The sequence below is a fragment of the Protopterus annectens genome, chromosome 6.part1, assembly GCF_019279795.1.
Source record: "Protopterus annectens isolate FY-2018-M chromosome 6.part1, PAN1.0, whole genome shotgun sequence".
Taxonomy (NCBI): Eukaryota; Metazoa; Chordata; order Ceratodontiformes; family Protopteridae; genus Protopterus; species Protopterus annectens.
In genome coordinates this window covers 358,517,548-358,589,636 of record NC_056738.1, presented here as the reverse complement: position 1 = coordinate 358,589,636, position 72,089 = coordinate 358,517,548, and the positions used below count along the sequence as shown (strand labels likewise).

Below are 72,089 nucleotides of genomic sequence, written 5' to 3'. Positions count from 1 at the left end.
TATAACCAACTGATTATGGCCTATAAAATCCTCTATAATCCGGACAATACTCCTGCACTTAAAAATATTATCACCCCCTATAACAATCCTAGACCGCTTCGATCCTCTAACAAACTACTAATTCAGACTAGCAAATTTAATAACACAGCCGGTGATTCTCTCTTTGCAAACTCTGTAAGTAGATCCTGGAACTCTCTTCCAGCTGATATTACCTTACTTTCCACCTTAGGTCAATTTAAAACTAGACTCAAACAACATTTGTCACTTAACTGGCTATGTCAATGTATCAAGCCTGGCTAACTCTCTCTAGAATGTGTAAAAATCTGTTAACCAGTTTACTGTGTAATTCAATTTAATCCTGATTTGTGCTCAGGATTAACTGTAACCTGTGGAACTTGTTTAACTTGCTTACTTATGTAATCTCTGTAAATAGTCTGTTTATAATATGTAATGCTGGTATTATGTAATGCTGTATCTGCTTACCCTTGGATCTTTCCTCCCCGGGCCTCTGCTGAAAATGGACATGCATCCAGTCGGACTATCCTGGTCAACAAATGTAAAATAAATAAAATAAAAAAATAAATAAAAAATTAACCTCATATTTACACAATCACATCCAAGGCGAAACTCTTATATTTAGCTACAGCATACATAAAAAAAAATCATGTTAACAAAACAAGCACCCACATCACAGATGACAGAAAAAAATCCTCAACAAAATACTACTGTATAAAATGTATGAAAAGAGCCTAACAGAGTCCAAGAATGTGATATGTATATAATGGAAGAAAGGAGGCAGAGTTATTTAAATATTTAAGTGCTCCAAAAGAAGACAGCTGGCTTAGATTTGATGTTAGGAGGTGTTGTTTTTTCACTGAAAGAGATGTATATGCATGGAATGGCTTTTTTCATGGAAATATAAAGTGAGAAAAACTATGTATGAATTCAAAATAGCATGAAAGAAATATAAGACAATTATTTTGGAGGTAATAACAGAGGTAGGATGTTAGTCAGCAGAAATCTGATTTGTATGCATTAAGTAAGATAAAGGATAGACTAGGTGGTCCAAATGATCCGTATGCACTGATAATTTCCGTATTTCTATGTTCTGTAGTACATTTAGGCATTATTACGTGTACCCTAGTTTTACCTCTTGACTGTATCTGTTCCTGTATATTCCATTTGCGTAACTATCTCTCATGGTTAGAGTGCTAAATAAACCCTGACTTTTCTGATTGTTAGTTTCTGAAGAAATACTGTATGCTGTGAAAACGACATTATGGCAATGTTAAATCTGACATGTTCTTTGCCGAATGTTTGTGTGGTTTTTGAAACTACCTATTATGTATGGTGTCAACCAAGCCATTCAGTGATTTTTAGCCCAGACAAACACAATAAAGGGAATTTTTCTATCATCTTGTGATTAATAGAATTGTGTAAAATGTACATCCAGTAATTCATAAAAGGACCTACAAGAACTGAAAAGTAAACAGACCAAACTGTACAAATCTAGTAAAATAAGATTTGTATGACTAAAGAAAATGACTCCGGAATATCTGTAAAGCTAATGTCAGAGATGTTCATTTGTTCTGAAAGAACCATTTTTCTCACTTTGGCAGATTTACAACAACATCTTTATGGAACTGGGTTATTAGAGTTAACTTGGGTTATGTTATTGACAATGGACAATTCTTTATAATTAGCTAGCATTTCTGTTTTGCTTACAGCACCATATTACACAAAACAAAAGCAAAGGAGTTAAGAAAAAGATGGCAGTGGATACCAATAAGTTAACAATGCTAGACATTGTTCTACACGGTGCACCATTTTAATATCAGTATCCAGTGTATTCACCTTTGTGCCTCTCTGCCTCATTAGTGTTTGGCCTGATTTATAACTAGCAGTCTCAGTATGAGTGTAATGTGATACATTTTTGTAAAAAGAAAGAGTACTTAGTGCAAAGACCATGTGCTTGACATACAGCACTTGATTAAAATATGGTTTCATCAGACAATGTCACCATGGGAGGGGTGTGGTCAAGATGGTGAGCAGGTAACAGCACTGTTTTCAGCTCTGCTTCATTTTAACATCTCTGACAGGAGTTTTACTAAAAAACCCAAATAGAGCATTTCAAAACTTGATGGATCTGTCGTTGGATATCTGCTGAAAGATTTACTACAACAAAATAACAAGTTTGAAACACTGTTAACAGGGCCAGTGCTAGCATTTTGGGGCCCCCAGCAAGTTTCAAGTCGGGGGGGGGGGGGGCTACTCAGGAGAATATAAAGAGTGGCTGCATTGCTGTTACACCGCCTTCTCTGTCAAGCTCATCCAGCACCATTTTATGCTCACTAAAATGTTACTACATTCAGATCATTAAGAACTGGCATGCCAAGATACACAAAATTGACCAGCATTTTGTACCAATGTTACATTATGACAAGCCCCTGTACGACAGCAAGGTAGCCATTCACAGAGGTGCATGCATGTACTGACTGGCATTTAGTACCAATGCTACATTATGGCAAACTCCTGCAGTACAGCAAGGTAGCCACTCAGAGGTGCACGCACACAGACTGCATACTCATCAACTTTCCAGATTTTCACAGAATGTCCAGATTTGACTCCTTTCTGGTCTGTTCCTCAAAATTTGTAGTTTTCTGGATTTTTTGTGGCAAATCAGTGAGGAGTGAATTCATTACATAAAGACAGGCATTTGAGTTTGACTTCATATCATTCAGAAAATCCATGGTAACACAAGATCTTTTATTCTAGCAAAGTTTATGAGCAATATTTAAAATGTGTCCCAATTTTTGGGGCTGTCCCCCATTATCTTTGGCTTTGTCCAGATTTTTTTGTGCCAAGAGATTGAGAGCTATGACCGACTGGCATTTAATAGCAATGTTGTTACATTATGACAAGCCCCTGTACTGCATCAAGGTAGCCAGTCCCACAGAGTACACAAAGACACACATGCTGACTCCCACACACAACACAGACGCACAAGACAAATACAGTTGCAACATTCACACAGTCTCTAACCATGCTCCCAACCTCTCAACACAATAACTACAGACAAAGCAAAAAAATCATAGAACAAAGTCACAGCATCAGGGATAGTTATAAATATTGCCGGTGTACACAGTACTAGCATAACAGGGTTTGCATTAGTATACATTAGACATCCACACATTCTGCAACATTCTCACAGCCACTAATCCCCCTCCCAATATTAAGCATCTTAAACAATGTACTTTTGAATTAATTAAAATAATAGAACATATTTTGCAGTAGCATGCATTGTGTGAACCACATTTTTGATAAGGAACAGAATAAAAATACCAGGCAAACATCTTATTGTGCATTAGCGTGCATTAAGACATCAGTACATTCTGTAGAATGTTCACAGCCCCTAGCCGCTAATGTCTGGATGAAGTGGAAAAATAAAAACAAGACAAAGGCATAACATTAACAACACGCTTATACCCTGCATGACCTCAGTTTTAAGAAACAAACAAAAAATACCAAACAAACATTTAAAAACTGTGCAACATTTTCACAACCCCTGGCCACATGCACTTAGCTTGTCTGGTCACTGTGTGGGAGCAGCAAATCCAACACATTTTCAAACTTGTACCATAGGGACAGTTAAAGCTTCAGACAACAGAGAAAAATATGAATAGTAAAGTCTTTATTGGAAACCTCATGTATTCTCAAAATGGATTTAAAGTGGTAAGCATTAGGTAACCTGTCTACTGCATAAGTAGTGGTTCTGGCCCAGAAATTATAGTTATTGGCTGTTTGGACAATCTCTTCCATCTCTCTCAACTTTCTGATTTGAAATCCTGCATTTGCACTTGTTTCTGTCCTGTAACTCATCTAGTGCAGATACAGTTTCTTAGTTTTAGCATTAAATTTGCTTATTCATGCTCAACACGTGTTCAGAACTTGTAAGCACTAAATAAGCTACTAATTACTATAGCACTCAACCTTCCTCATTACCTAGAGGAAAACAGTTTTAGTACTTACTTTCCTCACTTGCTTAGAGAAAAACAGCTCTTGTACTCACTTTCCTCACTTATCTAGAGGAAAATAGTATTTTATTCAGGCATGTCCAAGGGTCAGCTCTCATTGTTCTCTCCTGTCTATCTGATGATTCTGGGCATCTTGAGGCAATGTAGAAATTGCCTCATGTATACAGACAACCCTCTCCTCCTACCACCTAACACTACAGCCTGTGAGAGATGCACTTATCTAGCCAAACTGGAGGTAAAGTTCTCTCCAATCAAGACTGAACTTGACAGTCAAGAGGAGAAGGTAAACATTTGCACCACACCACACTCATCACATGGTCTCACTAAATCTACACCACCAAAATCCACACATAGAAACACAAAAACAATCACAGAGGCTCTTAATAATAATCTGCTCAAGCAACAGAGACCTCCAAAGCAGAAACACAAGCAACCTCCATCCCCCAACACAACCCAAATGACACATAGCCCACAGACTCAGTGTGCCACTCAACCACAGCCAATAAGGCAAAACAACGTACCCAACATACTAGTCATCAGTAACTCTATAGTCAGGCACACTGATGTCCCACTCACCAGGCTAAACAAGGAGAAGGTTACTGTCAGCTTCCTGTCGGGTGCCAGGATTTGTCACATAACCCACGCACTCAGGTCACTCCACAACAAGTACAAATATGACTCTGTCATTGTCCATGTTGGTGTGAATGACCTGAGATGTACCTCCCTGGACTACATGAAAAGAGACATGGAAGAGCTCTCCAATCTTGTAGCCCAGGCAGGTATGACCTTAGCCCTGAGTAGCATTCTGCCATCACCCAGAATGATACCACAATGCAAGGACAAAATGATTGATTTCAACAATTGGCTAAGCTTCTGGTGTCATTCTAAGGGGATCCAGTATCTGTCTGCTTGGGATGACATGGTAGACAGACCACGATGCTTTGCCACATATGGCCTGCACCTGTCACCCCTGGGATTCTGGATACTGGCTAAGGCTCTTGCTGCCCCTATAGTGCCTATTTTAGGCAAGGTTCAAATAACAAATTCATCACCGTAACAGGAACAGGCAAGCAAAAACTGAGGGTAATGCTACTCAATGCTAGAAGTCTAAATCTCAAAATGCATTCACTCGAGGCATGACTTAAAATGGAGAACATTGATATCTGTGCAGTGACAGAGACCTGGTTCAAGGCTCCATAGAGCACCCCTGCACTAACAGTCTATAACTCATACCACACTTTTCGGCCATGTAACCTGGACCGAAACACTAAAGGCAGAGGTGCATCCATATTCATTAAGGATATCCACACCTCCAGGCTAGTTGCTCAGCATAATGCATCCAAGGTTATCCAAGTGCAACTAACTCTGGGAAAAACTGCAATCCAAATTGTAGCTTGCTACAGATCCCCCACCATGCCCCAGGATTCCCACTCCTCTTTTCTTGATGTACTGGAAAATATTAGGGTTCAACCAAATACCCTAATAATGGGTGATTTCAACTATCCCACCATTAACTGGGAAAACTACTCATGTACCAATTCCTTCGCTCAACACTTTCTGGAATTCATAAATTCCAATGACCTGGATCAACTTATCCAAACCCCCACCAGAGGCAACAATATCCTAGACTTAGTCATTACCAACATAAGTGACCAGTGTTCCACACCTGAAGTCAACTCCTCGTTGGTCCGATCCGACCATAAGCTAATCACCCTTGATATCCACATCCCGCCCCCACCCCCCATTAAGGAAGCCATGGTAAAAAAATTCTCCAAAGCCAACTTCATGCTTCTTAAGACAGAAGTGGTGAACTTCATGACACCCATGCAGATGGACAATACAGTTACAACTGCTGAATCCTACACAAATGCACTCTATAAGCACTTACACGAGTGCATGGATCGTGCTATCCCAAACATAACCAAGATGCTATCCTCCAAAAAAAGGAAGCCAATCTGGTGGTCCCCTGCCATAAACAAACTACAACAGAAGGAAGAATCTGTTGCAAAAGAGAGTAAAATCCCATGAGTGGAGGAGCTCCCTGGTCAGCCTCAGTAAGAAGCTGAAATCCCTTATAAGATCCTCCAAAGCTAGCTACGAAAACAAAATTGCCACTAATTCTAAGGACAACCACAAAGCATTCTATAGCTATGTCAAGAATCTCGATGGCAACACCCAGATCTGGTCTGAGTTACAGCACAACGGCACGTAAATTACAGAACCAACTGATATTGCCAACAGCCTGGCAGATAGGTTCAGTGCTAACTTTACCCCCCCTCACCCCCTAAAGGGCCCATGTCTATACAGGAAGAATGCAGAGTCCCTGTAATCACAACTGTGCAGGTAAAAGCTGCACTTTCTAAAGCCAAAAATACAGCATCCATGGGACTGGACAACATCCCAGGCTGCGTTTTACACGAATGTCAGAACGAACTGGCTCCCCACTTAAGCACCATGTTCAATAATAGACTCACATCAGGCTTTGTGCCCACTGAATGGCGCACAGCAACAGTTAGCCCACTCCACAAAGGGGGAGTCACCGCTGATCTCGGGAACTATCAACCTATTAGCCTGACGAGCCTGGACTGCAAGGCCATGGAAAGTATCATCATGGAACTCATAAACAAAGTCATTGGTAACCTCCAAACTCTGGATCCCACCCAGTTTGGGTTTTTGAAAGGCAGATCATGCCTCCTGAACCTGATCGACTTCTTTGAGGCAGTCACCAAAGCCGCAGATGAAGGTAAGGTGGTTCACACAGCCTATCTTGACCTCACTAAGGCTTTCATTACCATCCCCCATTCTGGAATTATAGCTAAACTCACTAAACTAGGTATAAATCCCTATGTCACAAGGTGGGTTGCCAAATGGCTCACTGACAGAACCCACACTGTAAAAGTTGCAGACTCCAAATCTGACCTCAAAGCAGTGACAAGTGGAGTACCACAGGGTTTCATCCTGGGACTTCTCCTGTTTGGTATCTACTTCTCTGAAGTATAGGCTAACACAGAAGGCCTCTGGCTAATGAAGTTCACAGATGACTGTAAACTAGGAGCCATAGTTAAGTCCCCAAATGATGTGGACATCCTACAGAAGGGCCTCGCTGAGACAGATGCCTGGTGTCAGAGCCATGGCCTCAAGCTCAATGACAAAAAGTGCAGTGTCATCCCCTTTGGTAAAAACTCTGTACTCATGAACTACCACATAGGCATCAATCTACTTAACACCGAATGTGTGATAAGAGACCTTGGGACCCAGGTGGAAAGTAGTCTCTCCTTTAATAGTCACATCGCCACAGTAGTCAGGAAGTCCTTCTAACTGGCACACCTCATCATAAAAGGGTTCTCATCCAGGAAAAAAGAGGTCATTCTTCCCCTCTAGTCAACACTCATTAGACCCATTATAGAGTACAACGCCCCTTTGGAATGTACCTCACAAGACATCTGCAGCAGCTGGAAAGGCTGCAGAAGTACCTCACAAAGAGGATTACTGGCCTCAAACAAATGCCCTACACTGACCGCCTCAAAAATCTCCAGCTTTACTCCGTAGCATATCGCCTACTCCGAGGTGATCTCCGCCTAACATATAAAGCTATGTCAAACCCAGAGCTGTTGGACATGCTACACCTAAAGAAATCCCAATCCCTCCGAGCTACATACTCTAGGGACCTAAATCTTGTCACCACAATAAACAGGACATGCTGGAGGAATAGATTCCTGTCCCAGAGACTTCCCATACTCTGGAACAGGCTATCCATCTATGTCAAGCAAAGTTCTTCATTAGCACTCTTCAAGAAAAATCTTGATGAGTGGATGGGAAATAGGAAATACACCCCGGGGATCACTTCTGTGTCTCTGCTCGACAGTGGCACAGGAAAATAACTTTCTTGGGTGACGTAAGCCAGGGAACCTTGTTGGCTAGGCTTACGTAGGCCCTTGGGCCAATAGCCAAGTACCTACCTATGAGCCTATGAACCTAAGTAATTAACTTTGAAAGCAAAGCTCAAGAGGCAGATTTCTTAAATTCATTAAAAGAAAAAAACAGAAATTTGTTATATTAATGATGAGATTATAATCTTCTATGTAGTTAGGATAGGAGCATTGTGATTTTATACTTCGAAACTGGTAAAAAGATTATGTATTTTTCTGATATGGGGGGTGTACAAATTTCAGATATGTCAAGCTTTAGTTTCAGAATGCGCACAACTCAGAACAGTTTCAAGACTTTGACAGTTCTGAAAGCTGTAATACATACAATTTACAGCTCACGATACCACTCTTATTTGTAACAGCTTTAAAGGCCATTGAATGGACACACTTCAGTTACAGCCAGTCTCTGGCAGAGCTAAAGCTCCATAAAGTATAAAAAAAGACTGTATTTCTCCAGTCATAAACATCCCAGGACCCTTGACAGCCTAATAAATATTTGGGACCTTTCAGAAAAAAAGAAAAAAACAGTCAAAACAAAATCAGTGATAATACCTCTCAACTGTGCAGATTTTCGCATAATGTCCAGATTTTTACCTCATGTTTTTGGTCTGTTTCTCATAAAAACTGTGGGTTTCTGGCAAATCATTGGGGTTTGACGTCAGAAAATAATGACAGACATTTGAGTTTCAGACTTCATACCCTTCAGAAAATTCATGCTAATGCAAAATCTGTTATTCTATCAATTTTCTAAGTTTAAACAAAAAAGGCCATAGGGAGAATTTTAAAATTGTTTTAAAGAAAAAAGGGTTAAAACATTAGGTTTTGTAAAGTCATATGATATGAAAGATGTCATGTGACCTTTTATATCATATATAATGTGCTTGTTGTCTGGTGCAACTTGGTCTGATGAAGTTCCATATGACTGGGAATGAAAGCACTTACCAGTTTTTACCAGTGCTTGTTATGTGTCAGTGTTTATTAAAGGTTTATTTTTGAGATTTTTTTTTTCATGTTTTCAGTCAATACGGTCTGAAAATATAGACTTTTTTGTTTATTTTTGTGATGGCTTATTTTAATTATGGTTCCAATTCTGCCTCTCAGCTGAATTCAAGTTTTTTGTTAATTCCCTCGGGTTTTACTTTACACGATATACCAAGAGGTGTGTTGTTGGATAATGGGAAGGGCTGTGTTGAAAGAGTATGCTCGCAGCCAAATAGAAGTTCCTTATCAGAAAGGGATGCTGCAGCAGCAAAACCTGCCCTTTTGGATACAGTGGCAAATAGAGATTTGGGAGCTATACCGAAGAGAGACTTAAACCCAAATGTTGCAGGGGCTCCCAATGATAAAATGGATGTTTTTTGCAAGGTTTGCTCAAAGGACCTGATAATCCATTTGTATGTGACAAGTTGCAGTTACATGTGCTGGGACAAGATGCAACAGCAGATTTTGGTGCTCTGGAAAAAGAACTGATAAAATTAATACACCTGCAGTGGGATATTTTATTCTTTGAAGCTTGCCTAGCAGTTCATCAGGTTCTGAGAGGACTAAGGGTCTCAAATGCTCCTACAGGTGATAATTATTCTGTAGAATTTATTGAGGTTTGGAAAGCAGTTAATGAAGCAAGCGGGTTGAATTATGTCATACTGCTTTTAGATGAATGTAAGAAACTGATAGTAGATGTGACAGGTAAGATCAAAGGTCTGTTTAATAGCCTCAAAGATGTGGTTTCACTGAGGAGCTTTGAGGAAAGTTTACAAATTATTTCTGAAAAGGTAGCCCAGGAAAGTGAGCTTCTTAGGAAAAGGAAGCTCAAAAAATTTACTAGAGATCAGTGAGATTATGAAGTGGGAGATACTGTGATCGCCAATGGCAATGAGAGACATGATGCAGTTTTGTTGGATGAACAGCAGAGAAAGCGTGTGTTTTCTGAAACAGGAGTGACAGCAGGAGGTGAATGGAAGGAGATGTCTGGGAAAAGAATGCACTCCAATTCCGGCAGGTGTGTTGAGCGTCAGAAGGGTTCCAATTTGAGAATTTGTATCAAAAAATCTAATACAAGACAGTATCAGGCATCTAGGCAGCAGGATTTCCCAGAGTGCTGGTCTATCAAGATGGAGATACAGGTAGCAGGACATGGGCAGAAGTTGCTATGCAAGCTCCTCGGCAGACAAACTGGAAGCCCAGGGGCAGTGGTCAGTAGAACAGAAATTCTGGTTATCAAAAGTGGCACAGGTCAATGAAAGGAGGATGGAAATACCCAAAGAATGCGTGGGGAAATTGATAAAAGAATGTACTGTTATAGATAATTTTAAAATAGTTAATTTGGCAAATGTGGTGCTTTAATCTGACTACATAAGGGTTTTGAACAAAGGCTTGATTTTGTGCCATCCCAAAGAGCTGATTTGATTCAAACAATTAATGCACTGAGGGAGTTTACAAGGAAATTGAATTTAACATTTTTTTTGTAATAATAAAAATGTGAATAATGAGAAGTGTAATGAATTTTCATTTAAAAAAACCTAGTGTGTTTAATTCGATTTTAAGGCCTGAGTTAGAGGCCTTCCTCATTACCTGTGAGAATGATCTAAGGAGTTTACTGCAAAGTAAAGTGCGTAATGATTATTACAATCTTAGTATGAGTGAACGTGAACCAGCAGAAGACGATGGAAACGTGAAGCCTTATTACAGTTGAAGAAGAATCAAAATTTTTATATAACTAAAGCGGATAAGGGAAATGCTGTGGTGGTTTTAGAAATGGCCTATTATTTGGAAAAAATCAAAAGTATGTTAGAAGATAAAAAGTTTTATGAAAAGGTGTCTTGGGCCGAAGTAATGAAAGCATTTAGTATGAGTGATGCGTGTATTGAAGAATTGTGATTGGAAGGTCTTATTACCATGGATTTGGTGGAGTATTTGAGACTGTGGAAGCTTAAGCTAGGAAGGTTTTTTGGTTTGCCCAAAATACATATATGTTTGGATGAACCTAGTTTTAGGCTGATAGTGGCATGCCAAGTGTAGGAAAACAGAACCCCTAGCTATATTATCTGATAAATATCTGCAGACGTTAGTGAGTAGGAGTGAATCATATATTATAGATTCATTTCATTTTAAAGATTGTGTTACAAAGGTAAGAATTAATGAAGACACCATTTTGGGTAACAGCAGATGTGGTATCATTATATACCACCATCCCTTATGCAGAGGGGCTTGAGTTTGTTAAAAGAGATGTGTTCTGCTGGAATTTTCATGTGTAATGAGTCTAGGCTTCTGACCAAAATGTTGGATGTGATTTGGAGTTATAATTTTTTTGTTTTTGATAATGAAATATATAGACAAAAGAATGGTATAGCAATGGGAGCTGTAATGGCTCCCAGTTATGCAAATATTTTTATGACCAGTTGGGAAAAAGAGTATGTGTACAAATCTGAATTTTTTTTGAGGATGTTATTTATAAGTGTTTTATTGATTTATTTTTTCTCTGGAAAAGAAGACTATCTGAATTTTGTGTGCATTTAAATACTGCATCAGATTATTTAAAATTTGTTTTGAATAATGACTACACTGAAATTAATTTATTGGATCTTGTGGTCTATAAACCTGCCAACAATATTAACGTGAGAATTTTTAAAACGTAAGTGAACAGTAATAACTATTTACATTATAATAGTGTGCACAAAACTAGTAAGGAATATAGTAAAAGGACAGTTTCAGAGGTTGAGTGAACTTACAGAAGAAAATATGTTTTTTGAGCAAGAAGTTAATATGATGGAAAATATGTTTTGTGCTAGAGGTTATCCTAAAAGTTTAGTAAGTGAAATGAAAAATGAAGTTGTTGCTAAGCATGTTAAAGGAGATCATAGTAAGGATCAAATCATATCTAAGGTTAATCCAAAAGATTTTAATTTGACCAGTGTATTATCGAATTTGGTAGATGAAAGAAACATAAAACATATTATTATAAACAATTGGAAGTTTTTAAACAATTTTAAAGATTTGGGAGAAATTATAGGTGACAAACCCCATTTTGTATCTAGTAGAGGAAAGAATCTAAAGGAACATTTTTATAAAAGTTATGATAAATTAGATGAAAATAAAGGAATGATAAAATGTCATAGCTGTAGGTTTTTCCCTTTAGTGATAGAAAGTCAAGAAATATTTATACAGGCAAGGAATTATACTATTCGTTTAAAACATAGTTTTAGCTGTAGGTGCTCTATGTGATTGTTGTTTAGGATTTTATATAGGAAAATGGTGAGAGTTGCGTAAAAGAATCTATGAGCATATGAGAGTGGTGGGGTTACAGAATATGAGTAATGGTTTGGCCAAACACATGGCACAGAAACATAAGGGGAATAGTGAAGCAAGTTTTCACTTCTGTGTTATAGATCGGGTGTTAGATTATAACAAAAGGTTAGATGCAGAATATGAGCTAGATTGGAAAGAATATTGTTGGCAGATTAGACTTAATGCTTGTAATTCTCCTGGTATGAATGATAGGGAGAATTTTAAAATTGTTTTAAAGAAGAAAGGGTTAAAACATTAAGTTTTGTAGAGTTATGTGATATGAAAGATGTCATGTGACCTTTTATATCATATATAATGTGTTTTTTGTCTGTTGTAACTTGATCTGATGAAGTTCTATTTGATTGGGAACAAAAGCGCTTACCAGTTTTACCAGTATTTGCTATTGTGCCAGAGTTTATTAAAGTTTTATTTTTGAGATCTTTTTTTTTTTTTCAGAATTTTCTAAGTTTGTAAGAGTAATACTTTAAAAGTGTCCCTATTTTTGTGCCGCTGTCCCCCCATTATTTATGGTTTTGTCCAGATTTCTTGCTTTAAGAGGCTGAGAAGTATGCCAGTGATATCAAGTTTGTGATATCCAGCAAAAGAAAGTGGATATGGCAGACGAGTGGATGTTACTGTTGTCTATGATCCCAATGGTCTGCAGATACAGATTTCAAACACTTAGTAATCCAATTCTTTCTTTCTGTTGTGACCGTGATGGAACAGTTAAGTGTTTAACAAACTGGCAGTATAACCCACCTACCACCAAGTTAATATCGCACTAATCCTTTCATGGTGATTTTCTGCTCATCACCAGAATGTTCCCAGGTTCCTAGAAGTGCACTAACCTGTAAAGTCGCAACTTAAAGTCCCAGCTTTATCACATACAGGACACTTTATAAATTAACTGTAAACAGACTGCATGTGTGTTTAAACCTTTCTGTCTGTGCAATGGAAATAAAAGATGAATTTTTTTTAAACAGTTAAAAAAAAACAACTTGCTTGCTGGATGCTGCAGTCAATCAGATCCCTTGTTTCACTGAAGCAGACCTGATTGAGTGCAGCTTACTGACAATAAAAAACATGGAAAAAAGTTTGCAATAGTGAGGTGACAAGAAATATATGGACAATAACAGAATGCCATGGATGTGAATTTTGTAAGTATGCTGTACCACATTTTTATTTTTTTTATAAGTTGAATGAAAAGAGGAGATGGAGAAACCTGCAGCTGCTGCATGGGGGCCCATGTTCACAGGGTGATAATCTGGGGCCCCCTGTGGCCATGGGTTCCGCGGGAACCTAACACAGGCTATGACTGTTAATTGCTTTTTCCTGTCAAGAAAACTAGAAAGAATTGTCTCAGAATGAGCCACTCTAAGCCCAGTGTACAGGACAGTACTATGAAAAAAGACATACAGGCTATAATAAGTAACATCAGTGAGTTATCTGTAAATACAGATAAATTAGAAAGCAAAATGGACAATTTTAAAGAAAAATGTAAAAAACAAGTGGAAGTGCTGAGTGAATCTTTTAAACAACAATCATCTCAAATCTCAAGTATAAAAGAGGCGCTGTCTGATTTTGATGGAAGATTACTTTAAGATGAGAATAACACTGAATTTCTTCTGAAACAAAACAATTTATTCCGGGAAAAAATAGAAAACTTAGAGAGCAGCTCATGAAGGAATAACATCAAGATTAATGGGGTTTCCGGAAAAACAACAGGAAGACAGTATGATTAATTTCCTTAATACCTGACTGCCTAAAATTTTGAACCTGCCTGAAGCTTTTTCCTTTGGCACTGAAAGGGCACATAGATCTCGCTGTAACTCATCTTGAAAAAAAAAACTTCTCCAAGGTCAGTGATCATAAGATTTTTCTGAAGTCAAGATAAGGATTTGGTCTTGAAAGCTGCATGGACTAATTATCTAGTTAAAATTAAAGAAAATATGGTACTTACATATTATCGCAATCACATTGCTGAGGAGAATGTAGTTAGCTATGTTCTATCAAGAATAAGAATTGATCATTTGTATCAAAATGTTTGGCAAATAAAGTACTGAAGAAGTTAACGTGAATTTCAACATGGATTAACATGAGCCACATTTATGTTTAATCATGCTCCCTTCCCATCCCACCCCATGTCATCCTATCTCATTCCACTACATCCCATCCCATACTTTGCTGACAGTGCCAATTCATCAAAAAATTTTACTGCTGTTTTGATTAAACATGCTTGTTTTTCACAAAAAAGCACAAACGATTCCACCTTAAATAATGAAATTAAGACAATACAGGTTAAAACAACCTTGGTATATTTTTTAAGCTTTCTTTGTGGTTAAGGGGCGCATTATCGCAGGTCAAATGCCGGTCTCTCCTTTTGAATACTTTCTGGCGGTAGGCATTTAATGGGTGAGGGGAATGGTGATGGGTGGTGTTCGTGGTCACAAGGAATTTCATAATTTTCATTGAGCTGCTTCATGGCTGGCATTTTTTATACATTAAGAGTCATTGAAACATTATCATTAGCAGCACATCTGAGGTTAATATATTGGTTTAATATAGGTAAAGGAAACAAGTGCTTTACTTCATCACTTCATAGGTGATGATTCCTTTATGAGTTTATGCACTATCTTACAAATGAAGTGTGCATGTGTGCATGTGTTTTTTGTGGGGGGACACACAATGCAAGACATAGCAATATATATATATATATATATATATATATATATATATATATATATATACACACACACACACACACACACACACACACACACACATCTACATCTATCAACCTATACTTGTATATATCATTCCATCTGTCTGTCTGTCTCAATGCACACACACACACACACACACACACACACACACACACACACACACACACACACACACACACACACACACACACACAATTATTATTATTATTACTCATATTTTATTTCTGATGCTCCTCTAACAGTGATTAAAACACTGACTACCTTCAGCCTATTGAGTGCCAGGATAGGTTATGACACATTTGGAATGCGGTTGCGATAATATGCAAGTAACGAAAATACTATAGGATTTGACAATGACTTTTCTACATTAGTGATGTCAAAGAGAAAAGCATGTTTCACTTGTTAAAAGCTTAAAGAAAAAAATAAAGATTCACCTTCCAGAAGGAAAGAAGATTTTTAACACCTTGGAAGAAACACTGGACTTTATATTGAAAAATAAAATCCTAGAAAAAAAAACAGAAGGAATGGACTGAAATCTATCAACTTCTTTGAAGACAAATGCAACAAAAGATAGTTGGTTAATAAAAGGCAAAAACAGTAAAAAACTGAAGGAGAAATGAAAATAAATGTATTTCATGGTTATGAATTCCTGTTAATTTAAAGAAGTGTATGAATACTTATAAACAGCTCCTGAATATTACTTTTTACAAGGTAAACCATGTATTTATTTATTTCCCTACTTCAAATGGTTACTAGTTCCCTTTAAAAATGTTAGACTTTGATTCTTTTAGCTGTATATGAAATGAAAGACGTTTATTTTCATTAGAGTTTAAAAGGTTAAATTATTTATTTTATTTAAAGTTAATCATTATTAAGATGAAACTTATGTTAAGTGGCATACTTTCTGATATCTTGGCATAGTTGAGTAATGTACTATTCAATATAATACAAGATGCAACAAATGACACTAAAGAGGCATGTTGAGTTACATTCAGGGTTCTTAAAATGGTGCAGTAGTGTGCTACTGATAGTATACTTGTCATGCAATAGCACCCATGAAGGACATGCTATGTTGTAAACAAAGTATAAAAAATATAGCTTTTTACATATATATAAAGTTATTATAGAAATGATATCAAATAATTAGAGTAACATTTACATGTTTACAAGTTAAACATAGATCACACGTAACTGTCATTCTTTTAATGCAAGTTTATGTGTAATGTCTCCTTTAACAAATGGCAGTCTGCTTTATATTAAACATCTCACATACAAATAGGGCTTGCTGAAGCATTAAATGTTCTTTCTTTGAGTGCAATGGCTTTTTAATGGTTGGGATACTTTGAGATGTTATTTGTTGTTTTTTTGTTGGTGTTTGGAGGGGTTTGAGGGATTGATGTGTGGTGTGAAGGTGGCTTGCATTCACATGCAAGGGTTTTTATGTGAATTGTAACTAATGGACTGTTCATTTTCAAGTCCTTATCATGAAAAACAGCTTAGAGTCAGTCATAAGTTCTTTTGTGCTGTTGCGGGAGTTCCAAAATTCTAAGAACTGTCCAGGTTACTTTTGCCTGTCTAAAAGTAAATAATCATAATATTTTGAATCATATGCAAAGATGTCAAAGAATTAAGCAATAGCCCACATCTGGGTGTGGGTAATGCTAGATTTACCCATGGTTGGTGTGGTTTGGTCATGAGGAGGGCAAAGCCCGAGTGGCCAAACAAAGACAACCATGGGTAAATGGCATTGCCTACACCCAGACGTGGGTTATTGCTATTATACAATGACATTATTTAAGAAAAAAAATACTTACTTTTCTTAAATAATGCCTTTGTATAATACCTCCGAGGTGCCCTTCCGCAGTTTTCCACTATCCTGGGGCTTTTTCTGATGTACTGCGCATGCATATGAAATTCGTGTTCCTACGCTTACACAGTAAGTTATATTAAAAATGAAAAAAAAAGAAACCGGGAGACGTTTAATTTAGGGAGAGACAGGACAGACAAAAATAAAACAATAATCAGGTATGTTTCTTTAATTTTGTAGAACTTACCTGATTATCGCTTTATTTTTGTCTGTGCCATCTCCCTCATTTGGTTTACGTCTCCCGGTTTCTTCTTTTAGTTAAAAAAAAAGAATAGTAATAAAATTACGAGACTTACTAATGGGAAAAAGTCCGGGCGACCGGACCTTTTCTTGTTCGTATAGTCTCCGATTGGGCTGGTTGGGCTGGCCAGTCACCATGCTCGTTTTTTAATATTAATGGCCAGTCATTGTATAATACAAGTTAGACAATAACCAAAAGACATTGAATTGCATTCTAAACCACTACCAGTTATTAAATATGTCTGAATGCTTGCTACTGATAGTATACTTGACATGTAACAGCACCCAGGAAAGTTATGTCGTGCTATAAACAGTATAAAAATGTAGTTTCTTACATATATAAAAGTTATTATTAAAATGTTATCAAATAATTAGAGTAACATTCACACTTTTACAAGTTAAACCTAGATAACATATAACTGACTTTCTTTTAATGCAAGTTTATATGCTATGTCTCCTTAAAAAATTACAGTCTGCTATATATTAAATATATCATACAAATAGTACTTACTAAAACATTAAATGTTATTTCTTTAAATACAATCACTTTTTAGTGGTTAACATACTTTGAAATGACATCTGTTGGTTTTTAGTGGTTTGGAAGGGTTTGAGGGATCGGTGTGTGGTTTGGAGGTGGCTTGTATTCACTCATGCATGTTTATGTGTGAGTTGTGGCTGATAAACTATTCCTTTGCAAGCCCTTGGCATGAGGACCAGCTTGAAGCAGTTTAATTAGAGTCATGAGCACTTTTGTGATGCTGCGAGAGTTCCGAAAATTCTAAGAACTGTCCAGGTTACTTCTTCCTGTCTAAAGGTAAATAATAATAATATTTTAAATCATATGCTAAAATGTCTATGAATGCAAGTTATACAGTAAGTAAAAGACAGTGAACTGCATTCTAAACCACTGTCAGTTATTAAATAGTTCTGAATGCTTGCAGTATAACAAAAGGATAGTTTATATACTAGCCTACAAAATGGCACTTCTGATAAAAAAAAGGATTGTGTTCCACTGTTATTGTCTCTTTTAATGACAATAAAACTTAATATCCCAGAACAATTTATTATGGAAAGTTTGAATCTTAAAAGGAAAGTTTTTCAGAGATTTGTTCAGATACTATTAGACATAACATTTAAGAAAAATAGGACCGATTCTAGCAGCAGCACTAGATTAAAGAGTATCAGATATGTAAGGGTAAATATAAATGTTCTATTGTATGATACTCTACACTAGGATTATAGCTAAAATATTAAACATAGGAATATAGTAATAGTACAAGACATAGTATACAAACAGAAATAGAAAGAGATCAGAATAAGTAAGTATGCATATAGTTAAAGAATATAAATATGTCTACAAGGGTGGGAGGTTGGCATAGTGGTTAAAGTGTTTACCTTATAGGCACAAGTGCAGGGTTTGATTCTCAGGTGGGGCAGTTGGCTTGGAATGGCCCACAAGGACAGTTAGCTTGGTAGTAATTTATGAACTTATGATCCTATGAATAACTTTACACATAGTAAACAAAACAGATAAAAATCTAAAATCATCTGACCTATAAATTAATAAATATGAAAATAATAACTGACTTCCTCCCTATAGGAGACCAGGGAGATAATGGGAGGTACAAGGAAAGATGATTGGCGAGATATTCAGTTTAGTTAAATAATAAAGGTTCTGAACAGCTGTTTAACTTTTCTTATTCATAATAACTCAGTGATGGGCTTTTCTAATATGATGAATACTAAAAATATGAGACACATTGATATGAATAAGAAGGATGAGCTAAATATTGTTAGCCTAATGAAGAGGTTGAGAGGTAGTTTGTTCATCTTTTTCAACAAACTAGGAATATGTTGCTCCATGGTAGAATATTTTAGGGTTATATCATTAGGTAATGTTTTATTTATTTCAAAAGTTTTGTCCATAGCTGATGATTTCATATTGTTATATATAAAGTATATAAGTTCTATAAATAAATGTGATTTCATTATGCCTGTGGTTTTGTTTCTGTCATATAAATGTTTGATTTTAAATACAAATATATTAATATTACTGGATTGAATAATCCAGTAAAAGGAGGAGTCTTCCAAAATACTTGCAATTACATAAAGCTCAAAAAGTATTTCTACAAGAAACACATTTACTTAATAAAGATATAAATACACTTTCATTAAAGAATTATTTGGTTTTATCAGGTTCTAGCTTTCGAGCTAAAAACGAGGCACCCTCATTTTATGGAGGAACTCACCAGTAATGCCTAAAGCAATAGATACCTATGTTGATAAAATGGTATGTTAAGCATTGTTATAACTGAGTGAAACAGAAAATTATATACATTGGTGAACTCTTACTGGATTCCAGTGCTTGGAGGTAAAGATGCAAAAAATTACTTAGACACTATAGCCTATTACATGAAAGGTAAGTCATAATGGCTGGTAATTTTAATTGTATTTTATCAGACAAAGATTCCACTGTAAGTAGAAAGCTGAGAATCACATCTTCAGAAAAACACAACAAATTTTGTAAATCTAATGAATTCAAATGATATATAAATATATATATATATATATATATATATATATATATATATATATATATATAGAACACAAACAAACACTGATGCATTTTTTGTTTCAAACAATCTGTTATCACATATCAGTGAAATTTCCCATTATCAGAGCATAATGCTATAATTTTTTTAATTATTTTAAAAACTGACAATTCAATACATCACAGGAGATTACCGGCATGTATTATTAAAATAAAAGGATTCAAGGATTGGTATGTTAAAGAGGTCAAAAAATTCCTAGAAATAAACATGAATGGTGAAGTACATATCTGACATTGTCCTGTGGGATTCATTAAAGGCTTACTTAAATGGAAGAGTTACAAGCTGGTATATTAGTAAAACAAGAGAATGGGACAAAGAATTGAATACACTACAGGCCAAAATAGACAAACTAAAGTTAAATCTAAAACAAATGACATTTTCAGGGATTCTGAACTTAAAAACTTAAATACAAAATATGTTAAAATTCTAAATCATAAAGTTGCAATGAACCTGGAAAATTTTAAAATTCAGGTATAGTCAGTAAATGCTTTAAGCTTGCATAAATTTGCTCTTAGATCAAAGAAAATGAATAAGATAAATCATATCAAAGAAATTATGACACACAAACAATAAGAAAGAAGAACATATAGTAAATGTATTCTTGAGGGCTTTAAAATATTTTATGAAAATATAAATAATAATACAAATAGCCTAAATAATGATATAGCTGAAACTTTTCTAAGTGAAAATATAAATAATAAAATAACAAGTGAACAAATAAAAAAGATTGATAGACCATTCACTTTAACATAAATAAAAGATCAAATAAAAACGTTAAAAAATAATAAGGCACTGGGTTTAGATGGTCTTATACCAAAAATATATAAAATGCTACCGGATGATGCAGTTAAAATATTAGATAAGGTCTATAGAGAAATAAACCCAATTGCTGAAATCCTCCCATCATGGAAATATTCCTTTATATCATCTATTTTAAAACAAGATAAGGATCATACAAAGTGTTCATCATACTGACCCATTTAATTTTTAAATGTGGACTATAAGATGGTCATGTCCATTTTAGCTAACAGAATTAATCTACTTATACTTAAATTAATTAACAATGATCAAACTAGGTTTTTTTTAAATAAATAAGTACAGGATCATATAATAAGAATGCATACATTAATAGAATATGTAAATAAAAATAAATAACTTTGTATCATTAGTCTTGATTTAGATAAAGCTTTTGACTCAGTTAATTGGTCGTACCTGTTTAAAACTCTTAAAGTGTATAATTTTTCACCTGAACTAATTGCATTAATTTCTAAGTTATACAATAACTCTTGTACTTATGTTAAAATAGATTCTTTTATTTCTAATTCCTTTAAATTTCAGGCACAAAACGAGGCTATCCATTATCACTTTACTTTTTGCTTTAGCTATAGAACCCTTTGCTAATAGCATTAGATTGAATAAGAACATTAATGGTATCAAAATAAAAGAAGATTGTGAACTAAAGATTCAGCTATTTGCTGATATTTTGCTAACAATAGGAAATATAGAAAATTAATTAGAACAGATAATTAAGATATCTCAAACCTAATAATTAATTATAATAAAACTAGTACATTATTAATAAAAAATTAAAGAAATCATATAAAAATATTTTAACTTCGATTTAAATAGCAATTAAATGAAATACCTTGGTATAATCATTATGTCTAATAGTAAAGAAATGATGCAAATTTTCAACAGGTTTTTGATAAAATTTTATGTTTAGTCATAAATTTGGAACAAATTCTTCTTTACCATGGAAGAACGATTAATGCTTATTGAGGTGGTAATTTTCCTAAAAATATTGTTTGTCTTACAATCTTTAGTACCATCTCTCCTCCAAAAAATTATGAAGAAGATAAATAATATTCTACTTAATTTTTTGACATCCTAAAAAACAGCAGTTTCCTTTGATTGGCACAGAAAAGGTTGGGATAATGGTGGAATATGATTCCCTGGTATTCAATCGTATGTTGCTTCAACAATTGTAAAAGTTATAGCGTTGTGGATAAATTCATCTTATGATTCAAAATGGAAACAAATACATCAAGAAATGTTATTAGTAAATAATAAATATATCACAACCAAACATAAACAAATAATCCCTAATAGTTTATCTGGTTATTAAAAGATTTTTTGCATAAATGGAATTACACCCACTTCTCAACTTCCCTATTTAAATAACATCATTTCCTTTTTCAAGACGTTCAATATTCTAACCATTGTTTTAAAGAATTAATATTTTCTATATTTCCAATTGCATATACAAATGACTGCTGAGAAACTCATAACTTTAACAAAATGCTAGTATTAAAACAATAAAGTAACTTAATTTATTGACATAAAACCACTGGCGGAAACAAAAAGACGGACAGCCCAACCTGTCTTTTAACGTTTTCGTTCTTTTTAATAAAAGTGAACTTCTTCAGAAATGCACCCAAAACCTAATTCAAAACCTAAATACAAATTCAAAAACAATCAAGTAATTACCAAAAACTGGAAATGAAAGTTACCCCTTTTAATGCTGATTTATTATAAATAATGCCTGGAAAACCTGGTGCTCCTCTAAAGCCCCACAAGATCAACTCAAATTTCAACAATATAGGAATGATACAAGAAAATCCATATTACTAGACCAAAAAAAACTATTTCTGCCATCTACAGCAGAAAAGTACAGTTGTGTATACTTACCATAAATGTAGATGTTCGAGTTTATTCACAGTTGCAGTCATTACATTTGGGTAATCCTGCTGGCAGGTTGCCCTCAGTCGGCCTGAATTCCACAGTCTTGGGTCCTGCATCAGTTGCATTTGCCCTTCCCTGATGCCAGGTCATCAGGGGTATAAAAGATGCAGCTGATGCCGTTTTCTTCAGTTTTTGCTCCAGATGTCAGGTGCCCCCAAAAGGGTAGGCTAGATATATATATAAAACATACATGCACCAAAATAAACTTTACCTTCAGCTACAAGCAAATACACCACATAGGTTGTATAGATCAGAGCAGTAAAGATAAGTTCCTGCAGAAATAAGGGGGATGGCGGGTGGGTAACCTGGACTGCAACAGTGAATACACTCGAACATCTACATTTATGGTAAGTGTACACAACTGTACTATGTTCTTCGTGTTTCACTGTTGCAGTCATTACATTTGGGTAGAGTCCCAAAGCTATGATTGGGGGGCTGGAGCTAAACAACATTAGGAGTGGCTATGAGGCCCTGCAAAACTGCAGTGGCAAAGCTTGCTCTGGATTTAGAGTAAAGTGGCAGATTGTAATGCTTTGTAAAGGTGTGCACTGAACTCCAAGTAGCAGCCTCTAAAATGTCTTTGGTTGGTACTTCCCTGAGAAAGGCTGCAGAAATGGCTGCAGTTCTGGTTGAATGAGGCCTAATGCTCTTAGGCACTGGCTTGCCATGCTGAGAGTAGCAGAAATGAATGCAGTGACCTATCCACTTTGAAATAGTCTGCTTGGAGATAGCCTTTCCTTGTGATCCTGCAGCATATGCTACTAGTAATTGTTCTGTCTTTCTGAAAACCTTAGTTTTGTCCAAATAGAATCTAAGTTGTCTGTGTACGTCCAAAGAATGCAGAATTTTCTCCCCCTTGTTCTGTGGATTTGGATAAAAAGTTGGCAAATGAATAGTTTGATTAAGGGCTACCCTGGACACCACCTTAGGCATAAATGTAGGGTTTGTCCTCAGAGAGACCCTGTCTGGATAAAAAAAATGATAAAGGGTTCCACAGCCATGAGAGCCTGTAGCTCTGACTCTCGTCTTGCAGAAGTTATTGCTAGGAGCAGAGCTGTTTTCCAAGATAAAAACTTTATATCCGCAGTAGCAGCTGGCTCAAAAGGAGGTAGGATGAGTTTTTCCAAGACATAATTGAGGTCCCATGCAGGCACTGGCGATCTCCTTGGAGGCCTTAAATTTTTGGCTCCTCTGAGGTACTGCCTTAATAAAGGATGAGAAAAGAGTGGTGGCTCTGTATTGTAATGAGCCGAAATGGCAGATGCATGAATTTTAATTGATGAGAAAGATAGGCCTTTGTCCAGCATCTCAGTTAAGTATTGCAAAATCTGAGGAATATTTGGTAAAGCTGTGTCAGTTCCTTGAGCTTGGTTCCAAGCACAAAATCTCTTCCATTTTCCAGCATAGGATTTTCTAGTACTAGGCCTTCTGGCTTCCAAAATGACATTCATCACAGCTTTACTGAGAGGCGTGCTTTGTATGGCTACATTATCCACCATTCTGCCAGGTTTAGAGTCCCGAGTTGGCTATGCAGAATCTGATTGTTTTGTTGGGGCAGTAGGTGATGTATTTGAGGTAAGGTCCAGGCTGGGCATTGAGACAAGTTCCTTAATATTGGATACCAGTACTGGTGGGTCCAGTCTGGGGCAATCAGAATCATTTCTGGTTTCTCCTGTCTCACCTTTAGGAGTACCTTGGGGAGGAGAGGCAGTGGAGGAAAGACATATACTGATAGGTTTTTCAAGTTGAAAGATAAGGCGTCCACTTTCCAAGCTTGTCTGTGATAAGTCCTTGTGCAGAATCTTTTCAGTTGATAGTTGTGAGGGGAGGCAAATAGATCTATGTCCGGGCATCCCCATTTCTTTGTTATCATGCTGACGACTTGTGGATCCAGGTGCCACTCGTGGGGATCCATGAGGTTTCTGCTTAGTTCGTCTGCCAGAGTATTGTCCTTTCCTGGCAGGAATTGTGCCTGCAGATGAACTTGGTAAGTCAATACTGTGTCCCATAAAGCCATAGCTAGTCTGCAAAGGGGGTAAGAATGCGTGCCCCCCTGCTTGTTTATGTACCACATGACCATGGTAGTGTCTGTCTTTATCAGTAGTTGTCCCGGAGGAAGTACATCCTTGAAGGCTGTCAAGGCATTTTGAACAGCTAGCATCTCTTTTTGATTGATATGTAGATGCATTTGATTTGAGGCCCAGGTGCCCTGAATGCCTCTTCCTGCCATGTGGGCCCCCCAGGCATAATCTGATGCATCCGTTGTTAGGTTCTGCCTCGCTGGGGTATTGAGAATAGCTGTCCCTTGTTTTGGTGACAAGCCTTTGCCCACCATTGAAACTCCTGTTGCAGGCAGGGAATGAGAGTAATCATTGTTTCCAGGCTGTGGCAACGTTGTGTCCAGACATTTTTAGGTACCATTGAAGTTTCCTCATATGCAGTCTTGCATATGGAATTAGTAGGATGCAGGATGCCATGAAGCCCAAAGCCTGCAGAATTTTTCTTGCAGATAACTGGGCCTTTGTTGCCATTTCCTTGAAATAGGTAGTCAGTTGTCTTTGTCTGGCATGCGATAAGCCATCTGGGCAGTTGTATTTAAGCTTGCACCCAGGAATATTATCTCTTGAGAGGGTACTAGTTTTGATTTCTTTTCATTGACTGTGTACCCTAGGCATGTTAAAAGTCTTTTCACAAATGCCAGATGCTGTAGTAGAATGTCCTTGTTCTCTGCTTGAATGAGGCAGTCATCCAAGTAAGGATATATTTGTATTCCTCTTTGTCTGCAGAAAGCAATTACTGGTGCCAGGCACTTTGTGAAGACCCTGGGCGCAGTAGATAAGCCAAAGGGCAGTGCAGAGAATTTTTAATGCTTTGAACCAGCCTTGAATCTGAGGTGTCTTCTGCATGATTGCCTGATTGGGACATGCAGGTATGCCTCTTTTAGGACTAAAGTGTCGAGCCAAGCCTTTCTGCCCAGCATGGGCAGAAGCTGCTGTAAGGTCAACATCTTGAACTTTGGCATATCCACGAAAGTGTTTAGAATAGATAGGTCCAGTATTGGTCTCCATGCTTTGTCCTTTCTGGGTACCAAGAACAGCCTTGAGTAAAATCCTTGTCCCTGCTCTTGCTATGGCACTTGCTGAATAGCCCCCATGTCCATGAGGGATGAGACTTGTTTTTGAGCCTCTGCCCATTGATTTTTTGGCAGGTCTGGCCAACCGTTTGCCCTTGGCAGAGTATGGAAGTGAAACTTGTAGCCTTGTGACACTATGTTTAGAACCCATTTGTCCTGGGTTATAATGTGCCAATTTTGAGAAAAAAGTGCTATCTCCCCCCCCCCCCCCAAGGGTGCTGCCAGTAGATAAGTGCTTGGTGCAGGCAGGGGAAAGTCATTGGGACTGTTTCCTGTATGGTTGTGATTTGTCTTCTCCACTTTTGGAGGTAGAAGCACCCCATTGCTTAGACCTGTATGAACCTTGCGGCTGGGATCTGCCTCTAGGGTGTCTGGATCTGCCCCTTTGAGGTCTGTCTGACACTGGAAAGGACCAATTCTTTGTAGGCCAGTGTCTGCTAAATCTAGGTGGCTGTACTTGTAAAAAATCTTTGACCATTTGCATAGATTTAGCTCTGTCCTCCATTTTCTTTAACACCTCTTCTGCCTTAACACCAAACAAGGTATCATGCTGTAATGGTGCATCTAATAATTTTGCTTTGACATGATCAGGCAGATTTTGTTCCTTTAACCAAGCATGCCTCCTAATTACAGAACCCGTAATAGCGGCCCTGCAGGAGGCCTCCAGAGAATCACAACCACATTGCAAAGTATGTTTACCAACTTGTTCAGCTGCATGCAATAAATCCTGCATTTCTTTGTTATCTGCACATTCAGAATTTACCAACATTTTCTGTTTAAGCAGTGACATCATATATTGCTGATATTTGAGCATATGAAACTGGCAGTTCAAGGCCCTTATAGCTAAGGTAGCAGATGTGTAAATCTTTTTCCCCTATCTATCCAGTGCCCTAGAATCTCTGTCAGAGGGGGTAGGGTTTTTGCAGTGGAAGCCTTAACCCCTTTGGGACCCTGAGAAATAGTTTCTGGGTCTGCAGCAGGGTTTTTGAAAAGGAATTTATGAGAGTCAGGAACCCTGTAGTATCTGTCAGGCTTAACAGGAGCTGGAGGTAAGGAGTCAGGGGTCAAACTAGACTCTGAAAACACATCATCTACAATGTCTAACACAGGTGGAATAGCTAGAGGCCTGTCTTGAGGTAGTAGAAGGAAGTCCCTGAGCCTCTTCTTAGATTCTGAATAATCTTGGCTCTCCCAGTGGAAATGCTCCCTCATGGTATGCAATGTTTCCCCAAATGAATAGTCCTCAGGAGGAGAAGCTGAAGGAATAGATTCTTTAGCATCAGAATTCTCATAGGGGGGAAGAGAATATTCCTGATCAGAAGAAGAATCAGAGGAAATGGAAACCTGATCTGAAGATTCATAGTCTGTCTCTTGCCTAGGCCTCTTATCAGGAGGGGGATGGGAACCCCTGATCAAGGTAATTAAGTCTTCGGCCATTTTGAGCATCTGTTTTTTGGACATGGAGGCCTGTCCATGTGGCTGGTGAACTTGTTTCTTTGCTTTTAAAGATGCTTTAGTCTTTGCCTTTGAAGCTGAAGTCGGTTTAATGTATAATTGTTTAGGTCTGAATACACCCTCAGAAGCCGATGCCTGCTCAGCGGCTCTGGACCCATCTGAGGGAATAGTCTCCGAGGCTCCAATACCTTGAGTTTCCAGTGACCTGACCGACTCTACATGGGAGTTGGTAGCGGCCTGCAACTCTAAGGTAGCGGACATCAGGGGCTGCGAAAGCGCCTCACTGAGAACCAGCGAACCAGCGACTGGCTTAGGAGCAGCTTTGTCATCGGTTTTGGACCTCAGTTGCCTGTCTTTTTCTTTTTCTTGTGAACTCCGGTAGTTGGATGGCTATCTGACGACATTGTATAATTAAATCTGCGCCCAAAATAGCTTAGTGCAAAATCATACCGATGCTTAATAGTGCGTTGGTTAAATCTAGCACAAAACCAACAACTAGAAATGTCATGGTCAGGGTCTAGGCAAGAAATACAGTAAGAATGAAAGTCCTTATGAGGTATTTGCTTCCCACAAGAAATACAGTTATTAACTTTTTCTGACATTGGTCTGGAGCAAGAAAAAAGTTTTTAATGAAGACTTCGGATCTGAAACTCGAACACAAAAATCTCAGGAGTCGACCGACCGGCACTTGCAAACTGCTTCTGCTTCGGGCACCGCGTGGCAAAAAAGACTGAAGAAAATGGCATCAGCTGCATCTTTTATACCCCTGACGACCTGACGTCAGGGAAGGGGCGACAGCAACTGACGCAGGACCCAAGACTTTGGAATTCAGGCCGACTGAGGGCAACCTGCCAACAGGATTACCCAAATGTAATGACTGCATCAGTGAAACATGAAGAACATCACCACAACAAGCCACAGAAGTTCTGGGCAGGTATTAACAAACTCTTCCACCCAGGGCAATCTAAAAACTCCAACCCCCTCAGCCCCAACCCAAATATTGCCAGAGTCCATTGCCAACACCTTCAACAGTTTCTTTACAGAAAGCATCAAAGCCCTTGCTAGCAAACATAAACCCAGTTTTCCTAATGCTGAAACCCCTAAACCCAGTGACATTCTCTCCAGCTTCCAAAAAGTTCCAACTTCACTCATTAGAGCCCTAATTAGAAAACTCAAACCAACCACCATTTCAGCTGACCTCCTCCCTGCAGACTACCTGCAAAAAGATGCTGATGTTATAGCATACCCTGTCTCTATTTTGATAAACAGAACCATAACTGAAGTCCACTCCACAAAGGAGGCAGCTCCATTGGGCTGTCAAACTATAGACCAATAGCTATCCTTTCCCCTCTGGCTAAAATTATGGAAAAGTGTATCCATAAACAACTCTTACACTACCTTATTCAACATAATCTTCTGGCCAACTCCCAGCATGGATTTAGACCACAGCACAGCACCACCTCAGCCCTCCTCTCCTAAATGTCATAAATTCCAACCGTAACAACAGCAAACTATCTTCTCCCTTTTCTTGATCTTTTCAAGGCCTTTGTTAGTTAGTTAACCACCAGCTACTCTTACTTACCCTAAATAAAATATCCCTAAACAACCATGCCATACAATGGTTTCACTCTTATCTTCGTGGAAGACAGCAGGCTGTCCTTTGTCAGGACCAACTCTCCACCCTTCTCCCCATTACCCTTGCTGTCCCTCAAGGCTCCATATTATGTCCCTTCTTTTCTCCCTCTTTATCAATGACCTCCACACTGTAATCCCAGAAGCAACCTGTATACAATATGCCGATGACTCCACCCTGATTTGTTCAACCTGTACCCCTTCAGATCTCCTTAGTTTATCCCAGAAAACCTTTAATACAGTGGAAAACTGGATCACTAATCAACAGCTGGTATTAAACCCTAATAAAACAAAGCTATTGTTCTTCTCCCCTACTCGCAAATCCTCTCAATGTTCATTTACTATAGCATCTAACAATGGGGCCATAATCTCACCAGATATCTATACCAAACTCCTGGGTGTTATAATAGACAACAACCTCAAATATGATATGCATGCAAACCAAACTATTAAAACCGTTAATAAAAAACTTGGCTCCCTATACAAAAACAAACCTTTTCTCACCCCTCTAGCTAGGACTGCCATTGCCCATACCCATCTGCTTTCAACTCTACTCTATGCCTCGCCAATACTCAGTAACATGAACAAAACTGATCTCAGCAAACTCTGTAGCTGCTACAATCAAATTGCCAGGTTTGACACAGGAACTCCCTACAGGACACATCATTGTCAAAACCTAAACCTCTTAGGATGGCTAGAACTCCCCAGGCTAATTCAATATGCCCACTGAGTGGCGCAGAGCTACAGTTATCCCACTCCACAAGTGGGGATCCACCTTGGATCCCGGAAACTACCGTCCCATCAGTCTGACAAGCCTTATCTGCAAGGCCATGGAGCATATTATCATGGAACTTATAAACAAAGACATTGGCAACCTTCAAACACTGGACCCCACCCAGTTTGGGTTCGTGAAGGGCAGATCTTGTCTCCTGAACCTGATTGACTTCAAATCAGTCTCCAGAGCCATGGACAAGGGTAAGGTGGTCCACACAGCCTATCTAGACCTTGCCAAGGCCTTTGACACCATCCCCCACTCTGGAATCATAGATAAACTTACTAAGCTGGGCATTAATCCCTACGTCACCCAATGGGTTGCTAACTGGCTTACTGATAGAACCCACACTGTAAAAGTAGCCGACTCCAAATCCAGCTCCAGACAAGTGACAAGTGGAGTACCTCAGGGTTAAGTCCTCGGACCGCTCTTGTTTGGTATCTACTTCTCTGAAGTACAGGCCAATACTAAGGGACTCTGGATAACAAAGTTCGCAGATGACTGCAAACTGGGAGCCATTATTGAGTCCCCAGATAATATGGATACTCTAAAAAAGGGCCTTACAGAAACAGATGCTTGGTGCCAGAGCCATGGGCTCAAGCTCGTTGCCAAGAAATGTATAGTTATCCCCTTTGGGAAAAAACATGTATCCGTGAATTACCATATAGGTGGCAGTACACTAAACACCGAAAGTGTGATAAGAGACTTAGGGACACAGGTGGACAGTGGTCTCACCTTCGATAACCACATTGCCACACCAGTCAGGAAATCCTTCTATGTGGCACACCTCATCACTAAGGGCTTTTCATCCAGAAAAAAGGAGGTCATTGTCCCACTGTACTCATCCCTCATTAGACCCATTATAGAATACAATGCCCCGTTTGGTATGTACCTCTCAAAACATCTGCAACAACTGGAAAGACCACAGAAATACCTCACTAAAAGAATCACAGGCCTAAAGCAGATGCCCTATGCTGACCACCTTAAAAAACTCCAGCTATACTCTGTCGCATATCGTCTACTCAGAGGCGATCTCTGCTTAACATACAAGGCCATGTCAAACCCAGAGCTGTTGGACATGCTACAATTAAAGAAATCCCAATCCCCCAGAGCCACACGCTCCAGGGATCTAAACCTTGTCATCACAATAAACAAAACATGCTGGAGGGATAGGTTCCTGACCCAGAGACTCCCCAGACTCTGGAATAGATTGCCCATTAATGTCAAGCAGAGTGCCTCTTTGGCCCTCTTCAAAAGGAACCTTGACGATTGGATGGGAGAAAGGAAATTCACCCCGGGGATCACGTCAGTCGCCCTGCTAGACAGGGGTCCATGGAAGTAAATAGTGTGGGAAGAAATAGCCAGGGAATTGTTATGGCTAGGCTTGTATAGGCCCTAGGGCTGATAGCCTACTACCAACCTATGAACCTATGAACCTATAATCAGCTTACTGTAGCATTCAAGGTTATTAACCATCCAGAAAAAATGCCCTCCCTTAAAAACATTATCCAGTCCTACAAAAACACTAGGCCACTTCATTCCATTACAAAACTTTTGGTTCAATCTGTTAAAGCTAACAACCTATCTGGAGAATCTTTGTTCGCAAATTCAGTAGTCAAAACCTGGAATTCTCTCCCATCTGACCTTACTCTGAACCCCATCCCTTAATCAGTTCAAAACTCACTGGTTATGTCCTTGATCTAACCCTGACTAAAGCCTCATCTACTTCCATATCCCTGCAATTTTTATTCACAGCGATTTACCTCTTACACTAAAGGGTTTGAAAAGAGAAACTGTAACATCTTTGCAGATACTCTGTATATAGCTGCACCTATATGTTTGATAAGAAAAACTTTTAACATATTATAGCAATAACCCACGCCTGGGTGTGGATAATGCTGGATTTACCATGGTTGGTGTGGTTTGGTCACGAGGGCAAAGCCCAAGTGGCCAAACAAAGACAACTGTGGGTAAATACAGCATTACCCACACCCAGAAGTGGAGTTATTATATTAATGACATTATTTAAGAAAAAAAAGAATTACTTTTCTTAAATAATGGCATTGTATAATGCCTCCTTGCTGCCCTTCTGCAACTGTCTGGTATTCTGCGGCAGCTCTGATGTACTGCGCATGTGTATGCTTATGCAATACATCAGAGCTGTGGGCATAAGCAATGGAGAAAGCAAGATCTCCGTTGCTTTTTACAAACTGTCTCGCTATGTTAAAGGAGTTTAACATAGCAAGACAGCTGTAAAAAAAGCAATGGAGAACCTCTGTTGCTTTTTTTAAAGCTATCTCGCTATGTTAAACCCATTTAACATAGCGAGACACCTTTAAAAAAAGCAACGGAGATATGAAGATCTCCGTTACTTTTTTTAAAGCTGTCTCGCTATGTTAAACTCGTTTAACATATCGAGACATTGTGTAAAAATCAATGGAGATCTTGCGTTCTCCGTTGCTGTAAAAAAAGAGTTATACTAATGGAAAAAGTCAGGGCGACCGGACCTTTTTCCATTACTATAACTCTGATTTATAACGTGCACGCTGACCAATCAGCGTGCACGTTTTGGAATATTAATGGGGGGGTCGTTGTACAATTGTATATATTTCTGAATATAAGCTGTATTCTTCATAGGCTTGAAATGTTAGACTGTAACTTGTATGTTAATACAATATGTTTGTGCATATACTGTAATTTGCTTGTCTTTATCTGTTTGTAAGTTTGAAGCTTTTCTCCCCGGGCTTCCACTGAAAATGGACATATATCCAGTCGGACTATCCCAGTCAACACATGTAAAATAAAATAAATAAATAAAATATATTAGTATGGCAAAAATTGTTTGCAGTAGTGAAATGCAAAGATGAGAACTTCTAATACTACATATTCATATAAATCTTGCATTAAAGTTATAGACTTGCTTGAAACATATTAATTGTTGATATGTATAACTTTGATGTATTGACCAGCTGTGGACTATGTAAGTAGTTATTTGCTTGTTTCATAATTTATTTATTTATCTGTTGTTTTAAAACCAAGTAAAAAAATGTATTTAAATAAATGATGTCCCCATTGTTGGAATTTGTACCTTTGTTAAAATGCAGAGATCTTAGAAATAATTATATTAAATCCAGGGTTGCAGGAGTAAAGTACCCTGAATGGAGAATATGAGGGACTTGCCACCCACAGATTAACAGTCTTCATATGCCATGCTGATCACTGCTTTTCATGGTGCATGTTTTTCAGTTATAGCATTTTCATTCTTCTAACATAGATCCCAAATGTGCAGCAGGTGACTTTTCTTAGCTATTTTGAAAATGATTCCATATTCTAATTCCATTAGGTGAATGCAGTTCAGAGTAAATCTCTGGCTTACAGACACCACAGTGCAGAAGTGAATGTTCTATTAAATTATTAATCCCAGAGATGCTAGGTTTGGTTCTTTCATCCACTGTTTGCTTACGTTTTATTTTTAATTTAGTTGGCATTTGTTTACCAGGAAAGTCCGACTGGGCATGAATCCCATTTTTAGTGGAGGCCTGGGGAGAAAAGCTTTGTAAATATGCAGGCCCATAACAGCCTGGTGCTTCTGTATTGTCCCAAACCCAGTGCTGCTTACTAGACAATAGCTCATGATTGAATGAGGTCATGGAACTACACTCCGTGTTGCTTTCTCATTTCTCTGATGTGTGGCTGCCTCCAAAATGAAGATTTGCTTGTTATCTTTCAATTCTGAGTTCAGATAAGGTGGACAGCTAAGGTGCTGCTGTACTACCCTGTGTGAAGGGCCTTGCATAACTAAAAAGGGTTATCTAATGCTTTAGCCAATATTGCTTATTTAGCTTCACCTTTATCAGTGAATGGAGACATCACAGTAAAAATACACCTGAAGACAAAGCACATGTTAATAAAACAATAGTGCAGACTTAAAGTGGCTATGACAGTTGTTACTATAAGGACTAACACTTCAATGCTGTAATAAAATACTTTTTTTTTCAAAATAAAGTAAAATTTGATTAGTTTCTATGCCTTATAAAAATACCTTTTAATGATGCAATAGTTAAAGGTATAAACTAGTGTTTCTTCTTTAAGATGGTTTTATGCAGTCAAAAAGGTTGAACATTGGTTGTTGTTGTGTCTTTCAGCTTTTCCCGGTTAGGGGTCGCCACAGCGGAACTTCGGTCTGCTAATGATTGGCAGTAGAAGTAGATTTTTACATGCCGAGTTGCCAGCCCTGACGCACAACCTTCAACGAAGGTACGCCCATTCATGCATGTCTCCTGGTAATCTTTCAAAAGGTATTTCATTTGAACTGGCTCTTACAGCAAGTACAGAAGTTTATAAATAGTAAAACTACAGGTAACCATTTTTTACACAAACCCTACATTTTCTAGGAATGTGACTCAGAGCAATGTTTTCGGTCTTACTCTCCTCTATGAAATAAAGAGAATTTCACTTAGAAACTGTTGTGAGGCTATACACTATATGACACTGATGGTGAGATGCAACTATCCATAGTAGGCAATTTAGGTGAGAATCAGTTATTGCTATTACGCAGTGTGGTGATTTCAGTCTTCTATATGTCTGTGTCTGAGTCCTGACGCTGTGTAAGGTTTGCACTGCAGTTCTTTAGCTGCATCCATGATGCTCTGTTCCATAGAAGTTGTGAACTGCATGTGTGCAGTAGTCTCTTGCCCGCAGACACTGGTGCATACTACACAGATGGAAGAATATGCCAAATTGAACTTACAGAAGTGTTTTAGAAACTCCTAATTTAGTGCAAGAACAAGAAATATATAGTCCTTAAATGTATTCCTTTTTGGAGTCCCACCAAATGGACAGTACTCTCAACCACAAAAAATCTGAAGAAGATACATACTAACAGTGCGAGGCGGACTCTGAACAGCCTATGGAATGACAAGTTACACAATGGCCTGATGATGCCATTGATTGGGATTAAATGCAGGGAAGTGCTACAAAAATAAAGATTTTACTTTTTTAATTTAGTTTATATTGACTGTAGGGATCACTGCTGCATTATCTTTTATAATTTTATTTATTCATTATCGATCTTCAGGACGTTGCAAAAATAAAGATATATGTTTCCGAAGATCTGGTGATGCTCACCATAAGGACTACTGTTACTGCATCATTCAAAATTGTATCTTTCTATCTCTTAATTAAAATATTTTTTATCAGATGTGTGGGCTGGTCCGATGACCTTTTTCAGACACATCCTGGACTGTAAAAACACAAAATGCATTTTAAAATTCAGGTGCACATTCACAGAGGTTACAAAGGGTTAAAACAAGCATAGCTGGCAAAAACATTTTCTTACAAAAAGACACAGTTTACAAAAATATAATAAATGAATGTAAGTATATTACACTGTGCTTTAGATAGCATATATTACAGATCTTAACATAAACTGAAGAAGAAGGGATGTCAACAACTGACATAAAACTTTAATAACTCAGATAACTACACCCAGAAGGCAATGAATTCAAAGATACAACATTCCTTGATCGCATGGAACTTTGAGAATTCTATTTCCACTAACAATTATCTGTATAATAATATAGTATAACAACTAGTTAGGTGGTATGACATATCGTTATAAGTATAGCATACACTATGACAACTAGTTAGGTGGTGTAACATATCGTTATAAGTATAGCATACACTATGACAACTAGTTAGGTGGTGTAACATATCATTATAAGTATAGCATAATACTTGAATAGTACCTACATGCAGGCATCTATTTATCTAGCCTGACACTGGGATCTTTAGATTATCCACCAGAAGCCTTATCTTCTCTTCACACCAAGGATGTCAATGGGCTGCTTGGTACAAAAGGCATAGCAGCCATGCCATTTTTTTTCTTGTGTACACAGTAACTGGCAGCTTGTTTATCAATGTGACCTATGCAACTTCCAAACCACTGCAGTAAAAACCACGAAGAGGAAATGTTATATTCTTTGTTAATACTGTATCTTATTGATTTTTTTCTGATATGATTTTGGGGAATCTTTGTGAGGTGGATAATATGTAAAAATATGATCAACAAAAAGTGTGTCTTCAAGAGACAGAATCTGCTGAATGACTATCAACCTCAGTGCCTTTTTTGTTTACGCAAGACCCACAGTCCCCACAAATGTAAGTTGGACACCATGGTCTTTACAATCAGGCACTAGAGAGATGGGTTTCTGATACAGACCTGTATAAATCTACCATGAATCACCAACTCAAAAATTCTGCTTCATGTATCTATGCATGGAGGGAAGGGCAGTGAATGCCTTTTAAAATGAGTAGGACAGGTGGTCCTGCATGCCTTCCCCTATTCCCAAAGACTCCTAAAAGCAAGAAAATACAGAGCAAACCTTAAACTGATAGCCAACATTCTGACCAAGCCCATACTGGTTAACCTTCATGGTGACATGAAGCACTAAAGGGGAAACAATTATCTTCAAATCGAGCAAAGAAAAATAATTTTCTTCACAAACCCTTGCACACTGTTAAGTGATTAAGGACAGTCTTACCTGGCTAAGTGGAATATATTATCAGAGTAGCTTAAGTCACACATTTCTTGGTCTATTTAATAATATTATTTGATATAGACCTTACCTATACCTCACAAAAACTGCATTTCTCAGCTTTTTCAGCTTGCCTGCAATTGGAGCCTTCACTGACCTCTGTCTATAGTCAAACACATTTCTGAAGTGGAAAGACCCCCTCCCTCAAGAACTTAATAGAAATATTGATCCTACCCATTTTTGAACCTGCAGAAATCTCTATGCAATTAAACTCTTACTTTAGAAGTCCTTGCCTTGGTTGCTATTACCATGTTAGGAACAATCACAGAAGTGTAGGCCTTAACTATAGTTTTCTACTAAAACAGAATAATATTGACAGCAATATTTCCATCCATAGGTTCATAGGTTCATAGGTTCATACTAGGCTATCTGCCCGAGGGCATTTATAAGCCTAGCCCATAGTTTTGTGGCTTACGCCACCCCTTTAGTTTGGAGAAACTATGCCCATTATTTTGCTGTGCCTCTGTCGAGCAGTGACACTGAGGTAACCCCTGGGGTGTATCTGCGATCTCCCATCCATTGGTCAAGATTCCTCTTGAACAAGGCCAGCGAGGTGCTCTGCCTCACATAAACCGGGATTTTGTTCCACAGCATAGGGAGTCTTTGGGTGATGAATCTATCCCTCCAGCACGTCCTATTAATAACCGTGTCGAGGTTTAAGTCTCCCGCCCTTGTGGCTCTGAGGGATCTAGATTTTTGAGATGAAGCATGTTCATCAAATCTGGGTTTGACATGGCCTTGTATGTCAGGCATAGGTCACCTCTGAGCAAGCGGTAAGCAACTGAATATAACTGGAGTTCTTTCAGTCGGGCAGCATAAGACAGATTTTTGAGACCCTTTATCCTTTTGGTGAGGAACTTTTGTGGCCTCTCCAGCTGCTGCAAGTGTCGGGTCAGATACATTCGAATGGGGCATTGTACTCGATCATTGGTCTGATGAGTGATGAGTATAGGGAGACTATGACTTCCCTTGATCTAGATGTGAATCCCTTCATGATAAGGTGGGCAATGTAGAAGGTCTTCCTAACTACTTTAGCAATATGAGTGTCGAATGAAAGGCTACTGTCAACCTGGGTTCCCAGGTCCCTAATAACTTCTTCTGTGTTCAGGGGATTGCCACCTATATGGTAGCTAGGGGTAACCTTATTTTTCCCGAAGGGTATGACTATGCATTTCTTGGCATTTAATTTTAGGCCATGGCTCTGGCACCAGTTATCCGTTTCTGTGAGACCCTTCTGAAGGATATCTGTGTCGGATGTGTTTTCAACTACGGCCCAGTTTGCAGTCATCTGCAAACTTTGTCAGCCATAACCCTCCTGTGTTTGCTTGTACTTCAGAAAAGTAGATGCCAAACAAGAGTGGGCCCAGGACTGAGCCCTGTGGGACACCACTTGTGACAGGCTTTGAGTCTGACATGGCGCCAGCAACTCTGACCCTGTGGGTTCTGTCACTCAGCCAGTTTGCAACCCATCTTGTAATGTATGGGTTTACATTTAAGTTGATGAGTTTTTCAATGATACCCGAGTGAGGTATTGTATCAAAAGCCTTCGCCAGGTCTAGGTAGGCTGTATGGACTGCCTTTCCTCGTCAATGGCCTTGGTGACTGTTTCAAAAAGTCAACCAAGTTTAGAAGGCATGATCTGCCTTTGACAAAGCCAAACTGGGTTGGATCCAAAGTCTGCAAGTTCCCTATGTCTTTATTTATGAGATTCATTATGATCCTCTCCATGGCTTTGCAGATAAGGCTTGTCAAGCTAATGGGACGGTAATTTCCAGGGTCGGTGGAGGCACCGCCTTTGTGGAGTGGGACCACAGTCGCTGCGCCACTCCTGGGTGCGTATCCGGAGGTGAGACTAAGATTAAACAGCTGTCCTAACTGTGGGTTTAATTCCTCGTTGAGTTCATGGAGCACACAGCTGGGGACACCATCAGGTCCCATGGATGCTGTGTTCTTTGCCTTGGAGAGAGCAATTTTCACCTGGGCGTTAGAGATGTTTGGGGGGGCTACAATCATTTGGTATAGAGATATCTCCTTTAGGGGGGGAGAAGTTTGCACTGAACCTTTCAGCCAGTATGTTGGCAATGTCTGTAGGATCAGTAATCTTCACATCATTTTGAACTAATTCTGAGCATATCTGGGAGTTTCCTCCTAGGTTTCTGACATAGCTAAAGAATGCCTTATGGTTGTCTTTAGAGTCCTTAGCTATTTTTTCTCAAAATTAGCTTTGGATGATTTTATGAGAGCTCTTAGCTTTTTACTTATAGTGATCAGCGGTGTCTTACCTTTTAAGGATTTTGCTCTATCTTGTAGTAGCTTTCTCCTTTTGTTGTAGAGTTTGTTTATGGCTGGGGTCCACCAGACTGGACGCTTGCCTTTGGTACAAAGAGTCTTTGTTTTGCTTGGGATTGCCTGATCCATGCAGCCTGCAGGTGCTGGTAGAAGGCATTTGTAAGTGATTCAGCGGTTTGAGTAATGTTAACCGCCGGCTCAGGGGCCTTAAAGGAGACCACACTAGTCTTTAGAAGTGTGAAGTCGGCTTCGAGAAGTTCTTTACTGTGGTCTTTTCATTTCGGTGGGGGCGGGATGAGGACCTCCAGCAAGATTAGTTTGTGATCAGATCTCACCAGTGAGGGTATACTTCGGCGTTGAACATTGTGCTCCCATGTTCGTGATGATGAGATCAAGTATGTTTTCTCCTCTTGTGGGGATGGTGACTAGTTGTTCCATGGCATTTGAGTTTATGAATTCCAGGAACTTTTGGGCTAGAGTGTTTGGGCTTGAGTAGTGTTCCCAGTCTATATTAGGGTAGTTGAAGTCACTTAGTATGATGGTGTTCGGAGATACATTTATCCCCTCCAGTATTTTCAGGAAGGCCATATGAGGTTCCTGAGTTTGCGAGGGTGGCCTGTAACATGCTACAAATTGCAGAGCAGTCTTGCCTATGGTTAATTGCACCTGGATGGTTTCCGATGCATCGTGCGATGCCACCAATCTTGAGGTGTGGGTGTCCTTGATGAATATGGATACCCCTCCTCCTTTCTTGGTATTGTCCAGGTTTTGGGGCCGGAACGCATGATATGAGGTAAAACCTGATAGTGCTGGGGTGCTCTCAGGAGCCTTGAACCAGGTTTCTGTCACAGCACAGACATCGATGTTCTCCATACTGAGAAGGGCCTCGAGTGCGTGCATCTTGAGGTTGAGACTTCTGGCATTGAGCAGCATTACCCTTAGTTTTTTTTCTTTGTTTTGTTCTAGGGTGGTAGGTTTAGAATTTGAGCCTTGCCTAAAAAGGCACTATGGGGTGGCAAGAGCCTTTGCCAAAATCCGAATCCCAGGGTGACAAGTGCAAGCCGTCCCTTGCGAAGCAGCGTGGCTTGTCCAGCATGTCATCCCAGGCAGACAGACATTGGATCCCCTTTGAATGACACCAGAGTTTAAGCCAATTGTTAAAGCTGATCATCTTATCTATGTATTGTGGCATCATTCTTGGTGAAGGTAGGATACTGCTCAAGGTCAGGGTCATACCTGCTTGGGCTACATAATCAGAGAGCTCCTCTATGTCTCTTTTCATGTAGTCCAAGGAGGTTCGTCTCAGGTCGTTAACACCAGCGTGGACAATGATTGAGTCGTACTTGTACCTGCTGTTGAGAGACCTGAGTGCATGCGTTATGTGGCGGATTCTAGCACCCGACAGACAGCTTACTGTGACCTTCTCCTTACTCAGTCTGGTGAGCGGGACGTCAGTGTGTCTGACTATGGAGTCACCAATGACTAGTGTGTCTGGCATTGTGTTTGGCCTTAAGGGCTGTGACTGCTTGACACTCTGACTGGGTGGTCTATGTGTTGCAGGTGTTGTGTTCTGAGGTGGTAGTTGTTTGGGTGTCTGCTTTGGTGGCCTCTGCTGTTTTGGTAGATTTTTGATCAGAGCCTCCGAGTATGTCTTTGTGTGTTTATGTGTATGATTTGAGGTTGTGATGGTATTATGTGAGACTGGGTCTATAGTGTGTGTGGTTACCTTCTCCTCCTGTCTGGTCATGCCAGTCCTATGTTGAGAGAGCTCAGCCTCCAATTTGGCCGTATAGTTGCATCTCGCATGTATTTGTGTTTTGTGGGAGGAGGAGAGGGTTGTCTGTGTACATGAGGCAATTGTAACATTGCCTCAATATTCCCAGGTTCACCAGCTGAGCAGGAGAGGACATTAGCAACTGATCCCTCGACATGCTAGAAGGAATAGACAGAAAAACTTAAGAAAAGGTTCTGGGGGATGTGGGTGACCGAGAAATGGGGTTTGCTTTTTTGGGGTACTTACTATAACAAGAGTGCTGTATCGAGGTGATAAGTACTGTAGGAGCAAGTGCTTCGCTATACAGACAGAGAATAGTCTACTTGGGAGTCAAGTAGAGATAATTTATAGTTGTAAGATACACTAAATAGGACAGTAGTATACTTTGAGGAAGGTAGTTTTAAGGGAAAATTTGAAGAGTGGACTTTAGGTAGCCCTAATAGTTTAAATCTGATTAACCGGCACTGCCCTAGTGTGCAACGGTAGCAGCTCCGCGCTAAAGCGCGCTAACGCGTGCTTTATAGCAGGGGGCTGGAAAAAACAGGAAATGACCCAAAATGGCTGATGAATTACTAGTTGCTGCTTCTAACCACTCCTCTGAGGACAAACAAGCAGCTCAGTACTCCCCACTCCCACTGGTGAATAAAGAAACTACATCTGGCCACACAAGAAAATGGAGGAACACAGAAACCAAATACAAAGCCCAGGGATCAGCAAAATCTGATCACTGGAACAACTAGCTAGGAAAGTTTAGGAAAGGAGAAATGTTTTTTTGTTTTTTTTTTTTTGTTTTTATTTGCAAACAGACAAAAAAAATGCAGTAAATGCTTTGTTTTCGACTAAATTGCTATCAAAGGCTGGTACACTTGAGTGTATTAGCCTGTTTGTTACTTTTAAGCAATACTTTAGCCCACAAGTGCAATCAACAATATAAGCTCACAAAAACAGGAAAATAAGGTAATAAAACAGTAATATAGGCACAAACAGTAGTCGAAAAGCTCAAAAGATCGAAAAATGCAAACTAAAAAGTTTAAAAAATACTTATGATCAAGAAAGTTGCTTTTTCTGCTCTCTGCTGGCTTAAGAACTCTGCAGGGGACCACGAGGAGCTATGCCTAGTTCTCTAATGCCAGAAAAGCCTGCCAAAGCGTGCTTTATAGCAGGGGGCTGGAAAAAACAGGAAATGACCCAAAATGGCCGACGAATTACTAGTGGCTGCTTCTAACCACTCCTCTGAGGACAAACAAGCAGCTCAGTACTCCCCACTCCCACTGGTGAGTAAAGAAACTACCTCTGGCCACACAAGAAAATGGAGGAACACAGAAACCAAATACAAAGCCCAGGGATCAGCAAAATCTGATCACTGGAACAACTAGCTAGGAAAGTTTAGGAAAGGAGAAATATTTTTTTTTTTTTTTTTTTTTGCAAACAGAAAAAAATGCAGTAAATGCTTTGTTTTCGACTAAATTGCTATCAAAGGCTGGTACACTTGAGTGTATTAGCCTGTTTGTTACTTTTAAGCAATACTTTAGCCCACAAGTGCAATCAACAATATAAGCTCACAAAAACAGGAAAATAAGGTAATAAAACAGTAATATAGGCACAAACAGTAGTCGAAAAGCTCAAAAGATCGAAAAATGCAAACTAAAAAGTTTAAAAAATACTTATGATCAAGAAAGTTGCTTTTTCTGCTCTCTGCTGGCTTAGGAACTCTGCAGGGGACCACGAGGAGCTATGCCTAGTTCTCTAATGCCAGAAAAGCCTGCCAAAGCGTGCTTTATAGCAGGGGCTGGAAAAAACAGGAAATGACCCAAAATGGCCGACAATATACTAGTTGCTGCTTCTAACCACTCCTCTGAGGACAAACAAGCAGCTCAGTACTCCCCACTCCCACTGGTGAGTAAAGAAACTACCTCTGGCCACACAAGAAAATGGAGGAACACAGAAACCAAATACAAAGCCCAGGGATCAGCAAAATCTGATCACTGGAACAACTAGCTAGGAAAGTTTAGGAAAGGAGAAATAGTTTTTTGTCTTTTTTTTTGCAAACAGACAGAAAAAATGCAGTAAATGCTTTGTTTTCGACTAAATTGCTATCAAAGGCTGGTACACTTGAGTGTATTAGCCTGTTTGTTACTTTTAAGCAATACTTTAGCCCACAAGTGCAATCAATAATATAAGCTCACAAAAACAGGAAAATAAGGTAATAAAACAGTAATATAGGCACAAACAGTAGTCGAAAAGCTCAAAAGATCGAAAAATGCAAACTAAAAAGTTTAAAACATACTTATGATCAAGAAAGTTGCTTTTTCTGCTCTCTGCTGGCTTAGGAACTCTGCAGGGGACCACGAGGAGCTATGCCTAGTTCTCTAATGCCAGAAAAGCCTGCCAAAGCGTGCTTTATAGCAGGGCGCTGGAACAAACAGGAAATGACCCAAAATGGCCGACAATTACTAGTTGCTGCTTCTAACCACTCCTCTGAGGACAAACAAGCAGCTCAGTACTCCCCACTCCCACTGGTGAGTAAAGAAACTACCTCTGGCCACACAAGAAAATGGAGGAACACAGAAACCAAATACAAAGCCCAGGGATCAGCAAAATCTGATCACTGGAACAACTAGCTAGGAAAGTTTAGGAAAGGAGAAATATTTTTTTTTTTTTTGCTTTTTGCAAACAGACAGAAAAAATGCAGTAAATGCTTTGTTTTCAACTAAATTGCTATCAAAGGCTGGTACACTTGAGTGTATTAGCCTGTTTGTTACTTTTAAGCAATACTTTAGCCCACAAGTGCAATCAACAATATAAGCTCACAAAAACAGGAAAATAAGGTAATAAAACAGTAATATAGGCACAAACAGTAGTCGAAAAGCTCAAAAGATCGAAAAATGCAAACTAAAAAGTTTAAAAATACTTATGATCAAGAAAGTTGCTTTTTCTGCTCTCTGCTGGCTTAGGAACTCTGCAGGGGACCACGAGGAGCTATGCCTAGTTCTCTAATGCCAGAAAAGCCTGCCAAAGCATGCTTTATAGCAGGGGGCTGGAAAAAACAGGAAATGACCCAAAATGGCCGACGAATTACTAGTTGCTGCTTCTAACCACTCCTCTGAGGACAAACAAGCAGCTCAGTACTCCCCACTCCCACTGGTGAATAAAAAAACTACCTCTGGCCACACAAGAAAATGGAGGAACACAGAAACCAAATACAAAGCCCAGGGATCAGCAAAATCTGATCACTGGAACAACTAGCTAGGAAAGTTTAGGAAAGGAGAAATGTTTTTTTGTTTTTTTTTTTTGTTTTTATTTGCAAACAGACAAAAAAAATGCAGTAAATGCTTTGTTTTCGACTAAATTGCTATCAAAGGCTGGTACACTTGAGTGTATTAGCCTGTTTGTTACTTTTAAGCAATACTTTAGCCCACAAGTGCAATCAACAATATAAGCTCACAAAAACAGGAAAATAAGGTAATAAAACAGTAATATAGGCACAAACAGTAGTCGAAAAGCTCAAAAGATCGAAAAATGCAAACTAAAAAGTTTAAAAATACTTATGATCAAGAAAGTTGCTTTTTCTGCTCTCTGCTGGCTTAAGAACTCTGCAGGGGACCACGAGGAGCTATGCCTAGTTCTCTAATGCCAGAAAAGCCTGCCAAAGCGTGCTTTATAGCAGGGGGCTGGAAAAAACAGGAAATGACCCAAAATGGCCGACGAATTACTAGTGGCTGCCTCTAACCACTCCTCTGAGGACAAACAAGCAGCTCAGTACTCCCACTCCCACTGGTGAGTAAAGAAACTACCTCTGGCCACACAAGAAAATGGAGGAACACAGAAACCAAATACAAAGCCCAGGGATCAGCAAAATCTGATCACTGGAACAACTAGCTAGGAAAGTTTAGGAAAGGAGAAATATTTTTTTTTTTTGTTTTTTTTTTTGCAAACAGACAGAAAAAATGCAGTAAATGCTTTGTTTTCGACTAAATTGCTATCAAAGGCTGGTACACTTGAGTGTATTAGCCTGTTTGTTACTTTTAAGCAATACTTTAGCCCACAAGTGCAATCAACAATATAAGCTCACAAAAACAGGAAAATAAGGTAATAAAACAGTAATATAGGCACAAACAGTAGTCAAAAAGCTCAAAAGATCGAAAAATGCAAACTAAAAAGTTTAAAAAATACTTATGATCAAGAAAGTTGCTTTTTCTGCTCTCTGCTGGCTTAGGAACTCTGCAGGGGACCACGAGGAGCTATGCCTAGTTCTCTAATGCCAGAAAAGCCTGCCAAAGCGTGCTTTATAGCAGGGGGCTGGAAAAAACAGGAAATGACCCAAAATGGCCGAAAAATTACTAGTTGCTGCTTCTAACCACTCCTCTGAGGACAAACAAGCAGCTCAGTACTCCCCACTCCCACTGGTGAGTAAAGAAACTACCTCTGGCCACACAAGAAAATGGAGGAACACAGAAACCAAATACAAAGCCCAGGGATCAGCAAAATCTGATCACTGGAACAACTAGCTAGGAAAGTTTAGGAAAGGAGAAATATTTTTTTGCTTTTTTTGTTTTTTTGCAAACAGACAGAAAAAATGCAGTAAATGCTTTGTTTTCGACTAAATTGCTATCAAAGGCTGGTACACTTGAGTGTATTAGCCTGTTTGTTACTTTTAAGCAATACTTTAGCCCACAAGTGCAATCAACAATATAAGCTCACAAAAAACGGAAAATAAGGTAATAAAACAGTAATATAGGCACAAACAGTAGTCGAAAAGCTCAAAAGATCGAAAAATGCAAACTAAAAAGTTTAAAAATACTTATGATCAAGAAAGTTGCTTTTTCTGCTCTCTGCTGGCTTAGGAACTCTGCAGGGGACCACGAGGAGCTATGCCTAGTTCTCTAATGCCAGAAAAGCCTGCCAAAGCGTGCTTTATAGCAGCGGGCTCGACCAAACAGGAAATGACCCAAAATGGCCGACGAATTACTAGTTGCTGCTTCTAACCACTCCTCTGAGGACAAACAAGCAGCTCAGTACTCCCCACTCCCACTGGTGAGTAAAGAAACTACCTCTGGCCACACAAGAAAATGGAGGAACACAGAAACCAAATACAAAGCCCAGGGATCAGCAAAATCTGATCACTGGAACAACTAGCTAGGAAAGTTTAGGAAAGGAGAAATATTTTTTTTTTTTTTGTTTTTTGCAAACAGACAGAAAAAAATGCAGTAAATGCTTTGTTTTCGACTAAATTGCTATCAAAGGCTGGTACACTTGAGTGTATTAGCCTGTTTGTTACTTTTAAGCAATACTTTAGCCCACAAGTGCAATCAACAATATAAGCTCACAAAAACAGGAAAATAAGGTAATAAAACAGTAATATAGGCACAAACAGTAGTCGAAAAGCTCAAAAGATCGAAAAATGCAAACTAAAAAGTTTAAAAATACTTATGATCAAGAAAGTTGCTTTTTCTGCTCTCTGCTGGCTTAGGAACTCTGCAGGGGACCACGAGGAGCTATGCCTAGTTCTCTAATGCCAGAAAAGCCTGCCAAAGCGTGCTTTATAGCAGGGAGCTGGAACAAACAGGAAATGACCCAAAATGGCCGACAATTACTAGTTGCTGCTTCTAACCACTCCTCTGAGGACAAACAAGCAGCTCAGTACTCCCCACTCCCACTGGTGAGTAAAGAAACTACCTCTGGCCACACAAGAAAATGGAGGAACACAGAAACCAAATACAAAGCCCAGGGATCAGCAAAATCTGATCACTGGAACAACTAGCTAGGAAAGTTTAGGAAAGGAGAAATATTTTTGTTTTTTTGTTTTTTTGCAAACAGACAGAAAAAATGCAGTAAATGCTTTGTTTTCGACTAAATTGCTATCAAAGGCTGGTACACTTGAGTGTATTAGCCTGTTTGTTACTTTAAGCAATACTTTAGCCCACAAGTGCAATCAACAATATAAGCTCACAAAAACAGGAAAATAAGGTAATAAAACAGTAATATAGGCACAAACAGTAGTCGAAAAGCTCAAAAGATCGAAAAATGCAAACTAAAAAGTTTAAAAATACTTATGATCAAGAAAGTTGCTTTTTCTGCTCTCTGCTGGCTTAGGAACTCTGCAGGGGACCACGAGGAGCTATGCCTAGTTCTCTAATGCCAGAAAAGCCTGCCAAAGCATGCTTTATAGCAGGGGCTGGAAAAAACAGGAAATGACCCAAAATGGCCGACGAATTACTAGTTGCTGCTTCTAACCACTCCTCTGAGGACAAACAAGCAGCTCAGTACTCCCCACTCCCACTGGTGAATAAAGAAACTACCTCTGGCCACACAAGAAAATGGAGGAACACAGAAACCAAATACAAAGCCCAGGGATCAGCAAAATCTGATCACTGGAACAACTAGCTAGGAAAGTTTAGGAAAGGAGAAATGTTTTTTTTTTTTTTTGTTTTTTTTGCAAACAGACAGAAAAAAATGCAGTAAATGCTTTGTTTTCGACTAAATTGCTATCAAAGGCTGGTACACTTGAGTGTATTAGCCTGTTTGTTACTTTTAAGCAATACTTTAGCCCACAAGTGCAATCAACAATATAAGCTCACAAAAACAGGAAAATAAGGTAATAAAACAGTAATATAGGCACAAACAGTAGTGAAAAGCTCAAAAGATCGAAAAATGCAAACTAAAAAGTTTAAACAATACTTATGATCAAGAAAGTTGCTTTTTCTGCTCTCTGCTGGCTTAAGAACTCTGCAGGGGACCACGAGGAGCTATGCCTAGTTCTCTAATGCCAGAAAAGCCTGCCAAAGCGTGCTTTATAGCAGGGGCTGGAAAAACAGGAAATGACCCAAAATGGCCGACAATTACTAGTGGCTGCTTCTAACCACTCCTCTGAGGACAAACAAGCAGCTCAGTACTCCCCACTCCCACTGGTGAGTAAAGAAACTACCTCTGGCCACACAAGAAAATGGAGGAACACAGAAACCAAATACAAAGCCCAGGGATCAGCAAAATCTGATCACTGGAACAACTAGCTAGGAAAGTTTAGGAAAGGAGAAATATTCTTTTGTTTTTTGTTTTTTTGCAAACAGACAGAAAAAATGCAGTAAATGCTTTGTTTTCGACTAAATTGCTATCAAAGGCTGGTACACTTGAGTGTATTAGCCTGTTTGTTACTTTTAAGCAATACTTTAGCCCAAAAGTGCAATCAACAATATAAGCTCACAAAAACAGGAAAATAAGGTAATAAAACAGTAATATAAGCACAAACAGTAGTCAAAAAGCTCAAAAGATCGAAAAATGCAAACTAAAAAGTTTAAAAAATACTTATGATCAAGAAAGTTGCTTTTTCTGCTCTCTGCTGGCTTAGGAACTCTGCAGGGGACCACGAGGAGCTATGCCTAGTTCTCTAATGCCAGAAAAGCCTGCCAAAGCGTGCTTTATAGCAGGGGGCTGGAAAAAACAGGAAATGACCCAAAATGGCCGACGAATTACTAGTTGCTGCTTCTAACCACTCCTCTGAGGACAAACAAGCAGCTCAGTACACCCCACTCCCACTGGTGAGTAAAGAAACTACCTCTGGCCACACAAGAAAATGGAGGAACACAGAAACCAAATACAAAGCCCAGGGATCAGCAAAATCTGAACACTGGAACAACTAACTAGGAAAGTTTAGGAAAGGAGAAATATTTTTTTGTTTTTTTTGTTTTTTGCAAACAGACAGAAAAAATGCAGTAAATGCTTTGTTTTCGACTAAATTGCTATCAAAGGCTGGTACACTTGAGTGTATTAGCCTGTTTGTTACTTTTAAGCAATACTTTAGCCCACAAGTGCAATCAACAATATAAGCTCACAAAAACAGGAAAATAAGGTAATAAAACAGTAATATAGGCACAAACAGTAGTCGAAAAGCTCAAAAGATCGAAAAATGCAAACTAAAAAGTTTAAAAATACTTATGATCAAGAAAGTTGCTTTTTCTGCTCTCTGCTGGCTTAGGAACTCTGCAGGGGACCATGAGGAGCTATGCCTAGTTCTCTAATGCCAGAAAAGCCTGCCAAAGCATGCTTTATAGCAGGGGGCTGGAAAAAACAGGAAATGACCCAAAATGGCCGACGAATTACTAGTTGCTGCTTCTAACCACTCCTCTGAGGACAAACAAGCAGCTTAGTACTCCCCACTCCCACTGGTGAGTAAAGAAACTACCTCTGGCCACACAAGAAAATGGAGGAACACAGAAACCAAATACAAAGCCCAAGGATCAGCAAAATCTGATCACTGGAACAACTAGCTAAAAATCTCCAATCATACAAATAAATACAACATTTTTGCTGGGGGCAAGCCTGCTGTACCTATCATGCTATCATATAATTAAATCAACTAACTCTGAGATTACACAATACCAGGAAAAGTACATATTCCCCCAACACAGCATTTTACCAGTCTTATTTATTATTTATTTTTATTTCAAATAAAATAAATAAATAAATAAATAGTAGACTTTTTAGGTTTAGATCTTTTCAGTGATCCTATGTAACATACATATATATATATATATATATATATATATATATATATATCTATATATATGTATATATATATATATATATATATATATATATATATATATATATATATATAGATAGATATATAGATATATATATATATATATACAGGTGCCTATCAGTTGATTTAAGTTTTCAGAAACTCAAAATTGATATGGCTGAGACCATATGATTGAGTTTTCAAAAACTCAAAGCTTTTGAGTGGAGCTCACAGTACAGCGAGGATCAGTAAATTTACCATTTTCTTCACTGTAGTGCAATCAAGGAATTGGTGTATATATAATTTTCAGGGGGGTGGGGTGAAGCTGCTGTTTCCAGAGTGTCACAATTGATGATCGTTGGTCATTGTAGTCAGTTTTGGTAGAGTAAGGTTTTGAAGTAGTGGTCTTGACGATTCAAATTTAGATAATGTGAAAATTCTGTGATGTCAAGTAGACCCATACATACACATATATATAGATATATATATATATATATATATATATATATATATATATATAGTATTACAGTATGATAGCTTCCCAGTGAAATTTGTGTAAATCTGTGATTTTAATATGTGGATGACACTATTGTGGAACATATTGTCGCTGCAGTGACTATTGTGCATACCCCTTAAGGGGAAGGTATTGCTGTCTGCAAAATAACCCTCAGGGACAGTCTCTGGGCATTAGAGAGAGAATAAAAAGGAGAAAATCAAATAAGTCAAAATAAGATAACAGAGAAGACAGAAAGAAGGAACAAATGAAGTATGAGGTTCCAGACATGTCTGGAAGAGTTCTTGAGTAGAGAACAGAGTGTAGGCACTGAAGGACACCAGACAGAATAAGTGGCGAGCCAGCAGAGTCTTGGCACTCTTTATATATAACATGGGAATAAAGACTGTATTTTACTTCTTTTTTTTTCAACACCATTGGTTTTGACATTTTTTTTGGTATGTAAAAGTCTTCTGGTAGATGTAGTGGGCATTAGTATCAAGTACTACAGATTTCTTGAAGCCCAAATCCTGTTGCTGCCAAAAAGACAGAGAACTTCCCAAGAAAACTGCAAATGCTCTTATTTATTCTGCTTTAATGTGTAGTCTGTGGTGCAGAGAGAGACTGTGTGAGTGGCAATAAGTCACTCCACAATCAACAGGTACACCTGTATACGCTTAGGTTGCAGATGGGGAGACAGCTCCAAGCTGGAATTCCCAACAGCTCATTCAAATCATAGGTACTACTCTCAAATGCATAGTAGAAATAAGCAAATCTATGGCTACACCTCAAGCTGCCCCGCCCCCCTTGAAGCCCCTAACTCACAAATAAGACCTAGTATCCCATACAGTGGCTTTTGGGTGACTCACCTCCCAGAAGGACTGTGCTGACGTCTTGGATTCTGGTAACACATCTTAACAGAGATCCCCTCTATTCCTTTATGGACATGTAAGAAACTGACAGTAAGGACTCCGAAAAAGTATAGTGTTGCCTTCTTCTACTAGTGTGGGGAGCACCACAGAAACTCAAGTAGTAAATGTTCATCAACGAGCTTTCAGTGAAAGCAAAATGATACTCTTACAGATGTCAGAACTTAAGCATATTGTCACCCTGTACTTAAATCCAAAAGAGAAAAAACAGCAAAAAAATTATAATGGAAACATTTGCAATTGATAGATTTAAGCATGTAATGTCTAACATTATTAAGCAGAGGGGGAGACATATGAAACACAGCTTTGCATCACTTGCTAAAAGAGTAATGATCAATGAAAATCTGTAAAAGAGTGAGTTTCCTAAGGTTATTGACAAGCTTGTGTCCAAACCAAAGGAAGCATATACACGTTTATGTTCTAAATACAGGAGGAAGGGACACATAGAAATGCTCTGAACTAGTGGTAGCAATGAATACAAGTCTGATATAAACGGCAAATTTGTTGATAGGAATGTAAATAACCTAGAACTATTAGAGCATGACAGAATTACTGCTAGACTAGTATGGACTGCATTTGGTGATTGCGTCACCACTAAGCTAATGTATATGAGAATGCTCATAGATGGGAAAGCATTAAAGGGCTTCTATACTCTAGTGGCATGGTAGTCCTCATTAAGGGGCTGATCAGTTGGAAGCAAAAGCTATTCCCCTTAAGCTGTAGAGGTTATGTGTACTCACAGACATAAAAAGAGCCATCTGATGGATAATATTTGGGAAAATCTTATGTCCTGTGGCTGCAGTGCCATGACTTCATTACTAGAAATGGTTTTGCCCATTTTAAATAGGGTCAAGGTTTTCTTTTTCTGTCTTTCACCCTTCCATCTATTGAACCTTTATCCCTTGATAATGTGTGTATTATTGTCATGTTAAATGTAGTCTATGTATTGTATGCACATTGAGTGTGAAGAAACATAATTTTGTTTGGTTCACACCTGTGTGAATGGAAGTGACAATAAAGTTTACTTTGACTTTACTTTGATTGTGACAAAGTGACCAGCACCAAGACATGGAGAGATAAAGCAGGTTGGGCTCACCTACCTCAGGGGTACTTAGTGGGGCATTGTCCAAAGGAGTCAAGGTATTGTATGAGTTACTGCAGAGGAGGGATGATATGCCAGCACCCCCATCCACTGTACACCCATCCTGAGACGTCATGGGTAAACATGAGAAGAGGGGATATTTAGGCCTAACCAACAGAAACACTCCTGCCAGCAGTATGACACTGTACTAGAGCCCTTGAGTATGACACTGTACTAGAGCCCCTGAGTATGACACTGTACTCAAGCCCCTGAGTATGACACTGTACTCGAGCCCCTGAGTATGATGGTATTCACTCCCTCAAAAGCCACCCCTCTCAACACAAACACCTTCTGTATTTCTAGTCAAAACAACACAACTCTGGAAATGGTATCAGAGACCAAGCTACTTGGTGTCCAAATTGACAATCAGCTCAAATTTAATTCCCACATACAACTAAACATCAAAAAAACCCATCAAAAATTAGGTATGCTCTACCGTCAATACCATTATCTTACACCCTCCACTAAACTCACCCTCTCTACATCCTTTCTCATCCCCTCCCTTCTCTATGGATCTCCACTCCTAACTAATCTACAATCATCTCTGAAAAATCAACTCTCATGTTGTTATAACAAAATCGTCAAGTTCGCCACTAGCCAGAGGTCCTCTACTCACCATTGTTCCTCTCTCCACAAACTAAATTGGCTAGAACTACCCAACCACCTTATCTATACCCAACTCACTCTAGTCCACAAGCTTATTTTCAACCCCTCAATCTGTCCCTCCCTCTCCTCTGCCTTTAAAATGTATCTACCCAACAGAGTACTAAGGTCTAACAACCAAAATCTTCTTGAAATACACAAACCAGCTCGTCCACCAGGCAAATCCCTTCTATCCTTTAGCCTGGCACGACTCTGGAACTCCCTACCATCACCCATTCATGTTACCCCTACTAACTCTACCTTCAAAATAACTCTTCATTCATACCTAGCCTCCCAGTGGGAATGCTCTAGCTGCCACCCTACATAACTTGCACTGCTAACCTTCTTTCTCTCATAACTCTATAGTTTACACTTTAAACTTCCATTCTCCCCCTTTTGTCAATAAATAAATACAACTTTGTTGATCTATCCCCATCAACCTGTTTGCTAATGTAGCCCATCACTAGTACGAAGCACACCCAATCCCACAGGGATCCCCTTAGACTGAACACTGTTCATACTTCAGTATTTGGGTCCCCTGTACATAGTTTGCACTAATCTTATCTTCTGTTTTTTTAGACTTCAAACCACCACAGGACAGCCCAAAACATGTCCTTGGAACCTTGTCATAAGATTTCTTCAAATATAAGAACAGTCACTTGAACTCTTCTCATCTCTAGATTCCTCTTAACTATCTGTCTAACTGCAAACATTGGGTAAGTTGTGATACATCCTGATCTGAATCCCAACTGCTCATCTCCCGTCCTACTTCTACCTATTCTACGTACTCATTTATGAGACATATGAAAGTTGTTGCAGTGTGTCCATGAACATCAACATACTAACCTTACATGGTTTGGGCAGGAATCAATCCATGCATAAACAACTACTCTAGATTTACAATGATCACACTGTTTATCGCAGATATTGTCTCTGTTAAACGAAATATTGTGTCTATAATTAGTATAACCAAAACTTTCATTGTCATTTTTGCTTTAGAAACTGCATGTTTAAATGCAATGTTTCTACTAGTATTTTTGTACATACTGTAACAAGAGCTTTGATTGTAATTTTGTTTGTAATTACTGTTTTGTTTGTAATTATTGTTTTGTTTTTGGAGCTTTTCTCCCCAGGACCCCATTGAAATGGGTTATTCTAGGCCCAATGGACTATCCTGGTAAACCAACTGCAAATAAATAAATAAATACTCGAGCCCCTGAGTATGACACTGTACTAGAGCCCCTGATCTCCTCATTGGTCCCAGATGTGAGTCAAAGCTAGCCCAGGGGGAGGCTAAGGCAAGTCTCATAGACCAGTGAATGAGGAAAAGTCTGGTAAGCAAGCTGATGGTCAGATCTGGAAGCCCAAAGAATGTCATCTTCCAAGCCATCTGGCTCTGATACATGAAAGATATTACCAAGTTGTATCTCATTATTACCTAAATGACTCTTACCTTGACTACCCCCTTTATTTCTCAAGACATCTGCCCCATTAAATGAGGCACTTCACCTGGCCCTAACCCATTTTCATTATTTTCTTCCTCTCTACCCTCTTTGAACTGATCTTTCCAACATCCTGCACATTCACACATTCATGTTCATCAGTTTTCTTCCCTCACTTATATCACAGTCCATTCAAACATGTCCCACTTTGTGGCATTTATGGCATGCCATTTTACAATTAACAATAGCATGCACTCTTTCTCCTTACTGCTGAAATCTATATCACATTCATTCACAAGGTGAGTATTAGAACCCCAGAAAAATACATTTTGGGTTGCCCTAATATGCTATTACGCTTCTATTATCACTTACAATTGTAGTGCTTGGTAGATGATTTTATATTATTATAAACAGCATTTAATGTAACATCACAGTCGCAGGCTCTAGTCCATTCATTTTGATGGCGTTGTTTTTTTCCTTACCCATTGCATCCTACTGCATACAGATTTTACATACTGTTTAATATCCATTTTGTCAATAAAATCAGCTCTATTTAGTATCTTTTGCACCTGAAAATTGCGGGCATTAATTACATAATCATTCAATGGCTGTTACATTTTACCATTATCAAACTTCATAAAAAAATCTCTATTAATGAAATGTTTTGCATGTTAAATCACAAAACTTTTCCCAGATGGTTAAAACAACATGCATACCTGGCTCTAACAACAAAGGTGACACTGTATTATCCTAGGCACAATATACGTATAAAGGACTTTATATGTTCATAGTGATTTCCTTCCTAGTATAATATATTCCAATTACTTTCTTAATTTTGCCAGATACTTTGCATTCTGCCTTATTTGACTGTGACCAATCTGTCTTATTTTCATAAATGTACTCTCATTTTCATATGCCATTACCATAAAGTATTATGTTCCCTTTTCATCTCATTTGTTTTATTAATTTCTCCAGTCTTTTTTCCCCTTCTTTTATCACTTCCTTCTCATCCCTTATTCTAGCCCATAACTACTCAATGATTTGAAAACTCAACCATTTCTACCCCACCTTTTATTTCTTTCATATATTTTGAATAGACCACATAATATATATTTCTGTTCTAAACGTCCCTTTTTGATATGTGTATTATCTATGTTTTCCTATTTTTTAACCATCCACATTTTATAACTTATTTTATTACTTTAAATACTTTATGTAATTTCCCTGTTTCCTTTTTCAAATGGCAGTTAAACTCTCCCACCATAATAATTGACATATGTAACTGGACATGTTTAGCTCCTCAGACATCTTTTTCCTCTCCGTCAAATTGGTGTATGCATAAACTGCTATTAGCCTTACTCATCTTTCCCTTTTCTTTTTATCATATTACTAGTCCTCCAGGTGCCATTACCATCATATCTACCCAGTATCTTTAGCTCTTCATTTAAAACAAATTCTAGTTTTTCTTCCTTCACACATCTCATATGTAACATATAACATTCGTACTTATTGTTTACGCCATTTCATCACTACCACATTTCTAATAACATTTTAAATGTTGTTTATGTTTAATGTTAATATTCCCAAGCCACCCGATTATTTTTGTGTCTTTTTTAGCATTTTCTTCTTCTTCTTCTCCTGTCTCATACTATCCTTCTTCCCCTTCTTTAGTTTCTAGTACTGCTTATCTGTTTTTCCTTGAACTGTAATGCTTTCTCTTTGTAGAATATTTCATACCTCATTCCCATATAGCATCCTTCTCCATACTATTTTCTCTACCAATATCTTCAGTCATATTATCATCAGATTGTCTTTCTTTTGAAATATTGTCTTCATCTTCTAACCTTTCCTTTTCTAGTAAAATGCAGTCAAACCAAAAATCACCAAATTCTTTGCATTTCTACACTTAGGCCTACAATACTTTTTGGTATGTCTTCTTTCCTCATAGTAACTACATTTTCTTTTATTACCGTCTTGCGCCAACTGCTTCACGTCCCCACAAAACATACTCTAGGTTGACCCCAAATGCCTCACTGTACACCGTTTTCCATTCACAGTTATAACATTTGAAATATGCCACATTTTTTCTCATGTACATCCAGTGTCACCCATACATCCCATTCCCTTGTCCAGACATTTATTGTATCATACTACAAACAGACAAGAAAAAAGTCTTTAATTCAAGTTCCTATGTGTCAAATGCTCTGAATTACACATTTATTTTCCTCCTTAACTGCAGTCTCAAGTTCTGAAAAATACACTCACTACATGGTGCAAAGGAACTCTTTTCTCCCATTCATTCATGATTTTTTTTCAAGTATAGTAAAAGTTTCAAAAATAATCTTACAAAAGTTTCATGATCCTAAGTGTATTGATGCTGTTATGTCTTCTACTTTAAACCTCAAAGGCAGAATACCATGCATAACTTTATACCTATCCTTGTATCAGTCTTTGTCTTCTTTCAGCTTTGGTCATAGCATCTTTCCATCCTTTTACTATTTCTGCATCTATAAAACTTTCTTACTGATCACTACACCCTGTTGCCGAAGCATGCTTTTATAAACAGCTATTCCACTGGCCAAGCATACCCCCAAGCTGCTGTCAGCACCTTTAGGCAATCTAGCTCCTTTTCCTGATTCATCTGGGAGCACCTCTCCGTTACCTCTCCCAGCAAATTATCTACCATGGTAATCCAACTTACTTCATCAGGATTTGCATTATCTGCCAAGTGTAGGAGCAGGACCGGCCTTAAGTCAACTGGTGCCCTAGTCAAAAAGTCTCCACAGTGCCCCCCACACACCACTTGGTACCCCACCCTGGTCTATCTACACCATTCAGATTATTTTTTCCTTCCTTTTTCTTAAAGTTTGTTTTAATCTTAATTTTTTCCTGTATTCATTCAACATATTTTAAAGAAACCACTTCTTTACTACAAAAAAATTAACAAAATGTGCCCCTGTTAGAACAGCGCCCTAGGTGGCTGCCTAGTTGGCCTATGCCTAAGGCCGGCTACGTGTAGGAATTCATAGGTCTGACATCCTGCATTATTCTCTTTTCCCATTTGGGGCTATATGACTTCTTTTCAAACCAGACTATGCAATGTCAGTCCAGAATATATATGTATTTGTGTGTCCTGAGATATCACTATAAAGGTATTAAAACATTTTTTTTATAACTAGAAAAAGGAATTGTTTAATTGTAACTGTCATGGTTAAAACATGATGGTTTGAAGCAAAGTGGTTGTGTCAAATTCATTGACAATCTGCACTGAAATACCAAACAGAAGAGCAATAGTTTTATGTGAATTTTTGTGTTGAACAATATTATTGCCATGGTCTTCAAGTTCTGCAATGAAGCCTGAAAGATATACTGACAATTGGGGTTTGTACCGAATGCATGGCTCATATGTCTTCACTGTCATAGTTTAATATTCTACCTATACTTCACTTCCACTGGGGGAATATGGCTGTTGCTTCACTAAGTTATGCAACACTGATCTAGAATATATCTTTAGTCCTTTATCACTGCATCAGAAGTAAAAATTCTATCACCAAAAAAAGTATTTTTTTTTAACATAACATATCACTGTTCAAATGTTATGATGTGAAACAACCAAAGAGGTGAAGTTGAATCTGTTATTTAGTTGCACTGAAAAAAAACAACAGCAAAGAACTGAACACAGAAAGATACTAGTGAGGACCTAGAAAAATAAGGATAACATGAATTCCACATTAAGTTAAACCTGTCTCAAATATATTTTCCTCAATACTTTTCTCGTATGATTTTGGAGGTTACTGTAATTAGTAGAGTGACACCGACATTTTTTACATGCAAGGCCTTGGTTTGCTACTTTTATTAATTATAGTACTTCTGTCATGACTTCTCTAAATGCAAATCTTAAGCCATTTTGATGGCCTGAATCGTGTCCAGAAAGGGTGACCTGTGAAATAAACAATATAAGCCGCAAATTACATCTTACAAGCAACACTGCTATAAATACATTACAACAAATTAAGTGAATGAGCCTGCTTGGAGTTTTAAAATCTATTTTGCATCATTAGTAGTTGTTTGAAATCACGCAAAAATCAACTGCCAATCATTAGCAGACCGGAGTTCCGCTGTGGCGACCCCTAAACGGGAAAAGCCGAAAGACAGTAGTAGTTTGAAATATTTCTCTAGTTCCATTTCTTTTTGAATTGTTTATTACAGCAATTGTCATTTTCACCTGCTTCTTGTGATAAGTTTTCCTTTTCTACCATTTTTAGCCTACAAACTGATATTACAGGATTACATTTGCTCAGTCTGTTACAAAGTAACATCATTACCAAGGTTGTGCTGAATATGTGGCTTGGAAATCTCCCAGTGCATCAGACTGATAAGTAAACTCTGCATTCTGTGAGTGCATGTAGATCTCTCAGGCTGTTAAATGCATTCACCCAAATTCATTGCCTGTGCTATTTTTGGTTGCAGTCAGATTTTGTTTACTTGAGTTTAACTTCCTCTAACTGTTTATTATTCTTCTGCAACAGACAGTTTCTATTATCTTTATTGAGGTGCTGTTGCTGCACGAAGACACATCAAATGTACATACATACGTATATGTGTGCTTGCAAAACCATACTCATATAATTAATCCTGTTTTATGTTTAGTCCTTCTGCCCATATTTTGTTTGCATCATTCACCATCTATCCACCCCATGAGAAGCATTAAGTCATCAGAGTACACTAAATTCTGTCACAGCTATATAAACTTTTCTCCTTAATTTCTCAGTAAATACCATTTAAAGCAAGAAGGTGAGCTTGTTTAAGATCAGATACATAAAAGTCCACCCATTAAAAACATTTATGCAAGCTGAATATACCTTCCACAGCTACATTGTGTTGTTTCTCTTATTTTTTTTTTTTTACATTTGATTTTTTATTTTGCTTTTTTGAACCCTTCCATCTACATTATTGAAATGATACCCCATAACAGCCTGACTTGCACATTTTGCAACATCCATCTCAACTTGCTGATATGCCACGAAAATGGTCTGCTTTATAAATCATATAAGATGCTTTCATGACTCTTTGCTTGCATTATTTAACTGTGAGTAGGAATTTGCACAAGTTTGTTTGTAAGTATTAAACAACAGTGGTTCTTTTAGAAGTCGCACTAGTGACTGAAATGTTTTAAAATACATGTTTTAGTAATTAGACAAATAATATCCCAGATAAAAGCTAGATAAAACAACACTGGGGTATCCCCTCAAAGAACCCCCAAATTACTAAAAGTAGCTAGAGTTTAGTTTTTTATTTTGATTTGTTTATTTTTCTTTATGGATGCCAGTTTGATATACCTAAAGTTACATTGTGCTAACTCTTTTTTATACTAACTTTAGCATACATACCTGCCTTAACAATTTTCCAGAGATTATACAGAGAAAATGTGTGTATGTGTGTGTGTGTGTGTGTGTGTGTGTGTGTGTGTGTGTGTGTGTGTGCGCGCATACACATGCATTTGTGTGTGTTCTGCAGGGTGTGTTCATGATAATAATATATTTTCACTCCCATTTTCACTGCATATTAACTTGCCCCTGTGTCTTACCAGCCTCTCTGATGTCACTGTCCACATTCATGCTGTCTCTTACAACTAATGCTTAGTATTTCACAGATACTTCCCTAGTCCTGCTGGGATTTTCTATTGTTCTGGCTTTTGATGTGCATAGGACATCATGGCAAATGAGGGTGTAGTACAGCACAAAGATCCTCTGGTTGTACTACTGACCCTAAATGATTGTACCAGTAGTGCTCGTTTTCTACAGGGTGCAGACACCTTCATTAGATAATGTTAACAAAAGAATCTGAACTCACAACAAATGCACCCATATGCCATAGCAGACTTAATAGGCATACAGACAGCAGCCATCTGCTTCTGGATTGTTCATCTTGGGCACTACAATGCTTTTCATTTGCTGATGGTTTAATGTATAGCTTGGCTGGAGCAGCAAACTTTGTTAAAAGAGATGTCAGCACAACATTCCACAAATTGTTACACAGAACCTCATTAAACAAACAAACAAGCACAGAAGCACAGTTACTGTAACTCATTTTTTTTAATGATTCAAGACTGTGTTACATTTAAATTAAAATAATCAAGGTACATTAGCATCATTAATAATAATATAAAAAATAAAAAGTTCCATAGTCTATTATGGTGCAGTACTTAACTACAGCCATTGCTATACTTTACATGCACTTCACACCCTGACCCTTCCCTGCCTCTCCCACTGTTCCTCATTTTGCCTCTTATTGTTACTAACTTTGCTTGGTGTAACCCATGTCACGTTTCCTCCATCTACAAGGAAAAACAAGTTTTCCAGCACTACATGTACTACTAAATGGGGGGGAATACAGGCAATATTATGTCATTCAGAATGGCAGCCATTGTAGAACAGGTACTGGTTTGCTATAAGTACTTATACTTCTTGATTCTGTAAACAAACTATTATGCATGCAAGCTCCTGTGTACCACCCGGTGTCAGCCCGCAGCCCCAGGCCCTCCATCACAGGATAGTTCCAAGAACACCACCAGATGTTGCAACAGGTTACCACCACAACCCTTTGCTGCTTATCCACCCCACTTAGAAAGGATCTCTGCTTTGTATCCTCTGGCTACTGCATCCCAGCTAACTTTCCAGTTCCCTAGCTGTTAGTCAAAACCTAGGTCAATGGCATTGTGGGTCTCTGTTCCACTGAGAGAACTCTAGAAACATGCCCAGGCTTTGAATTAAATCCACATACCCTGCTACAATACAGATTTGTATGAGGGGAGGCAGCAGCAATTTTTTTATTGGACTGCAGTTATAATTTTGTTTTACTGTGATGTATTGTAAATGCAGTATAACTACACGGCCCCCATATTGTGCCAACATTATAGTCCCCTCTTCTGTCAATAATGGACACCTGTCTTTACTGAAATTATGCAAAAGTGAACACCCAGTTCATGCAGACAAAGGAAGCTTTAATACTGGCAGAACAAATGTTCTTTCACAATAACCAACATTTCTAATCAAGTACATTCAGTAACATAGACATGTGTTTGTATGGCTTGACATGACTAGCAGGCCCTTTCCTTGAAGATGCCTCACCTATATCACTGTCATTTCTGAACATTAAAACCATCTAAAAACAGAATTTGATTATACCATATTCAAAGGAAGCACTTTAAAATCAGTCCTTAAAATATAAGTCCCAAACTAGGCTGACATCAAAATCTGTGTTCTCTAAATGCATCAGTCCTTCCGAGGTTGAATTTTCATGCCAAGATCTCATAGGAGTATTCTGGCTTGTAGGCAGAGAATAGACAGTTCTTCTATCCCTTGCATTAGTAAAGGCAGGGAAGGCTGGAATATTTTCTTTCATATCAACAGAAATGGTGTGATTGGGAGGAACACAGTCATAAACAGCTCTTAAATCTTGGGGGAAGTCAGACAGTTTCTTATAGTCAGTTACAGTAAGACTTGACGAGGTTGTACTCTTTCCTTGAGCTGTCATGTAGGTATTTCCCATAGATGTTGAATTAGCTGCAATGTTCACATGTGTTGATTCAGAGAATCCAACAGTTCTTGAAATTATGTGTTTGCCACTTGTATTCTCATTCTGAGCTCCTCCAGTGAGCTGGGGTCGGCCTTTAAGAGCCCCAGCACTACAATCGTTACTTCTTACTGCTCCTTGAATGGAAAATGCAGTACTAGCATCTGTTCTGATCATGATGTTCTTCTGTACTTCCTCTGTGGTGACATGACTTCGCTCTGTCATACTATGAGCACTGGACAGTGAATTCACTGTAGTAGAATTTTCACTGTAGGCTAACCTCATGTCAGTGCCAGGGCAGACTGGCTGGGAGGCCTCAGTACTCATGGACTGTGTTGGAATTTCATTGACATAGCTAGTAGCAGCACTGGAACCTGAAGACCTGCATGACACTTTGCAGGTACGATTGTGCTTAGCTCTTCGGTTCTGGAACCACACCTGTTCAAATAAAAACAGACATTTTAGAAATTAGTAATCAGAGAAGAAACAATGACTATAATAATGCAATGTGACACTGCTACTATCCTCGTCAAAAAACATGTTGACATAACCAATAGGAGAAGTAACATATGACTAAACACATTGGGGGGCACTTAAATAATTAAAGAGCATGAGAACTCTTTTTCTAATTTGTTTCTATTTATAATGTATCTGCTTCCAAAGTCTATAGTCTGAACTTGGAAAGGACTACACTTCTATGTCTCTGAATACAACATGGCCCTAACACTGTACTTTATACCTTCTATTTATACTACAGATAGCACTCTGTTACAGCTTACTTCCTGGGACCATACATGCATGTGTACGTATGTATGAACATGTGTATGTGCATGCATCTGTGTATACATTAATACACAGTATGCAAAATGTCCTTCATAAAATAAAAGTCAACATTTCACATTACTGCATAAACACTGTTAATTATGGATTTCATTTTTATTAATAAGAAACATGAGTAAGTATTGCAAGGAATACACATTCTTTGTCTCTTTTAGGTTCATAATTGATTTTTTTCTCTGCATATATTCCCATCACTCTGAAAAACTACTATCACACAAGTCTTGCCACCAAAGTTTTAATCAGCCACCGATGTCTATGGAAGCACAGCATTTATTTTTCGACTCAAAAAAAAACAACAGTATAAATGTATAAATTGGTTTCTTTTTGCTAAACACAAGAATGGAATTGTTGTAAAGTATGGACTTTCGTTAACAAATATGTAAATTAGCATATAAGAATTATTGAAGCAAACTATATATATATATATATATATATATATATATATATATATATATATATATTTTTTTTTTTTTATATTGATAACAGATAGAATTTGTTTCTTGCCTGGAAATGGTTAATTTGATTGTGGGATCTACCAGCTGTCACTAATAAATTGCATAATCTTGACTGGCCCACACATCTTTAATTACACAAAAACAAGTGCTAGAAACCACTATTACTTTTACACATTACTTATTAGCTATGCCTGATTTGACCTTGTCTAATGCTAACTAAGTGGTTTTGAATGCCAATTAATGTCCTATAAGGCAGCATTAACAAAATATATATAATCCCCAATTAAGATATTTCAGAATAAGACTTATCCATTTATCCCCAATTAAGAGATTTCAGAATGTCTTATCCATTTTAGTTATCTAAGATGTGCAATAAAAAAAAAATATATATATATATATATATATATATATATACACACACACACACACACACACACACACACACACACACACACACACACACACACACAACACTTCTATGCATCTCTAAATAATGTAGGCAAAAACTGAATTACCAGTATCCTTGACTCTGGAAGTCCTAGGGCTTGTGCCAGTGTTTCTCGCATTTGAATTCCTGGGTATTTGGATACAGCAAACACTTCCTCTAAAACTTCTTTCTGGCGATTAGTATAGTTTGTACGTCTTCTTCTCTCAGACTTAGAAGGAGCCTTCCTCTGTTGACTTTCAAAAATTATATCATCCTGTCTGGCAGCTAAGTTGCAAAAACAAAACAGAAAAATGTTAAGCCTTTTTTCCATAAAATTATTACTCTGAAAGAAAAAAAGTGCACAAAAATGTAACACAGACCACATAAATAATACATGAATCTGCGTTATAATAATGACTATGCATTTTGAATGTAAAGGACATTTTCTTTAACTGGATGAACAACATCAAATTATTTAACCCAAAGTTTTTCACAGATATGGTGGACAGCTGCCATCAGCTAATTCTTGGTAATAAAATAGATTGGTGGTGGTGCTGGGATAGCGTTGTCGCCTCACAGTAAGACGCTGACCAGTTCGACTCAGCTAGAGCGTCTTCTGCGTGGAGACATGCATGAATGGGCGTACCTTCGTTGAAGGTTGTGCGTTAGGGCTGGCAACTCAGCACGTAAAAATCAACTGCCAATCATTAGCGGACCGGAGTTCCGCTGTGGTGACCCCTAACCGGGAAAAGCCGAAAGACACAACAACAACTGTTTACCTGTCACAAAAATATATTTGTTTATGTAATATGAAAAGGTCATTATCTGAATGTTATAGAACAAGCTAGGGCCATTATCATATGACAAACCCAATCTCCTCTACATTTTAAAAACAGGAAACTTAAATTATATAAATATGCACTTTTTTTACCTGTATTACTTGCTTTTTGCCTTTAAATGTAATATGTTTGTTCTGTGTCTCTTCTAAGTATATGTTACTTCTTTATATTCTGTTTACTGCTCAACTATGAGCTCAGATCATGGCTGAAAAAAGTCAATAGACCAGTGCACTTAGCCAGTCAACAAACTGCAAATAATTAAATAAATAAGTAGAAGGCTTTTTACAAGAGGGCAACTTGATAATATAACTGCAAAACATGTCTCCAGAAAACTATTCCATGGATGCATCACTGGAAATAACTAGAAGCCATTAATAAAAAATGTAGAAACGGGCACCAAAATAATTTATTCTACCAACTGCTGTCAAATAGTAGGTAGCAGTGAAAAACATGAAGGTTAAAGATGATGTCAAATACAGATATTTTAAGAAGAGAATGAAACATTTTTCCCTGTAGAGAACTGTGAACTTTTGCATCTACTTCCTCATTTTGTGTGTGTGAACACACACACATATACACACATACACAAACACCCATTTTATATATACAGATTTTTGTCAATAGCTGCTTTATCCCATTCAGGGTGTGAATAAGCAGAACCTATCCTAGCGTAAGCATGAGATAAATAAATATACAATCCTGGAAAAGAAGCCAATCTACTGCAGAAAACAACAAATGCATACTCATGTACGTCACAAACACCAGAGCATTTCTGCATATAATCTTAAGATATGACAGGACATCAAGGAACCTCAGAAAACCTATGTAGACACAGGAGGAGGTCAGGCAGACATAACTGATGATTGCCAGCAGGGAGCCAAAACAGGTAATGTGGTATAAGGCAGCAATAGCAACTGCTGCCCTACTATCCTGCCAATTATACACTTGCAGGCAGAAACACACACACTCAGTTTTGTATAGCTACTGCCCCCACCCACCCCACAGTTTGGCAGCTTTGATTTTCAAGAACAAATTAAAAAAATGATTAGTCCTTGCTAGCAATCATGCATCACAAAAGAAACAAGTGGACAAAACTGAACAGCTGCAAAATATCTCTACTTTAAGTAAAGTAAGGAAAATCCTAATAAATACTTATGAGTGATGTATGTAAGAGATGCATATGGAATTGCACCAAACTACTTTCATTATCAATAATACCTTATCAACCACTGCTTAATACAGTCCACATGAGTTAAAGGATATGTATTACTTAAACATGGTTACTGGTAATCCTCAAATAGAGGCACCCTGCCCAAACCTTAAAACTTTAGCAACCAATCTGATGTCTTGTTTGCCTATTTACCAAGAACCACCGCTCCTTTAGATCACACCAAAAGTTAAAGTTAGCACCTTACAGTAACACCCAACTGCATGCATACTGCAAAACCATTAATTCAGAAGCAGCTTGTTTATAGTGCTCATATGTTTGATAACTACAAACACCGTCTATTAAAACTTACCAAGATTTACCTAAACAGATGCCGTCGATCAGTATGCATGCTGCTAACCCAGTTTTCAGGTACCTAGGGAAAGCAAGGAAACTGAAAAAGCAGTATCCAGCTCGTGCACTTAATATCTAACTACTGTATAAAGCACAAACTGAACTGTGAATTATCATTACTCTAAAGTACAAAAAAATGTATAACATTGGTGTCTTACCCGTTAGTAATTCGTATGGAGACTGGTTTTCGTTTCCACGCTGCATTAGGATATCCAAGGAAGAACTCCACTGTTGCATGTCCTCGGATCTATCCTTGTAGTAAATTTGGCCTTACGAATGTTGTTCCAGCAATAAATGAACTGTATATACTTTGCTCCACTTGAAGCAGGACCTCACTTCTGTGAACATAGACTAACCACCGCTCAAAAGCTGAAGTACAACTGAAGCATCTTCCTTAACACCACCGGATAAGCAGCAGAAATAGGACTTGATATCAAAGGCCTTGGGCCCCATCGAGAGGCCAAAGTGAAAGTTGTCAGACGAGCTGCCACATCGACTCACTTTGTACTTTGCTTGAAAAATTCCTGACATTCCGCACCTTGTTAACTTTAGTTTACGTCCCCCCAGGTGGCGTGCCCAAACAAAACCATCCGGGAAGTGATGATGGACCCCTTTGTCACAAGTGGAAGGTGTCAAGTACTCAGCGTCCCCAGACCTAGATTGTGAAGGCGTAACTAGCAGTGGAATGTGTCACTATCTCGTACTATACGTACATCACAAACCCGAGTTGTTCTAAGTAAACAAAGTACACTACAATTTGCTGAATAAAAAACCCTTCCTATATAAACAGTTTATTTTACGATTAGAAGTACGTCGCTATCAATACAGAAAAGCAAAATTGCTTCCTCTTGTTGGTCTTTGAAAAGCTACTTGCAATAAAGTAATCATAGGAGTAGATCGTGCCAATGCTTTGGATAAGGACAATCAGTAATTTTTGTGTTGGGATATACAGGAGATATGGGAATACTGTAATCATATATCTTAACCTCTGCTGTCAGGGCAGAGTGTAATTTGCCGTGCATTTTTATCACTGAATATGTAAATTATACCATATTTCATACTATACATTGCATTCACTGCCCTTTTAGTGCAAGTTTATAGTAGTCAGCAGATTTCTAGTGGCAACAGTGCAACAGCCAGATAAGAGGAGAGAAAATCAAACATTTACACCCATTTGCTAACAGGGTAGGCCCACTGAACACACAGTCCCTTTTCAGGGTCAGTCAGGGAGTAGTGTTGAAGTGACTTGCTCAAGGTCATGCATTAGGTAAATGAGAGCTGATGGCATCAGACCAATACAACAGGCACCACAGCTCACACACAGCCTTAACCCACTGTACTGACTGCCAGACATGACAGAGCAAATAAAACCTAAAGTGAGATCCCAATAGCTGTTCATTCCTGTGGAGCCAGACCGCTCATTGTAATCTATTCTAATCTGACAAATTTAAATTAATCCTCTCTGGCTGCCTTAAACTTTGATTACATTGTGCTTTTGCATAGAAGTGCAGCATTGAGACTGATTAACTTCTATAGTCTCTGTATTTATTTACTGCAACACAGTATAGCATAGTAGTTCATGCATTACACAGTTTCTACAAATGTTTATTGATATTACATGAAGGATGCACTGCAGTACATACATTCACATTAATCTGCATGTTGTAGCCTTGCAATATTTAAGAAAAATTCAATATGCTATCCTATGTCTGAAATGCAGAATCTCAAGAGGGGATGTACAGTTGCAGAAAAACTTAAAAGGTCCCTACAATCATAGGATAAGTATTAATTATGAGGTAGCTGATTCTGTTAAGTATACAATTACTTTTTTTAATGCCAGCATCATTTTTTTATATCCCCTACTGACATTACTGGGGTACTGAGCTAAAATGTTATAAAATACCAACTTTAGGCAACAGGCCCAAGTAGCATTATTGGAGAGCACTTCTTAGGTGGTGATTACTTCCATTCAGCAAACTGTTTATACTAATTGCACATAGTGAGAAGAATGGCAGAGTATAGCAGTTATGAATATTTATTAGACACTACTAACAGTCACACTATGTTTTATTGGAATGTAGGTGTTGGAATTAGGTCACTAATTAAGACTAATGATAATTGTAGAAAGTGTGGACATCATCTGTCCATAAGACTGGCATTACTTCCACATTGCTGTACCAGAAATGTTTTAATTTTTCAAAGATAAAATGTATGACATTCAAATGTGGCTGGATTTGGAATTAAATTACCAGCACTGTGACTATGTACCTTGACACACTTTTACAATTATGTGTGACTCGGAGCAAGTCACATAGCCAGACAATGTTCCCAGGCTGAGACTGAGATAGGTCCACATGGATCAGTGTTCAACCCTGGTCAAAAATACAAATAAATTAATAGACAGTGTTAGAAATCAAGAAAGTTCTACAAAAACAGCCATGAAAAGATCATCTGAAAATGAGATGACACTTGTCAGGAATGTTTAACAGAAGATTTGTGACTGCTGTGGGATTTTCCTGCCATCTCATATAGTTCCAGTACATGTGGTATTTAAAATAGAACTGATATAACTTTAAAGATGAAATGCATATGAATTAAAGCCGTAGGTGACAATTCAAATAATGCTGATGCAGTTTATAATTTCTGGGATAATGCTTTTATATTCAGCTAAAATAGTTTGCAGATGAATGGAAATGCAATGCCTACATTTTTAGTACTACAGCCAGTGTTGAGAAATACCTGATGTTTAACCAAAAAAAGTGCTTTTCATACAGTCTGTCGAAATTGCAGCACTTGCTGTCTACCATTTTGCAGAAGTGGGTGTGAGCAGAGATGGCAAGATTATTCCAGTGTAAGTATCTATTCATAATAAAAATATCAATGCTTTTAAATGAGGAACTAGAAATATTAACCTCCTAAAATCTTATAGAATGACATTAATGCAGGTTAAGCTGGTTCTTGGAGAATATACTCTGGAGGTGAATTTTTGATACATCTGAGATCCCAAAATGAGAACAGTTCCATGTCAGTATAGTCTTGCATACCGTATATCTACTTTATTCCTTCTTTTCCTTTCCCGCATGCGTGCATGTGTGTGTTTTCGGTTGTAATCTTGCCATCTTTACAATGTCTGTTATCATACCTCTCAACTACCACTATTTTTGTAGAATCACCCTGGCTTTATTTTATATTTTTGCCTTGTCCCTCATAAAATTTTTGATATTCTGGTAAATCACTGAGGATTACAGTCAGTCAATGATGACAAACATTAGAATTTCATACTTATTGTTCAGAAAATGCATTCTGATGCAAAACCTGTTGTTCTCTTAACCTTTTAAGTAAATTAGAATAATGTTTCAAAACTGTTCCTAATTTGGGGTCTTTGTCCCCAATTAATGTTGGCTTTTTTCCTGATTCGTGGAGAAAGACATTAAGAGCTATGCTTGCTATTCATATGTTTTATTTCTGTTTAGTCAAGAGGAATTGCACATTGTACAACTTCCAGTTGCCATGCATGTCAATTCAAATTATTAATGTGTAGTTCAGAGCGTTCTACTACTTAGCGTGTAGATTGCAATGTGCCTATCCTTTCTTCTGTATTAAGTGTTTTCTGCTTCCTTTTTCATGGTTTTGTATATTTAATGTTTTGCATTTTATACTTATGGTATTTAATGCATTGTTCATCCACTGCCCCATCACATTACATTCATAGTACTGTATTGCTGTGACTTTCTACTTAGCATTGCTAAAATGTGTAGTATTTTTTGGCAAACATTAGTCCTTGGGTATCAGCTGAAAATTGGTTCTGAGCAGTCAGACAACCTGGTTAACAAAATGTAAATAAATACATATAGTGATTTCAGTTTTGAACTATAGACTATATCAGAACACAGATAAAACTGTTCTAAGATTAGTTAGCTAGTTAGTTAGTTAGTTAGGTAGGTAGGTAGTTAATTTCCATTTTTTTAACTCGATAGGTGAGCTGGTCTACTGACCCTTTTCATTCATGACCCAAGAACCCAATGGTACAAAAAGTCGAGAGATTTGCAGTGACAAAGTAGATACATACAGAAATACAAGTGAGTAAATGAAAGATACGTAATGTCAAGTGCAGGAGAGATACAGTGGGCAAAAATGCAACATGCATGACTAAGACATAGTAAATCACTTTTATACATAGCAGCAGAATATATTTTGAACAAAGTATATTTATTTAAGACAGCAGAGGTTTATTTACAGATTTATAACCCCAGGGCTATATTAACTAATGGTAAATGTTAAGGAGTAATAAAAAACCTTGTTGTGGCATACCTGAGAAGCATTGTATTTATTTAGCCTGAGTCCTGAAAACAAAATGCATTTAATTTTGTTGAACCAATGTTCATATAGTGCATTTCTGAAGTCTTACAGAGTCTGGCTTTTTCTAACTTAGAATTTCGATTAGCTGCTAAGGTGTAAAAAATAGATACCAGAGAAGCTTTTTCTTGCTACAGAGTGGTTTCTAGTGGTTTGTAGTATATTTTTTAAGTTTAAGTCTACGTTTTAATGGATGCAACAGAAATTGTAGGTATTCTTTGATCCACATTTTGATGAGTAATTGAGGAGATATAATACATATAGTGTGTAAGATGTGCAATATTTTAGGCAACATCATAATTTAGGTATCTGCTCATAGTAAAAGAACACATATGGGGACTCTTCTCAAACATGAGCCAGGCCATCAAGAGACAAACACATACAGCAGAAGTATGTATATTCTTACACTGTAGTACATTTCTAATAAATGGCTCTTCTACAAAGATTTGTGCATATATGGTAATTTTATAACATGAATGGACAATAAAGTGAAAATAATGAAGTCTATAGCTAAGGTGTGCTAGTCAACTCACAACATCACTGTTTTGATACTATAATCAGCATAAGAAGATATGAAAGTTTGCAGGCTGATGTAACCTTGTCCTGTCATTTTCTAGATGAACGGATTGGGACTATGGTATTCTGAAACAGCAGAAGCCAGGGGATGGGCAATAGCTAAGAAAAATGTTATGAGTAAAAGAGTGGAAAATGGGAATGTTGACCTTTCTGTTATGGGAAGGAAACATTTTTTTCTTCTAAGGACAGGCAGCAGTAGTGTTTCCAAAAACTGGAGAGATAGTCAGAATCCACATACTTTGTTATGACTTATTTGGAGCCTGTTAGCAATTGCAACCAAGCTAGAGATTGGTATAGAAACTCCATATTCAAGCTCATGAAAGAAGATATTTTTAGTTAAAGCCATGTGTTCATCTGCAATAAGGGGCCTTGCAGGGTATTTTAGGTGAATAATAATTTTCTTACATATGAGGTTTGTATAATAGTAAGAACTTAGGAATGGTCAAGCATTAGTCTTAGGTATTTGAAGGCAGCTATATATGAGGCAAGGTAGTTTGCAGGGTCTGGGATAAAGAGTTGTGGAAGGTGTTGCATGTTTTGGATAGTGAAAATATGTATATTTCATTTTAAAAGCTTTTCCTCTCAAACATTTTCAATGTGACCAGTTCCAGAGATAAGAAAATTAATTTTGGAGGTTAATGCTGTTGTTTTAAGATGATAAATATCCTGATATACAAAATGCATAATCATTAGCATAGATAATTAAGCTGACATGATGCATTCAAACTGTGAGATCATTTATAAAAAAGGAGGGGGGGCCCTAAAATTGTTTCTTGGGGGATGACACCCAGAGAAAAGTACCCTAGTTGTTGATTATTTGTTTTCCAAGTATACCCAAACAATTCTAAATGAATATTCAAGCTTTAATCCTACCAAAACCTAGATTTGAAAGTTACAGTGTCATTCAGTTATAATCTTCTTTGTCAAATGCTCATTTTAAATGCACAGACAAAGCTCAACTTCAGGGGGTTATGACCATAGGACACAAGTGGGCATACGTCCAAATGGATGTTTAGCCATGATTTCCACACATCCCAAAGACATGCAGTAGGTGGATTGGACACTCCAAATTGGCCCTAGGCATGAGTGTGTGCGTGTGTGTGCCTTCTGTTGAAGGCTGGGCGCCGGGCTGGCAACTCGACACTGTAAAACTCCACTGCCAATCATGAGCAGACAGATGATCCGCTGTGGCGACCCCAAACCGGGAAGAGCCGAAAGAAGAAGAAGAAGATAGTAACATGCATACAATGTTAAAAGATGCAGTAACTGCAGACATCTCCTCCACATTATGCCTTTTATTCTCTCAGTGATCAACAGAATTCTTCTTCTATGGAAAAATGTCCTTATCTCCAGACTTGCAGAAGGCACAGATTATGTGTATCTGTGTGACAACATGTATAACTAAGGTTTCCCCTTCAAAACATCTAAAACCCATAACATCTAAAATCAAAGCATCAAGACCATAACATCTAAAATCCATAACATCTAAAACCCATAACATCGAATTTCATAAGATCTAAAATGTATAATATGTAAGAGTGTATCATCAAACGTGTAAATGTTATAGTTTAATCTGTTAATCTTGTGGTATCACTATGAGATGTTACAGTTTTTATTTCTATAGCTGTTATTTATATAGTGTAGGAATTTATACTATTTATATAGTTTATTTTGCCACTCTGTATGTGTTTTTTAGGCCATACAGGTAAGTGATATAGATATTATACGTACATACTTTATGGTGATCGTGATACAGTGGGGTTAGGAGATTAACTTTTCCCCACTGTAGTGCGATCTCAGAGTTGGTATATTTAATTTATGGGGGGGTGCAGGGGGGCTTGCCCCCCCCCCTGCAGAAACATAGGAAAAAGTGTATTTGTTAGTTTGGTGTCATTATATGTGGGAGGGGATGTTATTTTCATGTGATTTGTAGTGTTCAATGTTGTGATGTACATTTTAGATATTATGAAATTCGATGTTATTGGTTTTAGATGTTATGGTTTAGATGTTATGATTTTAGATGTTATGGGTTTTAGATGTTTTGAAGGGAAACTAAGTGAGAACTGTGTGCATCTGTCAAAGTTAGCTCTTGGGTATCCATTTTACTTAGAGAAGGCATTTGGTGCAGCTAATTGTTATCACTGGCTTTACAGCCAGAGTGACACAAAATGTCAGCGGAGGATGAACAGTGATGTAGAAAGCATGTTTGGACA

At 38.0% G+C, this 72,089-nt stretch overlaps 1 protein-coding gene across 1 annotated transcript; it reads right to left on the bottom strand.

Annotated features, from left to right (window-relative positions):
- Positions 1–59,362: 59,362 nt before the first annotated feature.
- Positions 59,363–65,280, bottom strand: LOC122805558 (homeobox protein OTX2-like). The gene is made up of 3 exons (XM_044075776.1): positions 65,103–65,280; positions 62,633–62,829; positions 59,363–61,260 (listed from the first exon to the last, which is right to left on the bottom strand). Exons 1-3 carry the CDS (start codon positions 65,179–65,181, stop codon positions 60,460–60,462), a joined length of 1,077 nt encoding a protein of 358 aa, XP_043931711.1. The 5' UTR covers positions 65,182–65,280; the 3' UTR covers positions 59,363–60,459.
- Between the last annotated feature and the right edge of the window lie 6,809 nt (positions 65,281–72,089).

Bases quoted from the DNA above. Each gene is read 5' to 3' on its own strand.
- LOC122805558 (XM_044075776.1), bottom strand. From the start codon at position 65,181: ATGCAACAGTGGAGTTCTTCCTTGGATATCCTAATGCAGCGTGGAAAC. The intron at 62,830-65,102 runs GTAAGACACCAA...TTTGCAACTTAG, and splicing joins TCCATACGAATTACTAACGG to CTGCCAGACAGGATGATATA. The intron at 61,261-62,632 runs GTAATTCAGTTT...TTATTTGAACAG, and splicing joins TTCCAGAGTCAAGGATACTG to GTGTGGTTCCAGAACCGAAG.